Here is a 70507-nt window from a genome sequence, read left to right as displayed (position 1 = left end):
TTATTAAAAATACGTAGAAAGGGGTGCCTGGGTGGCTCAGTCATTAAGCATCTGCCTTCGGCTCAGGTCATGATCCCAGGGTCCTGGGATCGAGCCCCGCATCGGGCTCCCTGCTCAGCGGGGAGCCTGCTTCTCCCTCTCCGACTCCCCCTGCTTGTGTTCCCTCTCTCGCTGTGTCTCTCTCTCTGTCAAATAAATAAATAAAATCTTTAAAAAACAAAAACAAAATACGAAGAAAAATATTTCATGATTTAGAGAAATGTTCACAACCAATTGTTAAGACATAATTTAACCAAGTGCCATTTTGTGAAGAAGAAACTGTATGTGTAGAAACCTTTCAAAGGCATAAACACCAAAGTGTTAACAGCAGTTAAATTAGTGAATGGTAGAATTATGGTTGACTTCTGCTTTTTCTTCTTTTTACTATTCTATTGCGTCAAGCTTCTTGCATTGAGTGCATTCTGTATTAATTTTGCAATTTGAAAATGTTAATAAAGTAACCTAACTATCCCTAATACATATTCGTTTATGCACTGCACAGATTTGTATTGAGCCCCTACCTTGTGCCAGTAGGTAGGTAGTGTTCTGGTGATAAGGAACAAGCAGACAATGACACAACTAAGCTGTTCACTTATTGGGCCAAGTGTCAGGAGGGGCTGAACGGGGCCAGCAGGCTTCCACTCTGACCGTGGAATGACAGAAAGGACAGGGAGGTTTTGAGGATGCTGTGGCGGCAGGAAGGACGTTCTGCTTGAAGCCGGAGGCAAAGTCAACAACTGAGCGCGGGCAGGGGTGGGAGGGTTGAGGGAGTGTGAAGCCTGAAGGACAGCCCAACTCCCAAAAAGCACAGCAGACCTTCCAGGCAATGATGAGGCCCTCGTGGAAGTCTGTGATGTGCCCAATCAGCCCAGCTATCGGATTTTCTCTGGCAAAGTTCGACTGTTTGGGAAAGGTCGGGATTCTCCAAAGAGATATAAGAGAGAAAGAGCGAAGCCAAAAATGGTGGGATTAAAGCCCAAAAATGGGGAGGATGAAAAATTGTGGCTGTTGAGGGTCCAGCTGAGGGTCAGTGGATAGAGCTGGAGGCCCAGAGGATGGGCGCGGTGGTCAGAGAGAGTGAGGCCTGAGACCGGGTCTCTGGTGGAGACAAGGGTCACGCTTATGCCCCAGGGCTGCCTGGGAAGGATGAGTGTGCTGGAGGTGAGGCAGTCAAGGAACCGAGACTTGGACCATGGGCAACCCCATGGAAAGTCCCAAGAGGCTGAGGACAGAGCCAGCATCCCAAGGAATGATAGGGTGTGACCAGGATCAGAGGTCAACAGGCACCAGCAGGAGGAGGGGGAGAGAGAGTGGGTGCCCAGAGCGTGAGCGTCAAAACGAGCTGGGGTTTCAGAAGGAGAGAAGAGGGTGGTTGGAAGCTGCCATGTGAGCAAAAATGGGGCCCACCCGCCCACTGGTCCTGAGATGGAAGTGGAGGAGAGAAACACTCCCTTGGCTGTGAGGGCTTGGGGAAAGCAGCGTCCTCGGGGACCACGGGACATTCGCTCAAGAGGCTGAGGCTCCAGACACGTTTGTAATGGCAGATCTGGAGTTGCAGAGACCAAGGAAGGCGGGAGGCTGTGTCAGATCAGGGATGTCCAGAAGGGGTAAGAGTCCGGAGGACAATGGATAGTTCTAGAAAGCTGGACTCCTTTCGGGGTGAAGAAAGAGAAGGATGTGAGTTAACCTCTGTTAGTGTCCCCAAATCCAGTCTAAGTTCGAGGTCCAGAGCGGGGAAGGGGCTCATGAGGGCTGGCTATCCGTAGGGGTGGGAAGCCTGAGTCACCATGGTTGGCTCTTCCGGGGCTCAGCCTCCAAGCACCAATGAGGGAAGCCACAAGTCCTCAGGGTCACATAAAGCAACAAAGAACTTGCGTCCTACAGCCAACTTAAGGAGATTCACTCCAGGCCATGCAACCCAGGGCTCATGCCACCCACTAGGGGCTCTGGGCGCCCCACCTCCCAGGAGGAGCGGACAGGGCAGAGAGGGCCTCCTCTCTCTCCGGGAGGCACTGCTGCTCCCCACCCCCCGACACACACAACCCAGCAGGCTGTCCTGACTCACTGGCCCTGGATGATCCCTCCTTCCCAAGCATTCTTCTGTGTTTTAATACAAGGCTGGACTTGTTAAAAGAGTAAATTTAGCTTTTACAGGAGAAGCAGCCGGGCTTGGTCAGGGAGGCGGGATCAGGGGTCCCCAGGCTGCCCCCAGCCCTTCAGGAGGAGCCTGGGACGATGTCTCCTCTCCCCCTCCTCCCCTGCCACCACCTTCCCTTGCCACTGCCCATTACCCCGATGAGGGGAGGCAGGAGAGGGGAGGGGGAGGGCGTTCCCACAGGTGGAGGCCAACCCACTGCGCCTCTCTGGACCTCATCTCTAAAACGGGACTGAGCTGTCTCCAGCGCGACTGGAGAGAAAGCCACAGGGCCAAGCCCCTGTCGTCCCCACTCTGTGAGTCAGGGTCCTCGGATTCCGAGGCAGGATTATGCCTGAAAGGAAATGGGGGAGATGATGGGAAAGTGTGGGGGAGCCCTTAGACCAGGGTGCAAATCAGACTCTAAGTGAGAGACGGGAAGAAAACGGGGGGCTGAGAGAGTCCCAGACAGCTGTGGACTCTAAGGAAGGCTCAGCCAGGCCGTCGGCAGTCCTAGAGCCAAAGTCAGACGCTGACAGTTGCATGTCTCCCAGCAACGGCCCTGCCTCGGTGTCCCCGCCAAGGCCGGGAGCAGCCTGGGGGCCTCACAGCCATGATTCCAGTAGGCAGCCCCTAGGGTCCTGGGTCAGTTCTGCTCCCGCAGTTGGAAGACTAGAGTAGGAGGCCCAAATCCAGCCCTGGCCTCCTGCTTCCTCCTGTGGGGCCAAAGTCGCGTGGGTCAGCCTCCCTGTGCCTGTTTCCTTGGCAATCAAACACCCACCCCGGGGGGAAGTACTGAGGAGTTCATTACGACTAACAAAGCAACTAGCCAGGCCCAGTGTATCGGCACTGGGTACCCCTCTACCCCCTGAGGCTGACACAGAGGTTCTCAACTAAGGAAAGAAACAGTGCCCCAGGGGGTACCCCTGCCGTCAGGGAACCAACAGACCTCTCTCTCTCTCTCTCTCTCTCTCGTTTTCTCCCATTTCTTCTCCTCCTTCCTTTCTACCCCTCCTCGTCATTTCCTCTCAGAGCATCCCTGAGACTGGTGGCCACCTCCTCTGGGAAGCCTTCCTGGCTTTCAGCCACACAGCCCTCTTCCTCCTCTTTGGAATCTCATTGTCTTTTAGAGTCCCACCGGCCAGGAAGACACTTAAAGGATTTAAACATCTTATCCCTGCTTGGCATGGAGCTCCCAAGAGGCCTGTCTTGCCTCCTGCCTCCCCCAGCATGGGCTGAGCACACAGAAGTCCCTGGGTTGACGGACAACTCTCCAGAATGCCAAGCCAGCCCTTGGCACAGCCTGCTATCATGGGGGCAGGGAGAGACTATTTACGTGTCCTGATTCTATTAATTAAGCTTATCGCCTGTCTGCTCTGCCTCCTGAGCCTGCCTAAGTGTTCCAGTCTGCTCTTTGTACGCACGTTACCGCAGGGCAGGTGAGCAGGACTGGACGGCTATCGGAGGCCCGGGCACTTCACCAGGCAGGGGGCATCAGCCTCGAGGACTCAACCTGCCCCACCCCAAGAGCACAGAGTCTGGGGGAGATGGGACCCACCTCTCTAAAAAGGTTGCCCCTGCCTGAATGGGAGGGAGGACCTGGGACCAGAGGAGCTGAGAACGCCCACCCCTGCCTTCCCAATCCTGTGGGAATAAGACGAGGGTCCATGCACAGAGCTCCTGGAGCAGGAGAGACCAGGGGAGCCCTCCCCCTGTGACGACAAGGAGCAGCAGGTCTGGGCCCTACGACACTCCTGAGAGCAAGACAGGGACAAGACAATTGTCCTCATAGTACTGAGGGGGAAACTGAGCCCACAGGTGTGAAGTGTTTTGCCCAAAGTTGCAACCGTTACAAAGAGATCGCCGCCAAAAACTGTGACTCGCAGTGTCTGCCCACCCCCACCCCCTCCCCACCTACCCCCGCCTGCTGAGAGATGATGCCCTTCACACAGGGGCAACCGCCCCATCCCTGCGACCTGGTGTGTGTGACTTGTCTCGTGGCCTGCTTCCGCACCTGCCAAGAGCCAGAGGTGCTTCCCCACCACCGCCGAGCGGCCCGGCGGGGGCCTCGCTCTGTGCTAAGCCCCGGGCTACAGGGTGGGAAGGGTAGCTGACATTCTGGCAACTCCAAGGCTAGGAACCCAGCTGAGCACCCAGAACTGGCTTCGGGGATGTGGATGTGGCCCAGGATTTGCCACGTTCTGAGGAGAATTGGGCTCACGCACCAACCCTTGGCCCGCCATTCGTTCAAGGAGGGCCTCAGCACCACTCCCAAGGACGCCGGGAATCCCTGCTCAGGTGGGCCTCCTAACCCGTGAGGCTAAGCCAACTATGGACTGGGAGATCTCTTCCTCCAAGGCCTCTGCGGGCAGCCACAGACTTCTCTATGAAAACAGAAGTCTGTTTCTGAGGGTGCCTGCCCCTGGAGCAAAGCTGAGTCTCTGCTCTGCCTCTCCCTGGCTGTGTGACCTTGGGTGGGTCATTTCCCTCTCTGGGCACAGAGTCCTGTCTCGAAGGTCCCCGCCTCTGCAAACGAGGGTAGGGGGCTTTGGTTTGGGAGGCCTGCTGGAGGCTGGGGGGAGTTTCTTTCTCCTGTAAAAAAAAAAAAAGGCAGGTGTGAGCCTCCTCCATTCCCGGCCCCCATGGAAGCCCAAAGGTCCTGTGCACCAGAGGCCCAGCAGCTCTGCAGGACGGATGGGGAAGGGGGATGGAAGGAAAGCCAGGGCCACACCAGCCTAGGCCTGCACTGGCCTGAGAAAGGCCTGGCTCCCCCTGGTTCCCCCTGCACAGGCCTGCGCTCCCCAGGGAGGGCCAGCCATCTGACCCCCTGGCTCCCTTCGGCTGGCTCAGACGTCAGATGCCTCCTTGCTCCTCCAGTGAGTCGGTTCCCAGGCCAGCCCGGGGAGAACCGAGCACCCCTGCTCACGCTGTCTACCCAGCAGGGGTGGTAGACCCCCACCCATCTGCCCTTCCCCCACCCCCACCCCCACCCGGCACAGCACCCTCCCTCTTACCCAACGAATGTCTGGGCTTGCGACGCCCTCGGGCCTTAGCCTGTGTCTTGCTCCCAGACCACCAGGGCCATGCCCACCCCCCCCCCCCCCGGGGGGATTTGAGCCTCAAACAGCCACAGTGGTTGCACTCTGGGACCCTCCTTGGCTCTCCGCCTTGTAAAAAATGCCCAAAGAGTACTGTTTGCTGCAAAATATCTCCCTAGCCTGGCAGGCTCCTTCTGCCCTGCTCACAGCCACTCCTGAAGCATCAACGTAGGATCAGGTAAACCAAACCAAGGCCTGTCAGCGCAGCCCCTCCCTCCTTCGTGCCCCTCTTCCCTGAACACTGCTTACCCTTGCACGATTCCAAGCACCCTTAGCTGCCTGGCCTCCCCTCTGCACCCCGCTATCAGCTCCTGCTCCCACACAGCCTGCCTCGGGCCCTGCCTTATCTCAGTTTCCCCCATGTCTGCCCAGTCACTGGGGAATTTGTGCCTGTTGAACAAACGAATAAGTGAACAAGTGAACGGGCACATTTCTATCGAAACCATTGTGGCAAGCTGCCTAGGCCCTGATAGAAAGGGGCTGCACTGAGCCTTAAGTCAAAGTAATGACTTTGGGAACTGGGTGGGCCAGGCCGGGCAGGTGATCGAGATGTTTGTGAGGCATGAAGTGAGGAACAGTGGCCTTCTGGGGAAGGAGGAGTCACAGTGTGGAGGTCCTCGGTTTCCAGACTGAAATCCACCTTGCGGTGGACATCTGACTCCTGCCACAGAAGTTCTGCGTCTGCATAGAATGTGGTTTATGGAGCAATCCCGGGAGTACACCTATCCTCACTGGGAACATAGGATCCATCCCATCCTAGGGGCATTTCATTTTATCCCATCAGAACCTGTGAGGCAGGCCTTACCATCCCCATCTGGCAGATGAAGAAACTGAGGCTCAGAAAATTTACTCTACCCGAGAGCATTTAGTTAGAATGTGGCTGAGGCAGAATTGGAATCCAGCTCCCATCTTATGCCAAAGCCCTTCTTTCCTCTATACTTCTCTGCCCTTTGCCTCAAATATAGCCCTCCTACCCACTGTTCCTTCTGTGACCCTGGAGGGCAGCAAGGGGCAGATGTAGATGGCCACAGGGTCTGTGGTCAACCTCCAGAAGGATCTCCAACGGCCAAGTCCTCTGACCAGCCCATCAGAGTTATCCCTACCATGACGGCCACAGGGCCTGGGATCCTCTCTGTCTGATGCACAGAAGCTCTCTGGGTGGAAGTTAGGAACTTTGGATTCTCATCTCAGCACGGCTGCTAGCAAGCTCTGTGACCTTCCATTTCTGCTGTCTCTTGAAATCATACCCACGAGTTTGAGGAGAGGTCACACACACACACACACACACACACACACACACACACAAAGGCCTTGCCCTCTGGGCCAGGAGTCATTTCTTTGTTGACTCCATCGGAGTCATTTCTTTAGTTGCTCAGAGCAGGGCCTGCTATGTGCCAAAGAAGTGGTCTTTGGCACAAAAGGACCCCGCCCAGACCCAGAAGCGCCTGCAAGTAGAGTGCCTCCAGGGAGGGCCAAGACCTGAGCCCGTAGGTCACCAAGATTTTGGAAAGTTCCTGTCTCTCAGGCCAGTCCTGAACAGCCAATCCTGAACTTTTGACCTTCACCTCATTCCTTTATTCATTGACAATCTTCTGAGCAGCTACCATACTCAAGGCCGCAGACAGCCAGGCGGAGGGTCGCAAGCCAGGGCACTCACCCCCAGGCCCGCCGGAGGGGGTGTGAGCTGCATCGGACTGGGGCAGGGGTCTGGCCGTCAGAGCATTTGGCTTTAAACCCCACCTCTGCAGGACCCGGGCAGACCACCTAACTCCACTGAGCTGCACTCGCCTCATCTATGAAGCTGATAATATTTACTTCGTTTTGAATTTATATAGTTTCAAAAAATTAAATGAGATAATGAACGCAGAGTATTTCCACCAGATTTGGTGTGTAGTAAGTGGTCAATAAAAGTTAGCCATTAGTAGGTGAACACAGCGTAGGAGCGGGACTTTGCCCAGCCACACCTCAAGGCCCATCAGGGGCAGGAACAGGGCTGGAAGGACGGGTGCTGGGTCTGCGCAGCGTGCTGAGGACTGACCCACCATGCCGAGGAAGGCAGAGCCCCGGGGATCTGGCCTGTCAGCCTGAGCGCTCGGAGGCACATTCTGACCTTTGAATCCCCCCCCTGGAGCCATGGACTGGGGCCCTGCAGCTCCTGGGGTCCCCTGCAGGCCGCGCTCATCTCAGGAGCGCACTGGGACCACACCTCCCCTCACCAGACGCATGAGCAAGAGGCACAGACACACACAGACACACACACACACACACACACACACACACACACACACACAAGGTGCCGGGCACCCTGGGGGGATGCGGGCCCTGAGTCTGGCAGGTGTGTGCGTGGCCCCATCGGCAGGATGGGGAAAATGCCAGCATGATCGTGGTGGAGGGTAAGAACCCATTTCCAGACGGCGCTGCCAGGCCTCACCATGTTCCAGCTTGTTGACACAGTGATGGCATAATTATAGTTTCAATCACAGATTAATAATAAGTCATTTTTGCAAACAAGGAGGCAGGTCTGCACTGGAAAGGGCCCCAAAGGGCCTGTCGCCTCTGCTATCTGAAGATACTGGCCGCTGCTGGATGTTTTTTTGCCTAGTTGAGACTTTTCTAAGGTCGATCATAACAACAACAACCACCCAGGTAATAATATCCCTGCCTGCCCCATGGGCCTCCAGATGGAAGGAGATGATGGAATTTGCTTTGAAGAAGGCCTATAAGAGATGCACGTGTCGATCAAGATCTGGGGGTGAATGCCTACAGGTGCTGGTTTGTGTGCATGGGATGTGGCTGTGTATGAATGTGTGTGTGTATCTGAGAGTGTGTGGGTTCCCATGAGACACTAGCAGTGCCCAGGGGGAGTCCCACCCCAGAGAGGCCAAGGCCCCTCTCCGCTCCCTCCTCCACCCCCAGGGGGCTGTGCTGGAAGATCGGGAGGTACCGAGGACGCTCTGGACCCCCAAGGCACCCCTGAAGAGAGCTCTGGGGTCCGGCAGGGGTCCTGGCAGGGTGCAGGCCGGCCTGGCACCCCCTGAGGCTCCCAGCTAAGGCTGAGAACCTGCCCGGATGGCTCTGCTCAGAGTGGGGTTGGCGAGAAGCTAATAATAACAACAGTGACAATAGGAACCACTTACATGTGTTCTGAGCTTTCTGCTTTTCCATTCTCTATTATCTCCGTGATCTCATTTGATCACACAACCACCCTGAAGGGAAAGAGCGCAAACTTCGCAACTCCCACTGGCCCTGGTGGAAACAGGGGTTCCAGGAGGCAGGGGGCGTGCTCAAGGTGACCCCGCTGCTGGGCTCCGAGCCCCGGATGTTCCCACAGACTGGAATCCTGGCCCTCTGCCGGGGCTGCATATGGGCCTCCGTCGGACCATCCACCCTCTCCGGCACAGGCGGCCCCGGCACAGGCGGCCCCGGGACAGGCGGCTCCGGGACAGGCGGCCCCGGGCCACGGAGCAGGCAGCACTCAGAAGCCCAGTTCCCGTTTCCCAAATTCTCTCTGACACCATGGGGATGACTGAGTGAATCTGGAGACTGAGGTCCCGAGAGCTGGACAGACTTGGCCGACCACTTGGTGCCGGGCTCGACACCCCTGTTCCATGGCACACCCGTGCTTGTGTGGCTGAACCTGGCCCCGCAGACGGGAGTGACTTGGTGAGCTCACTCCCCGAGGCCCAGCCTGGCCTAGGTGGTTTGAACAACCCTGTGAGTGAGGCCCTGCTCAGGCACTGTCCTCCTGGTGCCCTAGGCAAGAGCACAGAGCCCCAGCAGAGGCGAGTGGCCGAGATGGAGAGGAAGAAGAGGTGCCCACACAGGCATGGCTTCCTGCTGACTTGCCCTGCTCCAGGCCCATGGGGTCCCCAGCTCTTCCTTAGGGCTCCCAATTACCGTGCGGGCCTGAAGCCTGACCTTCTGCTGTTTGCTCCACTAGCAAAGGGGCCACTGTGCTGTTCCTCTTGCTCAGCTGTCTGACCACCACGCAGTTCAAAGCAATCGGAGGCAAGTTCAATTACGCCCAAGTGGAGGGAGGGCTGCGGAAGGTGGGTGGATTGTCCCATTTCTCAGCTGGAGAGACTGAGGGGGAGCATCACACAGAGGCAAGGGATGAGTCAGACCAGGGCACTGCCTGGGCAGCCCCACGGAGCCTCATGGGCAGGACGGGGAGCCCACGCACAGGTCCTGCCTGAAGGGCTCACCCCGGAGCCCCTGACTGGGCAGGCCTGTGGAGCTCAGACGGAACCAAGCCCCTTGGCTTCCGGCGGCCCACCTGGGGCTTTCCAGACCTCTGCTCAAAACTCTTAGAGACTGGAGAATAGTGAGCTACCGGGTCTAACCTGGTACTCGAAGCCCCTGGCAACAGACCCCCAACCCACCGCTCGAACTCTCCAACGCATCCAGGAAATTACCTTCTCAGAGCCTTTGCCTGATCAATCCCCTCCCCCCATCCCTGCTCAGTGCCATTCCTCCCCCTCCTCTCTATCGGAAGCTCAGTCAAACCATTGCACACACTCCTGCCTCCTGTCGGCACCCAGCACCACGTCCGGTGCGCTCCGCGAGCGAACCCCGGACTACCAGATGTGCGGCGGGTGGCTCTGCCCTCGGAGCCCCTGGAGAGTGAAGCATATGAGCTATTCTCTAAGTAAAGTTCAGGCCCCGGAAGCCAGGCAGGGCTGAGTATCCCCCTCCCTGTGTCACCAGGGGTCCCAGCACCCCCGCGTATCCTCATGGGGCGGGGGGCTCCAGATCCACACTTTGGTTAACAGACCCAATAATGGAAGAGTTATGAAATCTTTTTAAAAATGGTTTCTGCTCTTCTTCATCCCAGAGCCTACTCCCAGTCACTAAGAATATTAGACACGTTCCTCTGTTTTGACTTCGATTTTTTGCTTTTTTATATTTTTGCCTCTGTTGCTTGCTTGTAGTGATAACAACAGGAAAAAATTCTTGAGTGCTGCTTCGGGGCTGGGCACTGTTCTAAGTGCATCGACTATATTAACACTTCTAAGTCCTTTGAAATCCTCTAAGCCAGTACTTCTCAGTCGGGGTCCATTTTGTCATCAGGGGACATTTGGCGATATCTGGAGACATTTTTGGTTGTCACGACTTGGGGCAGGGCGATCCGTGAGTGGAGGCCAGGATGCTGCTAAACATTCTACGGTGTACAGAACAGCCCCCCACAACGAAGAATATCCAGGCCCAAATGCCAACAGTGTCAAGCCTGAGAAACCCTGCTCTAAGACCTAGCATCTAAGAGAAGGCCTATGATCCTCACCCCATTTTACCACTGAGTAAGCTGAAACCCGGAGAAGTTAAGTAACTTTCTGAAGGTCACAAAGCTGGTCAGCAGGTGGCTTTGACCCAAGCAGTCTGAGGCCACAATCCACACATTTGGCCTCACCTTGTGGCATCTCACTTCATCCCTATGGCCAGGATCCCCTTCCTTGTGGGCAGCTCTGTCTGCCTACCCACAACACTGAAGCCATCTCCCAGTCAGAGGGTCCCAAAGTACTCAGCCATATTCCACTAGCCCCGAGAACCTGGGACATCTTGCTCCAAGCCCCACCAGCCCTGCAGCCCACACTGACCCCTTTTCTCTGAATGGGGTCACAACCCCATGCATGACATTTGGTCATCTCACGTGCAGGGCCTTCTAATGAAAAGCAGATAGGAGATATCTTCAGCCCCACCCCACTAGGCCGAGGGCCATTTACCCACAGTTGGGCCTCAATCAGCCTTCTGTGGTTTGGCCTATGACAGGAGGGAGTGGGTACGAAGGCTCTGGTGTAGACGAAGATGGGAATGCCTGGTGGACAGAGGCTAAAGGCCATCAGTTTGCCTCCAGGTGCGATGGGGCCTGAACTGGAGATGAAGCAGCTTGAAATAAGGAAACTGTTGGGGCCTTCCAGACTGCAGGCAGGAGGAAGAGGTCCTGTACAGAGAGAGAGAGATGCCGGACCAGCTCTGGCTGTCTCAGGATGCAGGCCCCTGCTGGGCCAGGCCTCCAGCCACTCTCCCACCTGGGAGGCAGTGGGCTAAGGGGAGGGGCCCAGCCTGAAACTAGATGCAGAAAAAGCCAGCTGGTGCCGTGAGACATCTCCCCACTGTTGGCCTGTTGCTTCTGGAGGGAGGCAGCAGGGAAGGAGGCGCCTTTCCTTCTCTCCATCCGCTCTGATGGACAGGGTCTGGCACAATCCAAGGGTCCCTGACAGATCCTGCTAGATAGATATGGTGGAGGAAGGAGGAAAATATGGCAGCAGGAGACATCAGCCAAAAACAAGAAGACACTCCAAGGGGATGTGAAATTGAAGAGAAGCCACAAGACAAAAGATGAAAACCCACGGAGGAGGAAGCCCAGCTCAGGGGTAAGAATAAGGCTGCTTCCTGCAGGAACCCCTTACAGGTAGCACAGGCCTCCCCTGGGTTCCTCAGCTTGGCCCCCTCCCCCTGGACTCCCAAGGATGCCCATTTCTCAGAAGGCACTCCCTCCGCTTCCCTGGAGTCTGGCTCCAGCCTCGCAGCCACCCAAAGTAGGCGTGGCGGCCTCCCTTGTAAATGCTCCGTCCTCCCACGGCTTCAGGATACATCACCAACTCACAAGTCTTCTCTTCTTGTATTAAGGAGCTCCCTCCTGCCTCTGCAGGAGGTCTTCATATGACCTGCTTTAGGGAGAGGCAGGAAAAGGAGTAACACAAAGTACATTATTATGCTTTCATATATTATCCCATTCATCCTCATAACATGCCTCCTGCTCTGTCCCCAGCACTTCGCGCGGTGCTGAACACAATAAGCATTTGTTTGCAAATCCCTGGGCAATCCAAAAATGAAATTAAGAAAACAATTCTATTTCCTTTTTTTTTTAAGTTTTCTATTTATTTAAGTAATCTCTACACCCAACGTGGAGCTCGAACTCATGACCCTGCAATCAAGAGTTGCACGCTCTTCCGACTGAGTCAGCCAGGTGCCCTAAACAATTCTATTTCCAATAGCATCAAAAAGAATGATATACTTAGCAATCAATTTAACAAAAGAAGTGCAACATTTATACTCCAAAAGCTACAAAACTTTGAAAGAAATTTTAAAAGATGTAGAGAACTGGAAGAATATCCCAAGTTTACGGGCCGGGAGACTTAACAATGTTAGGATGCAAATCGTCACCAAATGGATCTACAGATTCAGTGCAATCCCTATCAGAATCCCAGCCGAGCTCTTACAGAGATTGACAAGCTAATTCTCAAATTCGGATGGAATTGCAAGGAACCCAGAATAGCCAAAACGATCCTGAAAAAGAAGAACAAAGTAGGAGGACTCATACTTCCTGACTTCAAAACTTACCTCAAAACAAAAGTAAGCAAGACTGTGTAGTCCTGGCACAAGCCTAGACACATAAATCAATGGGACAGAATTGGGAGTCCAGACATAAACTCATCCATCTATAGTCAACCAACTGTTGACAAGGGTGCCAAGACCATCCAGTGGGGAAAGAAGAACAGTTTTTTCACAAATGGTGCCAAGACAACTGGACATCCACACGCAAAAGAATGAAGTTCGACCATTACCTCACACCATATATAAAAATTAACTCAAAGTGGAAGGCCTAAATGGAAAAGTTAAAGTTATAAAAATCTTAGAAGGAACATAAGGGTAAACCTTCATGACCTTGAATTTGGCAAAGGATTATTAGATATGCCACCAAAAGTTCCATACACTGGACTTCATAGATACATTGGACTTCAGCAGAATTTAAAACTTTTGTTCTTCAAAAGACACCATCAAGAAAGTTAAAGAACAACCCCCAGAATCAGAGAAGATATTTGCAAATCATGTATCTAATAAAGGAATTGCATCCAGGACATACAGAGAACTCTTACAACTCAATAATAAAAGGACAAGGCGCCTGGGGGGCTCAGTTGGTTAAATATCTGCCTACAGTTCAGGTCATAGTCTCCTTGTCCTGGGATTGAGTCCCGCATCAGGCTCCCTGTTCAATGGGGAGCCTGTTTCCCCCTTTGCCCCTCCTCCTGCTAACGCTCTCTCTCGCTCGCTCAAATAAATAAATAAAAATCTTTTTAAAAAATGAATAAAAACAGGCCAAGGAGATGAATAGGTATTTTTCCAAGGAAAATGTACAAATGGCCAAAAGTACATGAAATGACACTTGACATCATTAGTCATCAGAGAAATGCAAATCAAAACCACAATGAGATACCACTTCATACCTTCTTGGACGTCTATATTCAAAAAGTCACATAATGATGAGAATGTGGAGAAATCAGAACCCTCATCCGTTGTTGGTGGGAATGTAAAATGGTGCAACCACTTTGGAAAATAATCTGGCAGCTCCTCAAAATACTAAACATAGAGCTACCAGATGACCCTGCAATTCCACTCCTAGGCAAATACCCAAGAGAAATGACAACATATCGTCATACAGAAACTCATACACAGATGTTTACAGCAGCATTATTCACAATGGGCAGAAGATGGAAACAACCAAAATGCCCCTCAACTGATGAACAAATAAACAAAATGTGGTATATCCATACAATGAAATACTTTTCAGCCAAAATTACCATACCTTCATATAAACTACAGACTTCGGTTGATAATGATGTGTCAATATTGGTTTATTGATTACAACAATCTGGTGCCACACTGTGCCACACAGGTATGGGGTGGGTGGGACGGTAGGGGCAGTCTGCGGGTGGTGGGATAGGGTAGGTGACAACTCTGGACTTTCCCTTCAATTTTGCTGTAAAATTAAAATTGCTCCTAAAAATATATTAATTTTTTTAAAAAGTAAAAAAAAAAAAAAGTAAGTGTTGGCACATGCTACCACATGGATGAACCTTGAAAACATTATGTTAAGTGAAAGAAGCCAGTCACAGAAGGCCACATATTATATGATTCCATTTATATGAAATATCCCAAACTGGGAAATCTATAGAGACAGAAAGATCAGTGGTTGCCTAGGGCTGGTGGTGGGAAAGGGGTTGGGGAAAGTAAGTGGGTGACAGCTAGAGAGTACAGGATTTCTTTGTAGGGCAACTGAAAGGTTCTAAAATTGATGGTGCTGGGGGATGCACATATGTGAATATGCTAAAAACCATTTAATTATACACTTTAAATGGGTGAATTCTATGGTATATGAACGATATCACCATAAAGCTGTTAAGAAAACAACATTATTGGGGCACTTTGGTGGCTCAAGTTGGTTAAGTGTCCGACTCTTGGTTTCAGTTCAGGTCATGAACTCGGGGTCATCGGATCGAGGCCTGCAGTGGGCTCTGTGATCAGCTGGGAGTCAGCTTGGAGATTCTCTCCCTCTGCCCCTCCCCTCACTGTCTCTCAAATAAATAAATAAATAAATAAATAAATAAATAAAATCTTTTTTTAAAAAGTAGCTTTAAAAAAAAAAAAGAGTTCGTGAAAATATCTAGTACAGATCCTGGCTCATAGTGGGTACTCAATAGATATTTGTAGTTTTCGAATGAATGAATGGGTGGATGGATGGGTGGATGATTATCTGGAAGGGTGGAGAGGTGGGTTCTGGACAAAGGCTGACTGCGCCTGTCCAGGCCTCATCCTCCTCGTCTAGTTGCCTTTCCTCTCCTCCCCCCCCCCTTCCCCAATCCCAGTCTCCAGGCCCATCACATCCTGAGACCCACCCCCACAGCACAGACCCTCCTCTCTTCCTCCATGAAGGCTATTCAAACTTTCCCCATCCTTCAAGGCCCTCTCAGGCCCCACTTCCTGCAAAGTCGACCTAGCCTGTGTGGTCTGTCCCTTCGCTGCACTCCTCCTAATGTGCGGTATTTGATGGACATCCCACATCGTCAGTTAATTCCTATAGATCCTGTCCTGAGATTCAGATCCGGAGCTTGGGCAGGGCACGGGCCTTGGCTCCCTCCTCCTCCGCTATCCCAGGGGCTGGCCAGTGGCAGGCACTGGGTGAAGATATTGCATTGGCCCCATGGGCAGAAGTCATGATTTCTCCCTTGGTGGAAACAGGGAGAACCCAGGCACTGGTAGGAGGAAGGCCCTCCACAGTACCAGCTACACCGGGACTGCTAGGGCCCAACCCCGGGGGGAGGCTGGGCCAAAACCTGACCCCTCAGCCAGGCTGGGGCTGTGCTGGCAGGGGGAACGCAGGCATGCTGGCCACAGCAGGGGCCAGGCGTGGGCGCCTCCCTCCCCTCCCAAGCTGGGGCCGACCAGCCCCAGGCAGGCTGGAGGCCTGTTTGCCTTGGCCATGGGCCAGGGCCGCCCCGCCAGTGAGTAATGCGTGAGGACCGTCTGGCTCCAGTTCAAGGGAAACGGGCTGGAGACGGGGCCTCCTCAGCCTGCACTGGGCTAGGTTCTGGGGGCGGCTTCCCAGAAAGTGCCTGCTGTGGCTGCCTCAGGGCCGTGCCCCCTTCGCCCTCTCCCCTTCACCTTCTCTTCCTCTGCAGAGATCAAGGAGAGATCGATCTTCAGTTCCCAGGAAAAGATCCTCAGTCATGGCCCAGTTCAGGGGTTAGGTAGGGGGAAGAAGGGGAGGGGAGGCCCCAGAGGCTCTGGATGCTCAAATTGGAAGAGTCCTCCCGTTTATCTGCTCACACCCCAGGGTTCCAAGTGAGGACACCGAGGCCCAGAGAAAAAGAGTGACTTGCCCAAGCCACACAGTGAGTTAACTGCAGCAAGATAAGAACCCAGGCCACCTAAGCATGGGGGTGGGGGCTGGTGGTGAGGGGGGCGGCCCCCTTCTGCTCCAAAGGATGGCCTTCGTTTTAACACTGCATGGCTCTCATGATGGACGGACACTGCCTAGACATTTCTGTTTCAAGACTGGGTCCTCCTAAGAGCACCCCCAAGGGCTTTTTTTTTTTTAAGATTTTATTTATTTATTCATCAGAAAGGGGGGGAGAGAGAGAGAGAGAGAGAGAGAGAACGCACAAGCAGGGCGAGTGGCAGGCAGAGGGAGAAGCAGGCTCCCAACTGAGCAGAGAGCCCGATGCGGAAATCGATCCCAGGACCACAGGGACCTGAGCCGAAGGCAGCAGCTTAACCGACTGAGCCACCCAGGCGTCCCTCCCAAGGGTTTTTGTAACTTTACAACTCTGCCCCTGCTGAGTGGCTTCTGCCTGCTTAGGAACCAAGTGACCATCAGGTGGGAAGGATACCATGACCATCCCCACCACTGGCAGGGGCAGAGACTCCCAACCCTCCTGTCCCAAGGGGATGCCTGCAGCCAGCCACGCGCTATACCTCTCCCAGCTTCTATCCACGGTCAGTCTTCATAGCTGCAAACTGCAGAAGATTAACCTGGCTGAGTTAAACACAAAAGAAAAGTCATGACAGGATCCTGGGTAGGTCACAGAATCCACAGCAGGCCGGAGAACTTCTCCATAGCAGGGGTGGCTGCCAAAACCACACCATAAAGCTGGCCTCTTGAGAACCCACTGGCCCCGCCACGGAGCACCAGATGACTCTTCTCTCCCCACTGACATCAGCACTGGACACCAAACACTGGACCGCGCTGTTGGCCCTGCAGACACTGCTGTTCCCCAGAAACAGCATGTGGCCACTTCCCACCCCTTGAATGACTCTGCTGCATCCCTGCATCTCTGTTCCCAGATCCTGACACCAAGACCGGAGCGGGGGCATCTGATTGGCCCAGTCCAGCTCACGTGCCAATACTTGGCCGCTAGGGAAGCCGGGAAAACAGGTGTCTTGCTCTTCAGGCTCCCGCAAGCCGGGTAGAGAGCGCAGGTGACAGCCAGCCGATCAACAGTAACGGACACCCTCTTGACTGCGTGCCCCCACCTCCAAGCCCTCGTCTGTGCGTTCCCTGCCCACCCTATCAGGAGGGAACAGACGCACAGAAGGCTGTTGCGGAAGGGCTCCGGGGTTCGGCGCGCAATTGTATTATGTAAGCGAAATTCTTAGCATAGGGCACGGCACACCGGTGTTGAACAAAGTCAGGTTCTTCTCCATGAAGAGTGTGTGCGGATGGGTGAGCAGAGGGAAGGAGGCCTGTGGCCCGGCTAGTCGGCGACAGGATCTGGCCTGGGTTTATGTGACTCCTCTTCCTGCTTTCCCACAGCAGACAAGGACGGAGGTTATAAGAAAGTCACGTATAAAGTGGGGCAGAACGTGTTTTACGTGGGCCGGAGAGACTGGAGGGCTTCTTGGAGGACTAGATATTTGGCTGAACTTTGAGGGAAGAAATGAATGTCATCAGATGGGGCGGGGCGGGGCGGGGTGGGGTGGGGTGTGCATGTCAGGCCGAGGGGCCTATGCAAAGGTGTGGAGGTGTGGGAGTGCATAGCTTTTACAAACAAAACAACTCGGGGTGCCCTGGTGGCTCAGTCGGTTATGCATCTGCCTTCCACTCAGGTCAGGATCCCCGGGTCCTGGGATCAAGCCCCTCATCGGGCTCCCTGCTCAGAGGGGAACCTGCTTCTCCTTCTCCCTCTGATAATCTTAAAAAAAAAAAAAAAAGGAAAGAAAGAAAGAAACTTCTAGTCCAGGGTGGGAGAAAAGCACAGGGGGGGGGGGGGGGGGGCTGGGGAGCAGAGGGGGAAAGGAGGAAGGTGATTCAGCTTTCCGGCAGATGGACCCGAGGTGCTGGATTCTGTATTCAAGGCCCCTTTATATGACAGGCACCAAAAATCACTGAGAAAGCAACAGGAGAGGGCATTTCTCTGCAGAGGGCTCTCCATGTGGTTCTGGCGTGAATGGTAAGCTGTGTGGGGCAGGGGGTGACTCCCAGCGGGGAAGCTCTGGTCACAACAGATGGCCCCCCGACCAAGCTTCTGACTGGGGACAGTCTAGTTACCAACAGGGCTTTAGCTCTGCTGAGTCGACTCTGCAAGTCCAGGGCCAGAATGGAATTGTTAGGGACAACGGAGCAGAGGCGCCGATGGGTCCTTCCCCTCCCTTCCACCACGCAGTCCTCAGTTAGGTTAAGGAGGGAGCGGGGAGGAAGGAGGGGAGAGAGGGAGGGTGGAAAACACGGTACAAACAGTATTTAAAGATGACTGGCACCACAATGAGACACTGAACCAGCATAGGTGAAGTCATGAGCCCTAGGGAACAAGAGACCCCAGACCACAGAACAGAAGGGTAGAGGCTTCAGGAGAGAACGCTGTCTGATAGTTTTGACCTGGAGCAAAACTGTATGGAGAAGGGCCTGAAGAGTGTGAAAAGCAATGGCAAAAAGTACAACTCTAAGAACCTGAAAAGAACCTGGCAAGTTTTAACTCCAGGAATATCAAGGAGTTGTGTAAGAGAATACATACAGGGGCGCCTGGGTGGCTCAGTCAGTTAAGCTGTCTGTCTTTAGCTCAGGTCAGGATCCCAGGGTCCTGGGATCAAGTCCCACGTCGGGCTCCCTGCTCAGCAGGGAGTCTGCTTCTCCCTTTCCCTCTGCCTGACATTCCCCCTGCTTGTGTTCTCTCTCTGTCAAATAAATAAACAAAATCTTTTTTTAAAAAAGAAAAGAAAAGAAATGCAATCAGAGTATACTGCAAGGCTCAACACTGAAGAGTACTGGCAGAGTCCGACATAAGTACTGAGTGTTGATGAGAAGAGACATAGTGTGAAGATTCAAGAGAGCTAACCCCCAGCTAGAGAGTGACTAGCAACTTAATAGACAATATCTAAAATTGGTGCATCACGAAATACTAGAACAAGAATATTATTTTGAAATATGGTGATATAGGGGCACCTGGCTGGCTCAGTTGGAGGAGCGTGGGACTCTTGATCTCGGGGTCGTGGGTTCGAGCCCCATGTTGGATGCAGAGATTACTAGAAAAATAATAAACTTTAAAAATTTTTATTAAAAAAAAGAAACATTGTGATATAATCACAGTTGTAATGTAAATTACCTCTGAAAGTGGCCCTGAAGACACCAAAAAGGGCTTTCACGTTTTTCTTAACATACCTCTGCACCTGTGGATATTTGCTGACGAACAAATCTTTTTACAACATTTTAAACCAATAAGAAATTTTAAAATACTAATAAAAGAAAGAAGAAACACGGTGATAAATACCAAAAGAAACAGTTGGAAGAGTTGAAAGGGTTTTCTGATAAATTTAAGGGAGGAAAGAAAGGACAGTGAAATGCTGTTTTGCACTGTAAGGCTTTCAATAGACTTTGACTTTTTAAATTTTGTGCCTGAATTACTTTGAAAAAAATTAATTGAAAATGACCATAAAGAGTAAGAAACCAAGAGGAAAAAATAGGCAAAAGATATAAATAAGAAATTCATACCAAAAAATGCAAATGTCCCTCAAATACATGAAAATAATTCCCCCCTTGCCCCTTCAGTGATGAGAGAAGATGTCAGAAGTGGCCGACCGTTCCTGGACCTGGAACGTGTCCTCAGGATATCCCAGAAGGACTGGGGGTGCGGCTTACAAAACCATATGATAATGTGATTTTATAACAACAAATTTTCTTTGAGCATCTCCTACATGGTGGGCCCATTAGAATGTACTTTTTAGAAATCAAAAAGGGGGCACCTGGGTGGCTCAGTCATTAAGCATCTGCCTTCAGCTCGGGTCATGATCCCAGGGTCCTGGGATCGAGCCCCGCATCGGGCTCCCTGCTCTGCGGGAAGCCTGCTTCTCCCTCTCCCACTCCCTCTGCTTGTGTTCCCGCTCTCACTTTGTGTGTCTCTCTCTCTCTGTCAAATAAATAAATAAAATCTTAAAAAAAAAAATCGAAAAGGGATGTGCTCAGATGTTAGCAGGTGCTCTATGACCGTGGGGCCAGAAGTAATTTTTTTAAATTATTTTTCCTTCTTATTTAGTCTCTGATTTTTAAATAGTGAACATAGGTTGCTAAAGAGATCAAAATGGATAGCAAAACAAACGGAACTTTATCTATACTTTGAACCTATTCTGAGCACCCCCAAAATAAGACCTAAAACAATGAATAGTGGTTTGGAGAAGCAGCCAGTCGTGAACCTGCTCAGACACTCTGGGCATTGTGTGACACACCAATTGTCCAACAGGGTCTAGCAGTACTTGGTAGGTCCTCAAATGAACAAACTGAACAATCAAAATCAAGCAGGGGCTGGTGGGATACTGAACGTATGTGAGCCTCCGGTACGCACACGGGATACTAAAAACTACCCACAGAGGTATTAAAAGGGTTAAAATGAGTGCCGCGTATAAAGCCCTGAGCCCTGTGCCTGGCACTTTGTAAGTGAATGTTAGCTGCTATTAGTATTAATAATAGTAGAGGCCGTAGATATTGTCGCCATAATAATACCCGGGATCCCAGAAATTCCACCACCCGTGCAGCTGTCCACCCACGAGGCTCTTTGTCAGTCCCCTCACAGTGGTGACAACAGCAAAAGGGGTTTCCTTTTCATCTGCTGGCTGCTCTCTTCCTCCTCTGCCTCATCTTCCCCCTCCCCAGCGGCCCGCTGGCCGCCCGAGTAAGGCTAGCAGGCCTGAGTCCTCACCTGACACTGGCCACCAGGTCCCAGGGATGCCACCACCCAGAAGGTCTGACTCTCTGGCGCGGCAGAGAGCCTGCACATGTGCTTACTGGGTCCTGAGAGAGAGACGGAGAAAGGGACACACCCAGGGGACAGCAAGACTGACTCAGAAGGGACTGCGTGCCATGGATTCCCTCCTTAAAAAATAGACTCTAACAGCAGGACACGTGTACAGAAAGGTACAAATCCTAGGTGTACAGCTCAGGGAATTGCACAAACCAGACATATCACGTAAACAGCCCCTAGATTGAGCAGAACCTCATCAGCCCCCAGAAGTTCCTCTCCTGCTCCCTTCCTGATGTCCAACACCGGAGATTCATTTTGCCTGAAACTCACCGTGATACACATGAACTTCACACGCAGCGTGTGGCTCCTGTCGGGCATCTTTGGCTCCGTATTCTATCTGTGAGAGTCACTCTGCTCCTGTGTCTGGTTGTGGTCCTTCGTTCCCACTGCTGCATGATGTCCACTGTATACATTAGCTGCGTTTTTAAAAAATCCATTCTACCTTTGATGGACGCTGTCTCCAGTATGGGGCTATTTGAATAGCACTGGCATGCATATTCTTGGACACACCTTTTGGTGCATACATGTATGCATTTCTGATGCCGGTATGGTTATCTTTAGCTTTAGTGGATACTGCCAGTTCTCAAAAATTACCAAACCATTTCATACCCACACCGTCTTCAGAAGAAGGTTCCAGTTGTCCCCGACCTTCAGTCCCATTCAGTATCAAGTGGTATATCTTTTAAACGAATACCAGCATCTTTTAAACTCAGCTCCAATACTAGACATGAAAATGAATGGTCCTCAGAAAGGTCTGGGATGTATTATTAAGTGACATAAGCAGGTTGCAAGCCAGTATGTACACCGTGGCTTCGTTTAAGAGAACTGTATATGTTCATGTAGAAGAATTGTATATGCATGTAGAAGCAGAGGCCAAATTTAGAAAGGGGATGTATTAAAGCCTCCATGGCCTCTGGGAGTGGCTCTGGAAGGCATAATTTTAAATGATGACATTGAAGATGGTTTTTACCTTTGATTTGGGGGTTTTGGTATAAAATTTGAAAACAGAAGTCTGTAAAAATAAAAGAAAACTACCCATCTCCCATGCCGCATTACCAGCACACACCGTTCCACTACCTAAGGCTGGCAGCCTGACCCTGTCTTTCTTGTTATTCCCAGCATCCTCTCCTGCTCTGGAATTACCCTGGGCAGGGCCTCTGGGACAAGTCTCCCGGGCACTGTAATTTCCCTGGCTGCAGTGTGTCATTAAAAGATCTGGTGCTGATGACACGGAGCCCAGATGCAGCAAAGAGTCCAGGCCCTGATGGGACAGGACCACCTGGCCAGGGAGCAAGCCTCCTGGCAAAGATACTCCTGGAGTCTCAACCTGCCTTGGTGGGATGTGGGCCTCCTTAAGAAAAAAAACCGTGAAAACTGCACTTTCCAAGTGGCAGCCTCCCAAGGGTGGCGGGGGGCTCAGGGCTCAAATCAAGGGGTGTAGAAGGAGGCAGCCCTGACTTCTGCTCTGCCACTCGCTGACTGTGAGGCCCTCCCCAGGTCTCCATCTCCTCACCCGTAAAATGGGATAATGACAGCCCTTGGAGACACCACCAAGTGCCTGGCAGAGAGAGCCTGGCACAAACGTAGCCTTCAGTAAATGCAGGTCACCGTGACTGCTAGGAGGGTGGTGGTGCTGTTGTCACGGTCACTCCAAGAGGCAGAGTTTTGCATTCACCTTTTGGGGGAGAAAGACAGGAATGCACTCTTTTCTTTTCACAAATATAAAGCAAACAGACTCGCTCTGTTCTTGGGGAAAACTGAATTCACCTGAAACTCGAATGCATCTATTTTAGCTGAAAGGTAAGTAGTGGTTCAACACGGATTCATCCAAGGTCATCCAAGGAATATTGGTCGAGTGCTAGGCCCTGTTCTAGATACTGGGGACATGGCAGCGACCAGAGCGAAGCCCCTGCCGTCTCAGAGCTTTGTCTCTTCTGGGAGAGTCAGCCACTAGCCAAACCTACAAACAGATATATCATTAAGTGTTAAACGTGTATGGTTAATACAAGACATATGATGTCAAATAGTGCTGTGAAGACAAATAAGGCAGGATAAGAGTGATAAACTGGGAATGCTGCCTGATGATTCCAATCAGTGTGTTCACTTGAGCCGGGCCTCTGCTCCGGAACTTTCTCTCTCCTTGGCTGAGTGAGGAAGCCCAGGAGGGCACTGGCCTTGGCGGAGCCTAAGCTGGCCCTGGGCTGGGCTCGAAGGGTATAGGTAGCTTGCTCCTGAGGAGATGGGTGGTTTGAGGAGGAGAGGGGCTGCGAGTACTTGTGGGAAGTGAGGAGCAGGCCAGGGGGAGACTGTGCCCTCAGAGGGCACCCCAGCAATCCGTCAAGGGGCACCCGTGGAGGTGACACTGCGGCTCGTGTCCATTAGAGTGGGTATTCGCTGTGCCCCTACGAGCCCAGAGCAGGCTTTGTACTCTGAAACCTTCGAGTAAGGATGAGTGCTGGTGCCCCACCTGCAGGAGCCCCAGCCACGCTGCAGATACAAGACCAATCTTCCTAAGAAGCAGACAGCAGCGCGGATTAGGTGGGACACCCGAGTGTGTGCAACCGGTCACAGGTGCATCTGGACAGGCAACCTGCCCGATCTCACCAGGTAACACGTAAAAGGTTCGCCTTCACACAAGGTCTGCTGTGGGCCCTGTGGCTTCCGGGGGCGGGGATCCAGGGATCCGGGCTCTTTCCACTGCCTGGCCTCTGCAGGCCCAGACGCACCTTCCAGGTCCCTGGGCCAGAGGGACTGGCTGACCAGTCCTGCGATGCTTCAGCCCAGAAGGGGCCTCGGCGCACTGGCCAGAGCCAGTCACATGGCCCCCAAACTACAGGGGCGGCTGGGAAGGCAGGGAGCAAAGGGTTACTCCCCGAGTGGCTCTCCATTCCTGCCAGGATACGGCAGGCTGAGTGGCGGGAGAGGTCACAAAGTGGCACCCTCAGACAGAGCAGATGAGTGTCGTGCTTTGGGAAGAAGAGCCCCAGGATAGACTCAAGGAGAGCTGCCCGGCATGGCTCTGCCATCCCCTGGCTGTGTGACCCTGGTAAGCCACTGACATCCTTGGTCCTCAGTTTCTTCTTCTAACATGGGAATAATCAGAGCCTCCCTGCAGCACCATGAGCAGAACGTGTGCGAAGGGGCTCTCGGCATTGCTGTGAACTAAGGTGATATCATTATCTCCGAATTAGCCATATTTTCTTTCAGGTTCAATGCAGCCGTAAGAGATATGTTCTCTTTCCACCTCCAGGGCCTGTGTCCTGTCCAAGGCCCAGACTCCGTCCCACACTCTTCCACCACACTGGGCCTGGGACCACACTGAAAGCAACACCAGGAGCAAAGCGTCTTGTTTCTTTTCAACAACTCATGTCGAGTTTGCACTCTACGACGTAATATGCATGGGCTTGTCTCGGACAAACACAGTTATGGTCTTTCTTCCGTGAAGATCCTACTAAAATGGCAGCACCAGGAAGGTGCCCCAGGTCTAGGTATCAGCTTAGCCTGGCCCAGGGCACACAGGTCTGTGGGAGAAGCTCAGGGCTGGGGTCTGAGATCCTGCAGCTCTTAGATCCTGGGAAAGGCTCATCACGTAGGCTCTCTAGAGAGAGGCTCCCAGCTCTCCTAGTCTCTGTGGCTCCAGTGGGCACCAAACAGCGAGTCCAACGTGGCCTGCCCCCAGCCCTCACCCAGCCTTCAGCCCCATCCCCCCAGCCAGTAAATCATCCCTGAATTAATCAAAGTGCTTGCACTGGTCCGAACTCACCAGGGGCCTCCTCCAGCGGCCACTTTGTGTTCAGTAGATTAATTGCAGATGGGGGAGGGGAGGGACTCCATTTTTAGAAAATCATTACTTTCAGAAAGAGGGGTCTCTCTGGTTGGGGAAAACTGCTGAGCTGGCAGCTCCAGGCTGCTATCAAAGCACCAGGAAACCCGGGACTCTGCTGGCTGCTTGTGGCTCAGTAGGCACTGCTTGGGGGCTCCCCCGCCCCCCAAGGCCAGGGCACCCCAGCCCCCCCCCCCGACTACAGCCAGTGTGTACCTCCTGCTCTGGCCTGGGCTCAGCAGTTTGCTGGCATTCAGAGCAGGAAGGGGTCACCCCGACATTCATCCCCCCCCACCGCCGGCAGCTGATTGGCTTCATCATATGGCCAGCTTGCACTGCACCACGTAGAGGTCACTGTCAGCCCCTGCCTGCACCTTCCGGGCGAAAAGAAGGCTGGGGACCCCTAATCGCAGCTGCCTTGACTTGAGCATCTAGCAGATTAAACGATATGAAATTGCCCTCTTTGTAGGTCACAATGGTCCGATATTAGCCGTCCCACGTGGTTCAGCCTAATTACCATATGGCCACGGATCTTCAGATGTATCTTCTCACTAATCCCCCCTCTTGGCCCCACGAGGCAGGTAAAATGTCCACTTTGTTTCAGAAATTGAGGTTCAGAGAGGTTAAGTGACTTGCCCGAGGAAGTACCCAGACCCTGGTCTGTCCGCCGGCGACACATCCTATTTCAAGGCAGACCCCGGCCCACCTGTGCCCACGCTCACTCCTTCATGGGCCCTGCTTCTAGCTGTTGCCCTGCCAACAAGCTCCCCGACAGAAAGCTCCTCAGCAGGCTGAGTGTGGGGCCTGACCGACCCACCGGGGAGGCTGTGAGTGCAGGACTCGAGCGCCGGACTCGAGCGCCCTACCAGCCTTCCTTGGCTGCTGGAGGCCTGGCTCCCCCGCTCCCCCAAACCGCCCTCGCTCCCCTGCCCCGGGCCTGCCTGCGTTGCTGCCATGCAGGGCCGCAGGGGGCACACACCGGCAAGGCCTTGGTGCACAAACATCGCTTCTACTGTTTGGCAATCAGATCAGCTCGGTCCTTCCAAACCAGAACTTGTTTTAGAAAAAAACGTGCCCAACACAGTCACCCCATGCCCCAGGCCTGCCCCGAGAGATTAGGTAGCAGAGAGACCGTAAAGTCTGACACTGCCACTTACCGGCTGGGGGACTTGCATGACTCTTTGAACCTCAGTTTCTTCATCCGTAAAATGGCATCTCTTTTTAGGGCAGTTGTAAGGATTAGATGGGATCATTCCAATGTGCTTGGCCTTGGGATGCTTGGAACACTGCCTAGCACATAGTCAGGACACAATCAATGCTGATTGGCATTCTTAACTATTCCCAGCCCAAGCTAAGTTTCCCCCTGCCTCCCCCTGCCTCATTCATGGGGCAAGCCCTGTCTAGCATTGTGCCGGGAATTGTTAGGAGAGCAGGTCCTAAGTGGGGTCCCAACTGAGGTTTCAGAGTGCCAAGAGCTCATGGGCTCAGTAGGGGAGAGAAAATCCTACACCGGCAACGGCTCTTTAGGGCAGACATTTTTAAAAGGGGGAAGGCTTCCTGGAGGAGGTGTGGCCTGAGTTACATCCTGAAGGAGCCCGAGGAGACAGCCAATGAAGAGGCTGGAAAGCACTTGCTTGGAAGCACAGGAGCAAGGTGTATTTGAGTCTCCTGGGGCCAAGGGTCTGGGGTGAGGAGGTTAAAAGGTGAGGTCTGCAGGGGTGGGTGCAAAAGGCCAGCCACGGGGACTGGAGGAAGGCAGGCCACGGAGACACCACAAGGCCCTGAACTGAGTCATACGAGTGGAGTCCGAGAAGTGAACATGGGTGAGAGGGACTTGCATTTTCTAATTACAGATCGAATAAGGCAGGGAGGATGGGATTTGGTTATTTCACCATGGCAGCCAGGGAGATGAGAGAACCCAGGTTTCTGGGTGCGGCTGAGGTAGCCACAGGCGAGGGGAGGTAAGGCTGCCAGAGTGATGGGGCTGCCCAGGGAGAGGGCAGAACCCTGTAAGACACCCCAAAATGTGAGGGGTGAGCTGAGAGACAAAGGAGAAGAACCAGGCAGCCGGAAAGCTTTCTTCCAATGGGGGCACGTTTACTGCCCGCCACTAATCCACCAATCCCCAGCTGTTCTGGAAGCCCGGCCTCCTCTGCGAGGTCCAGGGTACTGGCCGCACTCCCCTGTGGGTGGGTGTGTTGTCCTCCAGCGTCCCCCGAGGACAGGTGCCCCCCACAGCAGTCCTGGCACGTGGGTGGTATTCACGGGGAGGACTGCAGGGGATGACCACAGTGGCCAGGAGAGGAGTGTCGGCTACCAGCAAACCCCCGGCTTCCCCTAAACATTCCTCTCTCCCTGCCCACCCACAGCCAGCCATGCCACCGGGAGCCACTCGCCCCCAACCCCAATTCCAGCCTCCCGAGGCTGCAAGTCAAGTCCGGACAACACAGGGGGACCGCTTTCTGCCTCCTGAATCAGAGGCCCTCCCTGCTGTTCGGGCGGGTGGCATCATGGTGGCCCACCTTCTCCTGAGCTTGAGTTTTGGAGCTGTCACCACACAGGATTCCATCAAATAAACATCTCCACAGGGACCAAGGACGAAGATCACCCAACCCCGGAGTCAGATCCTGAGCTCTGGAAGTGCCGCCTCCCTAAGTGACCTTGGGAACGTCTTTTAACTTCTTGCACATTTTTGCAGAGGGGTCCTAGTGAGGATTAAGTAATTCCCTTAAATGCTTACCTTAGCATCGTGCCTGGCACCTGGTTACACATCCAGTAAGTGGCAATTATTATTATTATTAAAGTGCTTCCTGCAGGCCGATGCAAGTCAAAGCAAACGAAAATGGCTTTGCGGGCTCCCTAACACCTCCCATCCCCACCCCTCCTCCACCACTACCACCCTGGAGTTAATTAAAACCCTCCTTGGGTGTTTTCCAGACAATGGAATTTTACACTTATTCTGGGTTGCAGAATAGAATGGAGGCGGGTTTCACTTCAACTGATAAAAAGCAAAAGGTGCTTGGGGAGGTAGTGAGCTCCCCATTACCTCAAGTGAACAAGCTGGCCCAGACCATTTGGCACTCATGCTCAAGCATAAATGAACATGCATTAATATTTCTCACTACACAACTGTAATTCTCTTAAATGAGCTGGCGATGCCAGTAGGCCGTAGGGCTGTGTCATCATTTGGCAAAATAGAGTATTGATAATCCTACTCTGGCCCTCCAAAAAGGTTTTTTTAAAATTGTATCATGTATCAGTTTGTGATATCCAAAATGTTTTGGGTTTTTTTTTCTAATATTTTATTTATTTGACAGAGACAGCAAAGAGAGGGAACACAAGCAGGGGGAGTGGGAGAGGGAGAAGCAGGCTTCCCGCTGAGCAGGGAGCCCAATGCGGGGCTCGATCCCAGGACCCCGGGATCATGACCTGAGCCAAAGGCAGACGCTTAACTACTGAGCCACCCAGGCGCCCCTGGATTTTTTAAGATTTTATTTGAGAGACCCGATAGAGTATGAGCAGGGGGAGGGGCAGAGGAAGAAGCAGACTTGTGCTGAGTGGGGAGCCCAATGCGGGACTCGATCCCAGGACCCTGAGATCATGACCTGAGCCGAAGGCAGATGCTTAACCAACTGAGCCACCCAGGCGCCCCTGTGATATCCCAAAACCATAACCCCCAATTCAAAGAGACCCCCCCTCCCTGGATCTTAGGTTCAAAACAAGACACCTGCACAACCTTGTTTGGTGTCCAGTTTGGACCCATCGCTTGTACCAGAGTCCTTGAATCCTAAACCTGGCTTAGATCCAACGGCAGAAGTCCCAGGGGCAGGACCAAGTGATTCAGCAGCAAGTGCCACCGGGAACGGTTGCAGGACCAATAGGGGAGAGATCGCAGAATAGGACCTGTACTGGGTTGCCGGCAGTCAACTCCACCTCCTGGAGTGCCTGGTACAGCTCGGCAGGGACCTACAAGTGGCGTGATCCCTCTGCCCACCGTCAACACCCAACTCCCATCAACCTTCCCTCCAGGTCTTCAGCCCCCAAGGTAGCGGTCTTGAAACGAGGTGTGTGACGGTGACCTTCCTCCGGGAAAGGTGCAGTGGGGCTCAGGATGTGGGTGTCAAGTAAGGAGTAACAAGCGGAAACTGGAGGGACCCAGGTTCCTGGGACCATACCTCCCCAACCCATCCTCCTTCCCAATCAGCTGAGATGAAACGCTCCCCCCTACTCCCCTCCCACCACAAGAAAAAAGGAGCTGGAGGACATGGAATCAAGTATACATTTTAAAAATTGTTTAATGGAACATAAACTCCTTTAGAAAAACATTCAGCCAGGTGATAACACCCATAGAAAAAAACACCAATCTTGTGTTTATCTTTTTTAATTTGGCATTTGTTATTTGCATTTATATTAAAGCAAAGTGCATCTTTTCTTTATTTTTCTTGTTTATACACATTGCACAATACATAAATAATGATGCTTATAAAACGTCTTTATATTTACAAGTAATAATATATTTATATATAACATAAAATACATTTTTTCTTTAATAAATCTCAGGGTTTTTTTTTTTTTCAGGAGTCCTTTCTCTCTCAAAGCACTACAATGCTAAATTTCCAATGAGAATGCTTCTCTTGTTCATTTAAACCTTTGTAGTTAGAAAAATAGCTTATGTTAAAGTCTAAACATGCTCATTGAGCTAAGAGCAGTGTCAACGTATCATACGAGTGTATGAGTTGTAGAAGAAATGAAAGAGTTAGGTGTCAGCCCAGGGCGGTACCTTGGGTTATGATGGACCGAATCCTTCTTGGTGGGAAGGGGGGCTGCCGAGAAGTCTCCCTCCCAGGACTGCTCCCCTCGCTGGTCTAACAGCAGAGCTCAACACATAGACGGCAGAGGGGAGCAAAGTGCTGAGCTGGTTTTCTGAGTCCGGGGAAGGGGTGGGGTCGGGGGAGGGGAGGGGAACCTGATGTGACCAGGGCAGGGGAGAGGCTGAGGGGCTTGGGAGGGGCCCTGGGTGGGCAATACTGCCCCCAGGGAGGCCGGGCAGCCCTCGGGAAGCCCATCTCGGAGATATCCAGGAGCAGATGGCCAAAAAAGAAAGACACAAGGACAGCAGGGTGGCTGGACGGGGAGGAAGACAAGCATGGAACAGCTGGTTCTGGTTCAGCCTCTTTGCAGCACTGCTTCTAAGAAGCCTGCAGACAGGCCCCTGTCCTAGAAGGGGAGGGGAGAAACGGGGTGGGAGGAGCGGGGACTGAGCCTGGCTTCTGGCAGCTGTTGGAACCGCAGCTACCAGCTTGCCAGCTTGCCCCAGGTACTGCCTCTGCCCCGCTGAGCACGTCCAAAGGGCAGGAGAGACGGAGCCTGGAGCACAGACCTCCCCGCAGACGCCCCGGTAAGAAACACACGCGCATGCGCAGACGCATGTGCACTCGCACGCACCCACACACCCGCCCTGACAAGGGAATCGAGGACCCCCAAGTGAGGGCCTGCCCCCCATCCTTGTGTGTTTGGTGGTACGGATTCTTGCTTCCCCTTTTCCTACTGGGGTGTTCTACCAGCCATACCCCACCACTCCCCCCAAACCCCCCCCTACTATTCTTTTCATAAGCTATTTCTCAAAGAACAAAACAGAACATAAACAAGAACAAGAAGGGGGGGGAGAACTACACACGATGACCAAGGAGTCTGCGTGAAAAGCAAGCACTCGGGAGGGAAGTATTAGCAGCAAAGTAGTTTGGACTGGGCCGGCTCGGCTCCCGCCCCATCCTCTCCCCGTTGGGGCTACCGGCTGTTGAAGATGACCTCCAGCCAGCACGGGCAGCTGCTGATGAACTGGCGGGTGTAGCACTGGCCCCAGCCCTTCACGAAGCTGATCTGCACGGTGAAGCCAGTCCACGGTTGCTGCATGAACTCGTGGTCGTTGGGCCGCCGCAGGCTGTATGCTTTCTCGTAGTCAAAAGCCTTGATGGAGAAACCGGGGAACACTTTGTGTACCAACAGCGTCCTGGAGTCCGGGTTGTCCAGTGTGGCTGACTTGATGAAGATGGGGTAACTGCTGCGGTTGTATACCCACACGCCGTCCACCTCCCGCGTGAGCTGGATGCCGCAGCCGATTTTGCTCCGCACCTTCTGCACCAGCTGACTCTTGTTGTCCGAATTGAGCTGTCCGAGGCAAAAGCCATTCCCCTGAGGTAGATCATAGAAGATATCCAGGGAGGGCTCCTGGACACAGTAGAGCCTCCCCACTCTCGTCTTCTCCTCCCAGTATGCCACCACGCACCAGTGTGACCGATCCCCAGGCTCTAGAAGAAGTTGGGAATCTACAAAACAAGATGGCAGACACAGTTGGTGGTGATGGGGGTTGGCGTCTTCCTCTTCCTCCACCAGTCAAGGCACACCTATACACACGTAGCCCAAGACCACCTCAGCTCTCATTAGAGAGAGGAGGTGATGGTGGTGCTGGATAAGCGGTTGGGATCGGCAGTCCTAGTGCGGGAGCCCAGTGATGGAAGAACCCGCCTTTAAACACGGGGCTCATGGGGTGCCTCCTCCCTCCACTCCCCCCAACTGGTCAGGGACCCAGGACACCAGCATGTTTGCCTGTGGGGCCAAAGTAAGCCCCATCCCTGCAGAGCTCAGAAGCCAGGGAACCCTTAGTAACTTCACTGGTCCTGGTTTTGGGAACAAAAGGGCCTTCCAGATGGCCTAGAGTTACAGGCCTTTAAATTCAATGGAACCTGAAAAGCTTGCTGCTCTAAGAGTCCCTGGTCCTCCTCAGGAAGAAAACCAGGACCCAGAAAGCCTGTTGCTCAGGCCCCACAGATGACACAGCCAGACCCAGAACCCAGGTCTCCGGACTCCAGGGTCCCCTACTAGGCAGTGTCTGTGTCTGTCACCGACCTCTCAGATCAGCGCCTCTCGGATCAGTGCCTGCCTCGGTTATAAAGGAGTGCTATCGGATCAAAATCAAAGTGCAGGTGGGTTTGGGGCCAAAACATCTACCTTCCTAATAGAACAAACTCAGCTCTCAGTGTGTCTGTCAGCAGCAGCTCTGTACACAAAGGGTGAATTCAGTCAAAATGCCAAATGACAGCACGCAGATTGGTGTTAACCCAGACTACCTTGACGAAGCTTCCTCCAGCCCAGACAGAAGATTATGTGTCTGCAATGGGTTGACCTTCCCTGAAGTGCCCTTCTCTTCCTGTTGTACCCCCTCTCTCCCCCCTCCCTCCCCAGAAACATGTAGACACTTTGCCTTGCCCCCTCCAGGTCCCCCCCACCCCCACCCCCAGCTTCCCTAGACTTGGTTCTTCCCACAGGCAGCCAGGAGCCTGGGGTGATTCTGGTAAGGTGACTTTCCTAAACAGGCGCTCAGAGCTCTTTAAAGGGGGGGGTTGGGGGGATCATATGGAGGGAAAGGGAGCCCCAGCGGCTGGCATTCCAACTCCTCCTTAAGCTGGAGCCAGCAAGGCAGGCCCGAGACTGGGAGCCATAAATCTCCCCGGCCGGGCCGGGCCAGGCTGCAGGAACCAGGAACGCTGTGGTTTGTGGTGGCAGGGCGGAGACCGGAAGTCTTGTATTTGTTAACAAAAATGGGGAAAGGCAGGCAGCAGAGGCCTCCTGCCTTCCCCTGCAGCCCTCGCTTCTCACTCACTGGGGGTTCAGGGCCTGAAGGTGGGGGTTGGCTGTGAGATGGGTTTTTTGTTTGTTTGTCTGGCCTTTTTGGTTTGGGAACAACTGAGGGTCGATGCTGATACAGCTTGGCAGCGGGGGGCGGAGGAGGGCTCAGGGACCCATGTCCTGCTGCTCCAGCAGGCTGGGTAAACCCAGGGCAGCTTTGTACACAACTGCTTCCAACCTTTACAGGCATGTCAGGACCTGGGAACCAGTCAGCTTCATTAACTTTTTTTTTTTTTTAAGCAGCAGTTGTCTTGCACGGAGGTGTTCTGTGAGTAAGTCTGTACAAATGTGCACTGTGACCCACAGAGGCAGCCACACACTCGCCCACCCTGAGTGGCCGCTGTCTCCTACAGACACCCCCCCACACACACACACAAACTGGCCTTCTCAAACGCCTACCCAGACCGCTACACGAAAGGGGGAAGCTGAGGGCTCCCTGCTCTCAATCACCCCCCGAAAATCAACCCCAGAAAACTGGCCTGTCACCCCCAAACCATGGTCCTATAAAGCACAAGTGTGAGAGAGGCTGCGTGTCCCTGGGCGTGAGCACACGTGAGTGTGTTATGCGAGCATGTGTGTTTGCGTGCGTACTCTCTGGAACATATGGAAAAACGAGAGGGACGAGGGCTCCAAGCAGAGGTGACTCATCAGGCATTAACTTGTTTCTGCAGAGTATCCATCAACTGCTAATAAACTCGTGAGTGCTGGCAATCTTTGAACTTTCTTGTCGAGGGAGTTTGGCTCTAAAGGCTACACCAAAGACCCATAATATCCGTGTAAATAAGAATACTCTGGCGTGCAAGTTTGCTGGGAAGGAGGAAGCCCTCTTCTGGAAGGCACGACCGCCTTGCTGTTTTGGGGAGCAGCGTGTTTTGAAATGTAAGAAGCTGTCGTTTATTATCCCCACTCGGGACAACAAACCTGGTCTGGAAAGAAGACTGGGGGAGTTGCTGGGAGGAAGGTTCAGGAGACCCTCCGTGGGGCCTCACGATACTTTGTTTCATGGAGCTCGGCCCCCCTGAAACCTGGCACCGGCTAGCTGGGAAGAGGAGGATGGGGAGGAGGGGCAGGGTGGGGGCCCGGGATCAAGTTGCCCGAACCAGGCCCACCAGAAAGGGGTGGGCGCCCCGTCTGCCCAGCAGCCTCTGGGGGCAGGGGAAGCCGGGCGGGGACTGGGGCCTGAGGTCGGCTGGACTGGCCGGGAGCCCTGGGGCGGGGGAGTTCTGGCGGATTTCTCTTTCATCTGTGTAGCCCGCCAGTCCACCCAGCAATTTGCTGCCAGACATCCCTGGAAAAAGCCTTTTTCTGTGGAGGTTAATGGCCCTGCCCAGATCACCAGCGGCATATGGGTGTCCCTGTGCGTGAGCAAGACCCCTGGAAGTCCACTAGGTGCCCTAAGCCGCCACAGCAGGACCCTCGCCGGCTCCTCCCCAGTCCTGCCCCACGGTCACCCCCAGCCTCCCTGCACCCGGATACCCCCTCTCCTCACTGCTCCCTGCTCCTCGGGCCAGCTCTGCGCACAGGAACATGCTTCCAGCAGAACCATCCCACCAGCGAAGGCCTCTTTACCGCATTACCATTTCTGGGGGCCCGGGACAACATCCCACGTTGCCAACTCAGAGCTTTGCCCCAAATTCCCCACCATTTGGGCTATTTCTGGGAAACACTCAGCATCATCTTTCTTCAGAGAAGCACAGTTCCCTGAACTGGGCCACAGCCCACAAGCGTCTCCCCGCAAAGGTCTGTGCGAACGTTTAGCTCCTAGAGGGGCTTCCCTGGCCTCAGGGGGAGGAGCAGGGAGGCTCTCACACAGAAAAGGCTCCCTCATTCCCAGGGCTAAGGAAGAGCCCCAGAAGCCTGACTGGCTTCCATGAGGAGAAGCCAAAGGCAAGACTCGCAGGCCCTTGTTAACTCCCCTCAGCTTTACAACCTTTTCCGGTATTTTCAGCAACTTCTCTCCCTCCTCTGAAAACTATACAGGGGCTTGTTTTAAAACCGTATTTGTGCATTTTAAAGCATCCAAAAGAAAAGCTGTGTTGTAAAAAGCCAACTAATCAGATGCCTGCTCACAATTTTTTCTTTTTATTACAGTTTAGGGAATTTTTGGAGCAACCCCAGAAAAATGCTGAATCCGCCTAAAATTCCTTTAAGGTTGTTTTCCCCCTCCCCTTCTTCATTTCCCTTAAAGCATAAAAATCTACCCTTTAAAAGGAAGGGGGGTGGCTGTTGAGAAGGGAAAGGATTTTACTTGTGTTTGCACTTGCATTAGGGAAGACCACTTAAGAAGGAGCTCCCTGCCTCTTACAAAGAGTTATTTAATTACCCTGGTCATGAATGAACAGACCTGACCCTTCTAGAAGAGTGGAGGCTCATGAATGACTCTCACGCCCGGGGTTCTCAATGGCAGCGGGTGACCAGACCCCAGGATTTTCCATTTTTATTTGAAGGTGTGGGGACATGAAGAGACAATGGTACCATTTCTGGTCTCTCGCTTACGAAGTCGACCACGAGGGCCAAAGAGGCAGGACCATTCCAAAAAACACCCAGTGGGGCTCTGAGAACAGGGCACGCACAGGAGTGCTGCTGGGGAAAGGGGTCCCCGAGATTCTGGCCTTTCAGGACAGGAACACAGCGGGGAACCAGGCCAGTATAGACAGCCACAGTGATGGGGCCCACTGCGCTACACGTGCCCAACTGCGGGGCACAGGGGGGCGGGAGGAAAAGGCGGGCAAGGAGGGGTCTCACCCACCCTCATCTCTGCGAGGCACTTGGATTATAAAGGGAGATGTCTCGGGGCGCCTGGGTGGCTCACTCGGTGAAGCGTCTGCCTTCGGCTCAGGTCATGATCCTGGGGTCCTGGGATCGAGTCCTGCATCGGGCTCAGCGGGGAGTCTGCTTCTCCCTCCCCCTCCCCCTGCTCATGTGCACGCGTGTGTGCGCGCGCTCTCTCTCTCTCTCTCTCTCTCTCTCTCTCTCTCTCAGATAAATAAAATCTTAAAAAAATAAAAATGAAGATGTGTCCGCTGAAAATCCCACAGTGGGACAAGGCCTGCACGCCCCCTCCCCGGCAGCCCAGCAGAGGGAGACTGGGCAGAAACGGCTGCCTTCACACAGCTGGGTGAGGGCAAGCAAAGGACACACAGGGAGACGCAGAAGTTAAACCCGGCAACCCTGGAGCTGGAACGCAAACACGGCCACGCCTTGCCCGCCGTAGGTCCAGGGTCCTCCCTCCTCGGTACTCAGGCGCCACCAAGGGTTGCCTCATCCTGTCCCCCCCCCCCGCCTCAGACATCTCAAAGGTTAACAGCACCCAGTCAGCCCTGTTCCCCACCCTGGTCGGAGAGCAACCAGCGCACTTTGGGGACAAGGACCGAGGTAACAGGGGACCCAAGTGCTGATCCGTCCCATCTCCTCTCAACCCAAACACTCGCCATGAACCAGGAACCCTGCCGGGTCTCTTGTCCAAGACGCAAATGAACTCAAAGGAGACACGTAAACACTTGCTGAGGTGTTTGGGCTCAATTCGGGTTCTGGAGCAAGTTCTCATCTGCCTTGTTTACGACCTCATCCAGAACACCAAAGATTCCGCCAGGGCTCCCTCGGATTCCTATGGACAACCCTGGGGGTTTGGAACAAGTTACCCATAGGGGATGAAACAAACCTGAAACACTTCCGGTTAGCCCTGAAAACGCTGAGACTCAACCCATCACCACTACCCCAAGCTCCTCCACTAAAGAGGATCAGGAAACGGGACTCTAGCTGGCAGAACACAGGGCTGAGAAAGCTGGGCTGTTTTCAGAGCTCTGCAACGAGATCTCTCCATTGAGGTGGCTGGACTGGGGGCGAGGGGTTGGCAGGGGGTACCAAAGGGTCTGCCTCAGAGGCCGGGGTACTCACACCCTGGTCCCTGTGGCCCAACCAGCTGGGCTCCCCAAAACCCGCCCCCCCCAGGGAACTCGGGGGTTGTGCAACAGCCCCCACCCCCAGCTGTGGCGTCAGACACCCCGTTCAGACCGACCTCCCATGGTACCTTGGCAGTGACTTAAGCTCTTCCCTAAAACGGAGCTCCCAGGGCCAGCCTCATTGGGCTGCTATGACAATCTGATACAAAGTGGCCAGGAGCCAGGACCTGGCTTGTGCCTACACATGCTGGTCTCACCTCTCAGACATCTTGTCTTGGGTTCTCCAACTGCTTAGAAAACGCTACCCACCCCCTCTCCCCCCAGGGAAGAGAACAGTCTGGGCCATGCCCGCACCTAATAAGCATTTACTATGTACAGGCCCAGGTGGAAGGGGATCGTGACAACCCTGTGAGGTTGCATCCTATTACCGTCTTTATGTTGAAGAAAGAGGCACAGATCACTTGCCAAACAGAGCTGGAACTCAAGGCCGTAATATTGGCCGGCGTGAGCCGCAGTGGGCAGCCACCTCCGACCTCTGAGGCTCCTGGCCCTTTCCAAATACTAGAGGAAAAAAATTAAGTGTCCTTCGGAACACGCTCTGGAAATCTGACTCCTTCTTTAGGGCTGAGCGTGGGGTCCAGCTCCCCTGCACCAAGCGGGGAATGAACCAGTTTTCTTTGCCAGCAAAGCCGCTCTATGATCTTGGCCAAGTGGCGGCCTGCCCTCCCAGAGGCTCAGTCCGACCCATCCCTCACTAATATGTAGGAGGCTAGGGCACAAGGGGCCCCCTTCGGGCTCTCCAGTCTCTGGCTCCACTCTGTGATTCACAGAAGGGCCCGATCAGTATTAACGCTGGTTCCATTATTTTTACTACCTTCCAGAGAATAAGAAAATCACTTTGGGGAGCCTGGCACATTTTTGCATTTAATTTGCAACAATTAAGACAAAACAAAATCAAAAGGCAAAGGAGATTTGAGTCAAATTTTGCTGTGTCCATCTGTAAACCGGTTTTCTTTTTAAACGTGGGAGTTCTGAACTGCGCTCTTGCTGCCTCCTCATTCCTCGCCCTCAGGAAAAGGTGGATCCCCAGGGCAGGGTCTGCCATATCACCACGACGCTTCCAACGTCCAGCCAGGCCTGGTACCCCCAAGTTTCTCGCCCATCACCACCCTCCTCCTGCGAGCTCTCTCGAGCTCACCGATTTGGCAGATCCTGCTGGTCTGGGAGACTGATTCGTGACTGTGCCTTACAAATTATGATGAGTAATCGGTTACTAAAGCTAAAATGGACTCCCCCCCCCGTTCCTGCTCCCCAAACGGGCCCCACCCCTGTCTCCCAAGGCCCCTCAAATGTCCAAGGCAACAGCCCCCAGCCCGGGGGACCCTTCTAAGAGCAGTATTTGGCCAGCAGAGAATATAATTGAGGGCAGTGCCGGGCAGGGGAGGGAAGCCACACAAATCAAGAGCTCCCGTCTGTCTCGCCAGCCGGGCTGACACGGCTTCCTGTGCCCCAGCCCTCAGCCATGCAAATTATAGCGTGTACCCGGCTGCCTGCCTTCTGAGGAGGCCAGCTCTGCCGGGCTCTGAGAGGACTCAGAGAGGAAGGGTGGGGACTCCCAGCCCGGCCAACTCCATTCATAATATTTACAGTAAATGGGCCTCTCTGGCTGGTGTTAGTGTGCGCCCAGTCTCATCATTTCAAGTTTGAAGCTCGACTCTTCCCCTCCAACGTGCACCATAACGTTCCCAACGTTACCCCCCCCCCCAAATAACTCAGCAGCTCTCTTCAGAAAGGGCGTTCACATACCTGCACAGAGACAGCCCCCCACACCTGCATGGCATGTATCTGCGCACCTGCCTGCCCACTGGGTAGGACCCTGGTCACTCCCAGGAAGACACAACAAGAGGTGGGACCATCACCCAACAGGAAGATGTCCCAAGTCAAATCTCCAGGCTTACCCACCCCCGCCACCTCCCTCCTGGAGAGAGACCAGAGACACCTCCCCGCAACTTCCACATGTGGATTCCCAAGTGGGAATGCATACATGAGTCCAACCGAAGAATCGTCTCTTAAACCACCAAAAGGTCCCTCATTTTCTTCTCCGTGTTGACCCCTTCTGAGTATGTGGGCTACATGTTCAAACTCAGTAAGAATCTTAATAAAAATGGAGGCATACGTCAATTGTTTTACAGGACACAAGCCCCAGAGGTACAGAGCAGTTCTCGCCCGGTTCTGCAGGTCTGGGGGCTCTGCAGTGAGCTGCTTTTGCTGGGGGGCCTCCTTTTAATAGAGCCTCGTGCACACTGACCTCCAGTGCCCCGAAAGGCGGTCCAGTATTACAGGACCCAGACATGGGCCGTGCCCTGCCCCCTCCCATCCCCCCCCCCCCACCAGCTCCAGCTTTTCTAGAGTGTAGGAAACCCGTCGAAGACGTGGAAAAACCCAGGGAGAAACAAAAGTCCTTTTCATCCCTCCCGCCCCCCAGCTTCCCTTGTTCCATAACAATTATGAAAACTGTTGGATGGGATGGCATTTTGAACATTTACTGCATTCCGGCCAGTAAATTCCAAGGCAGGATCTGATGGAAAAGCCTCCCTCTCTGGCCAGCTCCTGGCTCCCCGCCCCCCTGCTCGCTCCCAGAGCCGTCATTCCTCCTCTTTCTTTACAACCCAACACCAGGGCCTGGCCAGGCCAGGCCCGCACTGTACTCACAGGGAAAAACAACAGTACGACAGACTGGAGACAGTGTGCAGACTGGAAAAGTTAATCATTACTTCTGTCTACCTCTGTAATCTAATCTCTCTGGCTTTGACACACTCACTGTTCAGCCACCCCAGCCCTTTCACCCCCAAAGCACCCAGGGCCTCCCAGGCCCGGGGGCCCACCCCGTGAAAGAGGAATGAAGCCCCCCCCCACCCACCGCTGCCGGACTGCCATTGGACGGCCCCTGGAGCCCACCATAAATCACCAGCTGCTTGGTGCTGTGTGCCCCCACATTTTAGAGGGCTACAGGCCTCACATAAATTGGGGTTCCAATCTGGCTTATAGTAGGGAAGGCCAGGCCACCCCCCATCAGACTCAGCAGCCCCACACCCCGAGCCAGGGCTCCGCCTCAAACCCACCCAGTTGCACCCAGGAGCATGATGGCCAGTCTGACTCCCCCGCCCCACACCATGGGCTCGGGGACACACATGGCAAGATGGCGCTGCCCTAGGACGCTGGGGCAAAAACTAAACCTAGGGTTACCACATGACCCAGAAATGTATCCAGAAGAGTCTTGAGACTATCTGCAAGCATGTTCACATTTTTCACAACAGCCACAAAGTAGAAGCAACCCAAGTGTGTCCACTGAAGAAGGAATGAATAAAGATGTAGAGACACACTAAAAAGGAAGGACATTCTGGCGCGGGCTACGAACCCTGAGGACACTCTGTGGACTGAAGTCAGCCAGCCACAGGTCACATCCGGGATGACTGCATTCCTATGTGGTACCTAACGTAGTCAAATGCAGAGACAGGAGAATGGTGGCTGCCCAGGGTGGGGGGCTGGCTGGGGGGTTAGGGTTTCGGGGGGATAAGAGTGTCAGTTCAGGAAAGAGAAGAGGTCCTAGAGAAGGGCGGTGGGGGTGGCTGCCCGGCGAGCTGACGGACTCATGCCACTGAGCTGTGCACTTCAAAACAGGCATGATGGGAAACGTGGGGTATATTTTGCCCAAAAAGAAGTTGGAAGGGAAAGGAAAGGGAGAAAGGAAAGAGAAAAAGGACCTGAAAATAGAAGAGAAGGCCCCGCCTCTCCTAATGCTTTCCGATGCTCCCCATTAACCTGGAGGCCTTAAGTACAGGGGATTCACCGGTGGGCTTCCGCCCATCACAAGCATAAAGGCTCCCTGGAAATGTATGCAAATTTTGGTATGCATAATGCATTTTATGCATTTATGCATTCCTCAACTTTCATTCTTGGGAGAGTTTGCAAGCCACGAAATGCAAAGAACTATAATCTTTTTATTCGAGAATGCAAGCGGCCATTAACTACCCACCACCTCAGCAACAGGGGGTCTCATTCCCACCCACCCTCAAATCCAAGAACCAAAGACCACGCGGATCACAGGATGCCTTGCAAGATTCTGCAAGAGGACTTGGGAGAGACCAGGTCCAACAGCTTATTTTGCAGATGAGGAAACTGAGGCCCAGGACAGGTGAGGCCCTGCGGACCAAAGGCCAAAAGCCCCACCTTCAGCCCCTAGGGACAGACACCTGGGGGGCGCTCTCCCTCCCACTGTCATTCTCCAGGCCCCCTCCCAGGACTTGGGAGACCAGGAGTTGGGGGTTGGGAAGACTCACTTCTGAATCTTTGCATGCCCCCCACCCCAGGCCTCTTCCCCCAGGAAACAGCCCCCAGCAGGGTCTTCATTGTGACCCCACAGAGCTGGAGATGGGGCCCATCTCTTTTTAAGAGCTGTACTGTGCACCCAGCTCACAGGAAGACCCAACTAGTTCTTTTCGCTCTGGGTTACTGATTAATGAGGAGAAGCCAGCAAGGCCTGGCTAAGAGGGTGCCCTGGGGCCGGCAAGGTCCCCGAGCACCTTTTCTAGACCCTTCCCGGCCTCCGCAGTTCACTTCGCCTACTGGGGAAAGAGACACTTCCAACTTCATTAGGGGCTTGGAAGAGTGGAAGCTGGGGGAAAGGGTGGCGGGGGCCGCTATGTGACCTCTGAGAGGCAAACACGGAAAGGTGCGTCCACAGAGAGCACCGTCCTAGCTTGGCGTCATATTGTTTCTGTTCCTGTTGAGCAGCCATCTCAAGTTCAAAGTAAAAAGGCGATTCTGAAATGAACAACCCCGAGAACCACTCACAGTCCCTGGCCAGTGAACTAAGCTGTCTGCTGACAGAAACTCCCAGCCTGACAAGATGAAACTGGAGTGGAGATCAGTTCTTCCCTTTTCTGCCCTGGCTCAAACCCCATGCCAAGGCAGCTCTCAGATTGTTCTGGCCGGTGGGGTTCCACAGCGGAGCGAGAAGATCAATGAAATGAGTGGCCTCCACGAACGGAGCCCTCCGTTGGGCGGGGTGAGCGTGGAAATGAACAGGCTTTGGTCACTGCCTATTAGATCACCTTGCACAAAACCACCGCGGTGGGCCGGGACCTCCCGCACGGCCCTGGCACCTCAGAAAAATGGGCTTGACCGGCAAATTTAAAATTAAAAAGCCAAGCTGCATCCCCAAATGGTCCTCGTGAGAATCAAGCCCACCAGAGTTCTAAAAGGAAAGTCAAGCTCTAGGGCTTTAAAGATTGCCCACCTGCCCTGTGGCTGTCAAAACATTCTAACAACTATCTTTCCAGACACCTGTGTCTGTGCTGAGCTCCCCTGCCCCCACCCAGGGCTGTGGTCCCACAACAGAGCCAGTGCATGGCTGGTCACCTTCCCGCCACACTGCGCACCCAGGTGCTACCAGGGTCTGGATTATAACTGTACCTCCTAATGTTACTGCTGTTCCTGAAACAATCAAGGGGAGGATGGAGGGGGTGGGGCTGGAACCAGTGGAGACAGACCTCTGTTTATCCGCAAGCTTTGTTTTATCTCAACTCTCAACAGACCACACAACCAAGGCAAAAGCCGGTGACAGAAAGGCTCTGCCTACCCTGCATGCTCAGACAATCACCCCAGGGGCCCATCCCTGCACTTCTGCCATGTCTTACAACACCTCACCCCATGGCCCGGCTCTGAGCCCCAGGGCCCTGGCTCCTCCTGTCCTGTAGCAACTGCCCGAGAAGCTGCCCTCCGTCTGTACTCCAGACAGAGCCAAATCCCGTTCAAGAGCCCTCTACCTCACTGACCCAAAAACATCTCTGGACAAACCACCACCTTTCTACCAGGGGCCCCAAAACTGCATCGTCCACACCTTGCAGAGCCGGGCACATAGTAGGTGCTCAATAAATCATCACTAAATGAATGAACCAGAGACCGGCGGGCTTCTCCCAAAGCAGTTGGCCCACCCAGCTTTACACCTGCCAGAGGGAGGTACAAGTGGGTACAAGTGAACCTAGCTGGGAGGGCAGCATGCCTTCCAGCCAGGGGTCAGCCAGAAAGGCCCAGGCCCCGTCCCAGCGCTCGGTGGGGGCGGGAAGAGAGAAGCCCCTGTCCTCACCTACTTTCCAGCCAGCTGCGGCAGATCCAGAGAGGTGTTTCCAAGCCAGGCGCCGGCCCGGCAACCTCTGTGGGCACACCACCTGCCCACAGCATTCTGCCTTGGCGTCCTGCTCTGTTTGGACAAGTTACGCTCACCGAGTGTTCAACAATGCTCTTACACACCCCAGGGCTCTTGTTGTGTTATGAAAACAAAACAATGTACGCTAAGGAAAAAAAGCTGGGGTGGGGGGCAGGAGTGAGTGGGGAGCAAGCAAGCCACATACAAATCTCTTTCTGGTCTCCAACCTAAAGGGGGCCCCTTATAGCACGGGTTGGGGCACGGGCCCGTGTCCTCAGAACAATGACATCATCAAAGGGGGCGGAGACTCGGAAACCCAGAGATGAGTAAATGGAAACCTGTGTTTTTACACCCAGGACAATATAACCACCTACTTCTCACACCGCATGGGCCTGTGGGTGCGTGGGCAAGCCCTCTTTCTGGGGGAAGCTTCTGGGTGACTGGGGGGCCCCATCACCCCCGTCTCCCAGGGCAGAGCACAGCTGTACCAGGGGAGCTCTGAAGCCCGTGTCCCCTCCACTCCTCACTAGTGCCCTAGAAACATAGTCTCAGAAGGTAAGGAATTCCTGGGGGTTGCGGGGGTGGACACGGGACCGGGCTCTGTGGCTGGAAAACTCAAGGCAGCCTCGACTCCCCACCTGCCCCAGGCCAGGCACCCACGTTAGGGGAAGGCAAGGCTGGGGTGGAAAGCTGCGGGCATGAGCAAATTCTTACCTACTACCCCCGACCAAAAAAGTAAGAGTTTTTTTTCTTTTGCAAGTTAAAACTGAGCTAATGACACTGGGTGGGGCTCAGTGTCGAGGACCTCGAGCAGCCAAACCAAAATCCACTTCCAGCCAAGAGCTGCTTGGCTTCACCATTTGGGGAAGGAAGCTGAAAAAGTCATGAAAGATTCTTTAGTGAACCAGGAAATTAGGCTGCAGTTAACATTTCAACTGAAGGTGACCCTTCTGGTCAAATATTTTTTTAAATAATAAAAATAACAAAGTTCTCAAACAGCCCCTTTCTTAAAGAAAATGGCCTGAAAGTTCTCGTGGGAGTGGAAGGGAAGGAGGGGGGAGAACACCCTAAGAAACAACAGCAACAAAAAAACCCAGGGCTGGCCACCTCGTTGCCACCACCTTTCGCGAACAACTTTTTTCTGGAGTTCTTATAAGAGGAATGATGCAATTTCCTGTCTTATCCCAATATTTCCTGTTCGCTTACAAGGTGAAAGTTATCATTCTGTTTTAAACAACTGTCCTCAACTCCACAGAAAGTTTCTTTTTTTCATCCAGTGCCCGACTCCCAGCACAAAATCTCCCCACCTTAGAATATAAATAGAATATTATCATGTTCTACACCTTTAAAGAACTGGCTTCATTAAAAAGGTTCTCATCTCTGTGTAGCAGACAGAATTCCCGATCGCATCTTCCCCATCCCAGCTTCCCCATCCCAGATCCCCAAGGACACCCCACGGGGAGACGTGGAAGGGGTCAGGGGAGCCCAGTGTGTTTGGGTAGAGCCGTCGCTGACAGAGTCAATGTTGCTTTCTTGGTGTGTTAGCCACTAAATTGAGAACTGTGCCTCAGCAGTTAATAATATCTTCCCGCTGAAAATAGCCCAGAGAGGAAGCCTCTCTGTGACAGTAGGCACCCGGCCAGACTCTGGGCTAGCCATTCAATCCCGAGCGAGGAAGATGGTAGGACCAGTGGTGACCTCCCAGTGGCCGCGATGTACAGTAACCTTTCACGAGGTTCCTGCAAAGGGAGGGCTCCCGGGCAAGTCACCCGCCTCCCTCTCTAGCCCTATAACCTCAAGCAGGGATGTCACACGGACTAGGGACCCTGGCATGAGAGCCAGGGGAGGGGTCTGGATCACCAAGAAGGGGCAGGGGGGCGGGGGGGGGGCCCAGGCTTTGGGGGACAGCCCTTGCATCATGCTTGGTTTCCAATCCCCAGGCTGGCCATGACCTGGGGGGAAAAAGTATCTGGGGCAGACAGAACAAGTGCACTCACTTCCCCTGCAGAAAGGTCAGGCTTGGAAAGAACCACAGAGAACTTTCCTGCCTCTCATTTCTGCAACCCACATGGAAAAGGGAAGGTAAAAAAAAAAAAAAAAAAATCAACACGGAGAAGCGCCTGCTTCTCCCCACTTCTTCAGGGAGTTAAGAGTCAGAGGAGACTGGCTCCCGGCCCATCAAAGGGAGCCCCCCAACCCAGGGGACCTCAGAGGTGCTTTGGGAACGAGTGTCTGTCTAACAGTAGCTCCCAGGCACCTAACACAAGTCTCTCCATTTTTATTCTCTGGAATCACTGTCCTTGATTATCCAAATATCTGCACACATTTAAAAGCTACCACAGGGAACTTATGTACCTTTTAAAAATTGTGGTAAAATACCCATAACATAAAATTTACCATTGGTGACACTGAGCGCATTCACAGAATTGTATAACCATCACCAGTTCCGTACGTGGTTCCAGAACACTGTTATCACCCCAAAAGGAAACTGTCTTGCCGGTCACTTTTACAGTGTCATTAACAACAGCAAAATTAACTGAGGGAAGGCGTAAAGTCAATCAAGCAAAAATCTCATTTGAGAAGAAGTTCATTCGGCAAGGTCCTCAAATTCTTCACTAGAGAGAATACACAGAATCACAGGACACCTGCCACAGAATCACAGGACACGTTCGCGGCCACCAAGAGAAGCCACCAGATGACAGGCCCCGCAGGAACACAGACCCCTCTGCCCCTCCTACCAGAGGTTCCTCAACTTGTCAGCACACTTGCGATCACCTGGGGACCTTCACAAAATACCGATGCTGGGCCCCCACCTGCACACTCTGATTCAGAAGATCCCAGGGTCTCTAACGTGCAGGCAAAGTCTGGGACCACCACCCTAGGCCTCGCCTCCCCCCACCTGCTTTGAAGTTGTCACCACGGGTTCCAAGCCCAGACTGAAGTGGACAGCATCAGCACGGCGGATCAGTGCACACTGGCCAAGAGCAGGATTTGGGGACAGTAACAGCAACAATAAAGATGCAAAAGAAGCCGAACTTGATGGCACTTCTTCCCTTTCCACTGTCCTACTGGCTCGGAGCTTGCCAGAGAGGCCCCACAGGTCTAAAGTCCATCCATCTACAGCCAGGCTCTGCTAAGGAAAGGTCCAAGGGGGGCAGTGAGATTTAATGTGCTAGACTGTAGCCAGAAGTGACCCTGGAAACGGGCCCTCACCTGGCCCCCACCCCCTTTGCTAGGAGGCCCTGTTCTGCCTCAGTGACAGGATGCAGGAGGCAGAAGCCCGTCTAGTCTGGCCAGGAGAGCAGCCCAGATTTGCTTCAGAGAGCTTTAAGGGCTGTCTCCCTGCACTTAACCCCTGCCTGACTACCTCATTCTTTCCAGACACAGGGGATTTCATGAGTGAGCCCTCCTCCAGGGCTGAGAGCATGGCCTCGAGCATTGCAGAAGCCTGAGCAGCCGTCCAGGACTGGTCTTCACGGGGGAGTGGGTGTGCACCAGGTGAGCTGGCCCAGGCCCCTAGTCATTACACTGGCATTTAGGGAGCTGTGGGCTGGGTCCCTAGAGATCCAGACTGTCTGCATCTGGGGGCTAAGGGAGTGGGTAGGTAAGGAGCTCACTCATGGTCACATGTGCTGGTGCATCTGACCCCCCCCCAGAGCCCGTGCTCTTGGCCGCTCGGATGACCTCAATTCTCTTCCTCCCCCTCCTCCACCACCACCACCACCACCACCACCACCACCACCACCACCACCCCCACCCCCACCACCACCACCCCTGGCATCAGAGACCTCAGTGAAACCACAAGCTGTTTGTTCCCAGGCAGAGGAAGGAGACATGAAAAACACAGCGACAGGCACCCAGGTCCAGTTATTCCCAGTGTGCCATCACCATTCCAAGCCAGACAGTAAGTAATTGCTCACATGGAGCTGATGAACTTTGCTTAAAAACAAGATAGAGCAATCTTTCCTAAGCTACTTGGTTTGAGCCTAAGCTGACCATGGACTGAGCCAGAGCACGTTTCTAGATTACAGAGGTAATTTTGAGGACTTCTTTCTCTGTAGCTATCATCGATGCCAGCAAGGACCAAAGAGAAGGAAGAGACAAGTCCCAGGAGTGCACGGTGACCTAAGGACACTGCCCATCACCCAGAAGTGGGAACCAGAAAGTATACATGGTTCTTAAGACCCTCCCTTGGGCTGGTGGAACGGTGTCTCTCCAACAAGCATGACTCTGCACAGCCAAGAGCTGGGGCTCCCCCAAGACACATCAGTACCTATGTCACGACTGCCCCCACTTCCTTCCTTGAATTCCATGCTGGCATCTCTCTTAAAGTTGAAATAAACTACAAACTGCTGGCCTCCAATCCCTGCCCCAATCCGGGGAGGGACGTACGGCCGGCTCCAGACATTAATATGTACAGGGAGGAGGACCCAGAACTTGCAGGCGGGAGAGACGGTGTTCCTCCAACACACCCAAACCAGGACAGCAGATGAACTAAATCAAAGCCCCACCAGGAACTCCAGATGGAGGCTTCAAAGATGGCAGCTTCTAGCACATGCTTTTGATTACCAGCGATAAGGTGAAAGCTCTGGGAGCGAAATGCTCCCGCTTCCACCACCCAGACGAACCTAGAAGCTTCCCCTCCACATCAGACCTCTCCAGGGTGGGTCTTCCCAGGCCAGGACACGCTCCAGGAGCAAGGGCCTACTCTGGAGTTGCATGCCTTTCAAAAGGCACTATACACACACAGCTGAACCTGGAGCTGCCAAATCAGAGTCCAGAACCCATCCACAAACACGCCCCCACCGCCGAAGCACATATCCTCATGGGAAAGCTGCCCTGCCGTCCAGCTACCCCAGGTGGGCATCAAGAAATCCAGGCCTATCCCACGGCCTGCCTGGGGGCCCCTGCCTGCTCATGCGTCTGGGCACGGGACCGTCTATCTGTACGTCTGCAGCGCACGCGCGCGCACGCACACAAAACCATGCCCACCAAGCAATCCATCTGTCTCAGAGAGCCGGCTGTCAGAAATGAAAGTACAATCTCCTGGAAGCAAGTCCCAGCCTTCTAAAAATGTGCCGGTTTTCCCAGACTGAGGAAACTTGCAGGGGTGGGGTATGTTTCCCTGCAAGTCCCGAAGGCCTGGGCCCATGGCCTCCCCAGCCAGACCCAAGCTGCAAGGCTGGATTCCAAATGCAGCCAGCGGGCCTGCTCAAGGCTCCCACCCACCCACTCCCCTTCCCTGCAGGAGAGGGAAGGGCCAGCCTCGGAGTCACCCCGGCAGTTCAGGAGGGGAATGCCTTGGAGCACACCCCCACCCCCACCTCCGAGGCACCACATTTTCACATTTGGCTGTTTTTTCTTTCCCTTCTTCCCTTGCCAAGAGAATCAAGCCCTGGCTCCCGCTCCCGACCTCCCTCCCACCCTAAACTGAGCCCCATTCATTAAGCCCGCTCTCAGCCAGGGCAGGACAGGAAGGAAAACAGCACACAGGGCCTGTGAAAGAGACACTGAGAGAGGTTATTCCAAGGGGGAGGAGGGGGCAGATCCTTGTGGGCGCTTTCACCGCTCCCCACCTTGATGCCCACTTGCCCCCCCTTCCTGAAGCAGGCTCCCACCCTCCAGCCTCTGCTAACCCTTTCCCCCCCTGGGCAGCCTCGTCCCACTCGGCCACAGGCCCTGCCCCATTCAGCCAGGCTGCCCCCACAGCCCGCACCAGCCTCATCCTCCAAGGCGGACACACCCAGGCCACGTCCCCTCCCCCCCATGGAAAGATCAACTTGGGGAGGAGGAGGTTTGGGCTCGCTCCATTTGCAAAACCCTCGTCCTGGACCAAGGCCATTAAATCTTTTCAGGGGGCACTCTTGCTCCAAAGGGTGTAGCCCCGGGCTTTCTCTGTGCCCATCACCTCCCCTCTCCTGACACCCCCAAACCACTGGGCACCAACCCAGAAATCAAGGTTCTTCAATTTCCCCCCACAGCACATTATTAATAAACTGCTCCAACTCTGAACAGAAAGAAGAAAGGGCTCAAACTTTGAAGCCTTGGGAATTAGTAAATTAAGAGCTAAAATTCAAAACAAATGCTCTTTCATGTGGAGGCCCCCTGGTCTTTTTCCTTTTGCAGTTTTGTTAAACCATTCGATCCCTTCACAGACAACCACTCCTCCCTAGCAGCTCCTTAGTAATCTAAATGGCTGCAATTACCTTAGGGGGTGGGGATGGGGGGGGAGCGGTTAATCACTGTTTTATACACACACACCCCCTCCCCTTTTCTTTCTAGGACTGGGGGAGCGTCGGGAAGGCAAAGTCAAGTGCCCACCCATCTCCAGTGGGGATGCCTGGGACGTGCTGCCGGTTGGCTCTCAGGCCGAGGGAGAGGGAGGAGATGCTCGGCCTGGTGTTGTCACTTCCCCCAGCAAAGGAGACAGACAAGATGTTATCAGTAAGACAACCCTTCCGAAAAGCCCCCCCCCCTTTCAAAAGCTACCACTTCCCTTGCTCATTTCATGTGGTTCGAAGGGGCTGGGGCTCCTCCCTACACATTCAGGGTTTAAAAAATAAACCCATCTAACAACATCCTGAGTGTGTCCTTTTGCCCAGACCCTCTCCCTCTACTTGGCCTTCTTTCTTTCAGGAACTTTCTCAGCCTTAGAGAGCAGAAAAGACGCAGTTCTCAAGTCCTCCCTGCTCCACCGCTGCGGTCCGGCCCCGTCCTCACACCCGAAGCCCCCGCCCCTCTCTGGGCCCCCTCTCCTTCCTGCTCACTCCTCATTAGGAGCCTTGTGTAAACAATACCCTCCCGTCGCAGACAACAGTGGGAGTATATATTGTACTGAAATAAAAACAAACAAGGGTCTTCCTAAAGGCCTCCTAGTCCTTGGCAAGCTCAGTTCCTGGAGGACAGCCTGGGAGGGGCTGACCGGGATGAGCTGAGCATGACCGTGGCTTGGAGGCATCAGAGGTCACCTCACAGAAGAGGGTACCTCGCAGTCCCCCCCTGGAGACAAATTTTACTGCTTCCAGCCGAGCTGCCATGATCCTATGCCAATGCCCCCAAGCAAGAAACAACAAATGCACGGAACTCTGTGGAATTTCTCCCCCACCCCCCCTCCCCCAGTCTACTTTGCCTCCTGCTTTAGCCAGCTCTCAGAAAATCTAGTGACGGCCATACTGGAGTGGGAAAACCAGGGGGAAACCGATGTCTTCTAAGAAAGAGGAAAATGCTTCCCACTTACATTGCTAATGAGTTTCTCCAAGTTTATGACTCTCTTCTCCTGCCCCTCAGGGACAGCGATGCTCGGGCTCCCCAATGCCCCTCCCTTAACCCCATAACCCTCCAGCACTGGCATTCCAGGCCCTCAAGCACGCCCATCGACCCTGAGGAAGAAAACCTTCCCTCCGGGGTAGCCCTACGAAGTGTCTAGGGTCTGCAGTGTCTCCATCCTGTGGCTCCCGTGCCCAGACAATGCACTAAGCTAGCCTGGGAAGGCAAAACTTGCGAAGCATCAAGGACGTCTATGCAGAACTCCCACCCTACACTTGGGATCTGCTTTCAAGTTCCCAAAAGGTGGATCCATCCCCTTCAAGGCACTCGATGCCCTAAGGACAAGGGCAAAACAGAGTTTAAACCCATCAACTAATGGACACCCAAGTCTGCAACTTCAAGCCCCTCAAGCCAGTAGCTACTTTCACAATAACCAGGAAACAGCACCCCACCAGTCCGCAGCTGGCCCCCACTTCCTCATCCACGGAGGAGGCCCAGCGTCCTGATGCGTAGGAGACCGCAGAATGACCAGCTCAGGGGCCCGAGTCGCCACGGATGCATCCAGTTTAAGCACATAAAAATGAGAATTAACCCCAGACCAGCTGGGGCGGCAGAAGGCCACCCCCATTCCTCCAGTGTCCAGTCATTTCAAGAGATCTTGAAACTGCCAGGAAAAGAGAAAATGTCTCACCTGAAAGCCCCCCAGGGGCCAGATAATTCGTTCCCCCTGTTTCAGCGGAGGAAGGCACAGCATCTGGACAGTCTGCTGTGGATTTGAAAAGAGAGAAATAAATAAATACACAAATAAATAAATAAAAACACCAAGATTAATTTTTATGCACATTCTAAACAGCATTAAAGAGAAACCACACATTCCAAACAGCTGACTCCCGCCGCGATGCTGATTATTAATGGTCTGCTCAGGCTTTGCTGCCCATCATAAGACAGACCACAGCACCTTGTCACCCGTCTGGGCTCTGGGCAGCCAATTAATCATTAGTCAAGTCAGGCTTGATCACAGACTGGCTGGAGTTTCTCTTTTATTGCAAATCCCCCATTGAGGAAACCAGGTAGTTCCCAAGGTCAAAGGACGCCTGGGTTCTGTTCTCAACCCCGTTGCTGCCTGCCTACCAACCATCCCAGAGAAGATCAAGGGTGAAGCCTCCTTGCTCAGATCCCGTGGCCTCTCTGCCACTCCCATAGACCAGTCTCTCTCTCATCCTGTGAAAGACAGACTTCCCAGTTCTTTAGAACTTTCTCAAGACTTCCCTTGGGCTGAATGAAGGGGCTTCTTTTTCCCTTTTTTTTTTTCTTTTAGATCTTATTTGAGAGAGAGGGAACAGGAGTGTGGGGAGGGGCAGATGGAGAAGCAGTCCTCCCCCCCACCACCCCCGCTGAGCAGGGAGCCCAACATGGGGTCCATCCCAGGACCCCGGCATCATGACCTGAGCCGAAGGCAGACGCTTAACCGACTGAGCCACCCAGGCGCCCCTGCTTTTTCCTTTTTAATTGACATACAAGAAGTATGGCAAAGCATACAAATCTCAAGAACAACCCAGTGAATCCTCCTCGTGTACACACCTGTGTAAAGCCACCACCAGATCAGGACAGAGAACATTCTCATGAAGGCTCCCAGCCGGAGGGGAAATGTTCTCCCTCCTTCCAGGCCTGGTCCAAACTCCTTATCTCTGGAAACCTTCCCGGGCAGCCCCAGACCTGCAAGGCTCCCTGCCCTCGGTTCCCATAAAATCTTTCTGGCACCCAGTACTTGGAGTTCCCTTCTGCTGTCTTTGCTGATCTTGTACCTTCAGATCCCGTCTGCCCTAGCTAGACTAGAAGCTTCTCTTCAACATCTCTGTCACCCCTCAGGTGCTCTGAATGGTGACCTAAATGTTAACAAGGACAATGACAACTCAGGCCGAGAAACAGACTCGACAACCTCCCTCCAAGCAACTAAACCAAAAAATAATGCCTCCGAACCACAACTAATTAGTCCCATGAAACAAAAACACACAAGACCCTTAAGCTCCGTCATGCACCATTGCCAATGCCAAACTTCCAGAGAGCCACAGGGAAAGGCCGGCTTGGGAAAGGGGCTTCCCAGCTCTGCCCCTAGCACACTAGGTTAGATGGTGCAATTCCAGCCCCCTCAAGCACCCCAGGACACCAGCAGGATGTCCCTGGGGTACTACCAGTTTCCCACTGGATCCACTTGGCCACACTGGCTGATAGGAACTCAAATGCAAGGGCAGCCCAGAGGCAAGTAGCCCATCAGCAGTCTCCATCCCGCCCCGCCAAAAAAGAGGTGGGGGGCTAAGCATGGCTTACACAGGACCCCAAAACTGCCTCTGGGTTTCTGCCACTGGTTCCTCCAGCTACTAATCCCAGGGACACCCCCCCCCCGCCCCCCGCCTTCCCCACATTCCCTGGCATTCTCTCTCAGGCTGGAAGAACAACTTTTCAAGAATTCTCACCAGGGGAGGGGGGAGCACAGGGGCGGGAGCGGTGGCTGGGGAGAGAGAAAAGACTGTGTGTAATCTCATTTTATCAGGGTAAAGTGTAATTCCTAACAGGAATATACAGTTTTACAGGATACACTTAATCAAATGCAAAACAATAGGGGGAGCAGGAAATGGAGCCGCTTGTTAACTGGTGTAAACCCTGCACTTTCTAAACTACTTTGATGGCCTTCACCATGTTCTAGAGATAGGTTTTACCTACCCACACAAGCGGAACACACCCCCACGTTAAACATGATGACTGATACACGGCCACGGCCCCCCGCCTTCCTCCAGCTTTGGCTGGCTGAATCCCAGGGGCCAAGTGTGTGTGTGTTTCAAAGGAAGGGCCCAGCATCTCGGGGCAGAGCTGGGACCACATTCAGGGTGTCAGCCCGGCTCAGATCAAAGGTAAGCCAGCTCCTCACTGGCAACCACAAGCGTTTTTATGAAATGGTGCTCTGCCCTTCTGCAGAGCCTTTGATCTCAGGAGGGATTTACAAACATTAATTAGGCCTCCCTACCACCCCTGTGAAGTAGCAAAATATACCTGTTCGACCCACACCCGGGTAAACTGAGGCGTCACTGACAGCCCAAGGGGCCACCCAGTGAGCTGGGCCATGCCCAAGAGTTCATGCTCATCTCGCCCATCCCACAGCTCTGCATCCCCAGGCATCCCCAGGCCGTAGTCAGGCCGAGACAGTCCCAGCATCCAGTCTGGCCTCGAGCTATACCACCAGGCTCATAAAGGTCAAAGAGGCCACACCTCCATCCCTCACGCACTAAAAAGCTCCAGGGAGATAGACCTCCAAAGTTAGTGTCTCAGCCTCCACCTTGTGTCACTGGCTCTCCAGAGCCCTGGCTGCACACACACAGAAGTTCTAGGCCATTCCTGGCTCTCATCCATCGTTAAACATTACCAAGCGCCCAGTTAAGTGCTGGGTTCTCTGGAAGGAAAACAGTCCTTCAAAGACACAAACCTGGGGACCAGCCAAGGAATGAGCTGTTCAGAGGGGGTACAAGGTGAGGGAGCTGGGGATCCCACTTCTCTTACCAAGAAAGAAATGGTTCCAGGAGAGCCCGGATGTTCTGTCAACTTAGTTCTGAGCTTCTTAAGTGGCACCAGGGCCAGAGGAACCCCATCCCCGCTCCCCCAACCACAGCCTTACCCTCAATGTCCCAGCTCTGGCCCCACCCGCAGCTCAGACGAACCCTGGGTACAGCACGATCCACCACATTGGAATCATTCACATTTTTAGGCAGGCACATCATGAGGCCCGTAGAATGAATGAATGAACCAATTAATGAGCAAATGAATCATCTCACTCTTTTAACTCTTTGATCATCTGGACTTAAGGAGGTTCAGAAAAGTTAAGAAGCGTGAGTTAAGAGGTAAAAACAGGGCCAGATCCCAGACTTCTCAACTATGCTTCGGAGGCTTGATCCAGCAAATGGGTACTGATCACCTGGGCCCCAGCCTACTCAAGGAGTGTTTCCAGCAACACCCCTCCCACCGCCAGCCATTCAAGCCGTCTACACCATCAGATACGGAGGACACAGGGAGCACAGCCCACAGAGCAGTCCCCTCAGCATCCATACACCGACTTCTACTTTGAAACAGCATGTTCTTATATCCCTTGTGGAAGGGGAGGGAGTCTTCTTGACTTCGAATAGCCGCCCCAAGTCCCAGCTGTCACCTTGCCCCTAGGTTCAGTTATGTCTAACTCTTTCCTGGAAGTTCCTGCTGGTTTGGGACCACCCAGCACCCAGGTCTACAAAGCTCAGGCCCTACCAGAGGCTACCGCGGGATGGCTTGAACCACAGCAAAATGAGAGCTCCCAGCTTTAAGCCCCGGAGTTCCTCCAAAGGCTGCAGAGGTACCAGGCCCCAGGTCCCTTCCCACCACCTCTTCCAGAGCTGGAGACTTCCCAGAAGGGATTCCCTGAGTTGTGCGACTGGTTAAGATTTTAACAGTTGTCCATTGTAAAACCTTGCGACTGGTTCTCATCTAGTTACCCAAGACCAAAAATCCACCCTAGGGCTCAGACGCTTAAGAACACAAGCAGCTGATCTCAATTCCCCAGCCCAGCACTCTCCTTCCATACGGAAGGTTAAGAGGAAAACCTGGGGCAGCATCCCACCTGTGTGTGTAAACCTCAAAGCCCCAGCCCCTCTCCCCTGTCCCCAGCCCCACCATTCCCAGACCTGGCCAGCCGCCAGGGTGTGAGGACAGTTCTTCCATGGGGGGACTTCGCCTGTTACCACCTCCTGTCCCTACACAACAGCGCCTTTTTACATTCCTTTTCTTTCTTTTGTTTTGTTTTAAACAAAACGTTTTGGGTGAGTAACCAGCTGTTTGAGTTTCCGATTGGCAGGTTAATCACTTCCTATTGGCTGATCTGGAAACCCCCCCCCCCCCGTGGAAATGGCACATTCCTGTCTTTGTGGCTTCTCTGTTTACACACATTTTGCTACCTAATGTCAACACTTGCTAATGAATAAATCTATCACTCCACTCACTGAAAATGAGGTCCTGGCCCAGCAAAAGGACTGCCTGCATCCCGTGAACGGATTTATCCTGGTGTCTCGGCAGGAGACCCAAGACAGCATGGCTCTCCCTTTCTTTGCTTTTAAGAGGTTTCTGGGAGCATTTATTGACCCCTCCAGCAATCTTGACTCCTGGGGCCAAGGTAGTTGACTGGTCTTTCTCTCGGTTAAGGAACCCCTCCAGATGGGAAGGATACAGAAGTTAAAACCAGAACAGGGCAGAGATGGCCCCTTGTAGGACGAACCTCATGAAAGAACCCCTGGGTCTCGGATGTCAAAGCCCAGTCAATCTACATTCTTTGAGAAAACAGAGCGTTGTGACTTCAGTTAACGTTTGTTACAAATACAGAGAGCCGGTTATCTCCTCATTAATGACCATTTATCTGGTGTTTTGTAAATCGAAAGCAAAATATCACATGCTTTGCAGGCACTTATTAGACAGGCACCAGGCAGACAGCAACGCCTCCCGACTTCAGGGAGCGGCGGAGTCCCGGGAGGGCTGGCTGCACAGCGCGGGCTTCGGTTACACCGTTCATTAAAGTATTTAATTTATGACAACGCCCCAGCAGAACTTTTAATTAGTGGGGGGAAAGGCCCAACAGCCAAAACTCATGAGGCGGAAGGACTTGTGGAATTCCAAGAGAGAAATGGGGCCCAACCCTTCACGTCTCCTGCGCCCAGAACCTTGGCAAAACAAAAATGTAACAAGGGTTTGCATTCTTCAGGTACCAGTAGGTGGGCCTGAAGGCCGGAAGTTACAATCAGTACTTTTCAGCTGGTGAATCCCCCTCCCGGCCCCCACTGTGGAAGAAGGGGCTCTAGAGCACCGGGGCCCATCTGGGTTGGCACTCCCAAGCCCCAGATTCGCTGCCCCGCTGCCCCCCAGCCCTGCGGGCTCCACAGGGTGAGCCCCTGCCCTGTCAGCCAGCAGCTGAAAGCAGAGGACCACAACAGGACTGGTACCAGCCTCAAATGGGCTTTTGCTCTGGCTCCACGCCACCCAGTGACAAAGCAACAGGCAGGCAGAGCTATGCTCAAAACTTGTGTAGTCCCTACCAAGAATTCTGAGAAAACCCAGGGCCGATGTGACTTGCAGGTGTCCTCTGCTTCCACTGCCTTGACTTCTTAAATTGTCTAACCTCTTACTTCCAACCAAAGCCTTCTCTGCACCTTTGAAACTGTCTTCCCTCTCATCGAATTATCCATTCTTCTCACTGACTCGCTGTCACAAAGTCTCTGCGTTTTCCCATCAACCTGTCCTATCTGGCGCCTGAGACACTCTGCGTGGATCAAATTCCACATGGTAAGGCTGAGCCAACTCTGGTGCGAGTGAAAATACATTAATAAAAAAAGAAAAGGAACAAAACGTAAAGATCATCTAGGAACACCTCTGCAAAAAAGAAAATCTAGAGAGAGCGAGCCACACACGCACGCACGCACGCACGCACACACCTCCCTCTCCAGCCACAACAAAAACAGAAAAATCCACCAAACTTCCAACAGAGGAAGCCCAGAAATCACCTCGGGGCAAGCCCAGCGCCTCCCCAAAGCCGCTGCCTCGACTTAAAAATCCGCGTTCTCGAGGCTCCGTTTCTAACTTAAGATAGGAAGGGTATTTTTAAAAATCATCCACTCACCAGTTGGTTTGAGAAAATCCATCGGGTATCTGGAGTAAGGAGGAGGGGGAGACTCTGGAATTAAAAAAGTAAGAGAAAATAAAGGCCGAGCCATGAGAAAGAGAGATAGAAACTTATGATAACAGAGGCATTCTTTTAGCCCAACTGTTTGTCTTAGCTGTGGGGGTTGGAGGCAGGGCCGCGAGGCGGTGATTGCCTTGATATTTAGCTGTCAGATAAACAAAAGAGGCCGCCTGGCGCCAGCCTCGCCGCTCCGCTCCTCCACGTCTGCAGCCGCCGCCGCCGCCGCCGCCGCCGCGCTCCGCCGGCCCCGCTGGAAAGCACCGGCTCGGCCCGGGCCGCGCACTTCCCAGTTCACGGGGCGGGGAGCGACAAAGCCCCCTCCCCGTCCCCCGACCCTTCAGAGCCCACTCCCGCCGCCCCCCCCCCCCCGGGGGGCGCATTCCCCCCCCGCGCCCCGCCCCCCCGCCGCCGCACACCCGCGCAGAAACTCGGGGATCCCCTTTTCCCAGCCCACCCGGGGGACGCGCCCCAAGTGCGCTGGTGAACTTGGGAGGATCTGCGGGAGCCCGAGGCACATCCCCCGCCGCGCACAGAGACTTGGAGAAACGGGAAGCGGGGGAGGAGGCTGAGACAGGATCGAGCGAGGGAGGCTGGGGTCTCAGAAGCGAAGCCCAGGCCCCGGTGCAGTAAGGGGCGACCAGGGAAGGCTCGGAGGAGCTGGGGACAGACCATCCTGGAGTCAAGTCTGTGCTTTACTGTACTGGAAGAAAGGAAGAAGTTGGGGACACCCGACTTCTGACCGCTGGCTCTTTTCCATCCTGGCTGGCGGACTTGAGAGGAGATACCCAGTTGGGCCTCCCATCCTACCCATCTCTGCCCCAAGACCCCAGGGCTGCGCGGCCAGGGAGTATCCCGACGTGACTCTCCTTATTTACTGAAGGCACAGACACTTCCAGCCTTTACGACTCGCTTCTCCCAACCTTCCTTGGCGGGCTTGGACCGAATCCAACTCGGCCACACACCTCAACGCTTTTCCGGGTGCACGGGAGGCGTGACCCCCACTTCTCTCCGCACCCCCTAGCTGCTGTGGAAATGAAGGCAACTCATTTTTAACTGCGTGTCTGTGGAGTGTGTGCCCGAGTAGTGCCCACAGCCCACCTAGAGGCATCAAACGAGAAAGACCTGGAAGGGAACCCCCAGGGAATGCCCTTGCAGTCTCCCTGTGTCCTTTCTCTACTTTTGTCCCCAAAGTCTCTTCCCAGGAGGGGATGTATACCCCTCCCCGAGGTGGCTGCGCGCGCGCGCGCGCGCACGCACACACACACACACACACACACACACGGCCCCGGGGGGGAAAGGGGGTTCTTCCACCACCAGAGCGTCAGGAGAAGGGAAAAGAACCGGGTGAGCGCGGAACAACTTCTTACCTAGTTCGCAGAGTCGGCTAAGGTGATGGGGGTTGCAGCACACCAGCTCGGGGTTGATCTTCCCGTAAGATTCACAGCAACACAGCCTCTTGACTTCCGAGGAATGCCTGAGATCCGGCCACCTGAACACTTTGCACAGCAGGAGGGGGAGCGAGTAGGACGAGGGCGGCTGCGCGGGCTGCGAGCCGGCGGGCGCCCCCAGGCCCAGCCTGCAGTCCAGGCGGCCGGGCAGCAGGAGGCACGCGGTGCGCGTACCGCCGCGGGACTCCACGGCCTGGAGCAGCAGCTCCAACTGCCGTTCCTTCAGTTTCTTGAGCACCGAGTGCGTGAGCGCCTTCAGATCCGCCTCGGGGCCCCCGGCCGCGCCGGCGCCCGTGGCTGGGGGGTGGGGATGGTGGTGACCTTTGGCACCTCGGACCGCCTTGCCCAGGCAGCAGCCAGCCCTGCCCGAGCCGCCGCCACCGGCCCCATGCGCCCGGCCGTCCGTCGCCCCTTCTCCCCGCACCTCGCCTCCTCCTCCGCCTCCCCCCGCGCCCTCCTCCTCGTCCTCGCCGCCGGGCGCACGGCTCCTCCAGAGACGCCGGACGAGCGCAGATCGTTTGGTCCTGAACATGCGGGGCGAGGAGGCGAGGAGAAAAGTCGTTTGCCGGCTAAGGAGCGAACATGACCTCCGCACACCATGAAGAAGTCGGGCGCCGAGTTGGGGCAGCAGGCGCAGGCGACAGCAGCAGCAGCAGGGGCCCGGGCAGGAGCGGCGGCGGCCCAAGGGGCGCTCCGTGGCATGCGCCAGTCTCCCGGAGGCCGGGGCGCGCGCGGGGGCCCGGGGGCGCCCGCCGGGGCTCGGGGGCCTGCGCTCTGGCTGCCCCACCCCGCGCGGCCCGCGCCGTGCGCGGCTCTCGGGCCCCGGCGCACCCCGGAGGAACGCGGCCGCCGCTTCCCTGCGGGCGGCTAAGCCTGCCCCGGTCGGCGCCTCCCAAAAAAGAGGCCCCCCCGCAGCGGCTCCCGAGTGTCGGGCTCGCCAGCCTCGGCTTCCTACATGGAAGATCCGCGGGGGCAAAAAACGAAAGGCGTTCGGCTGGGCTGCTGGAGGGAGGAAAAAGCCTCTTTCCCCCTTGCTAAGCAACTTAATTTGGGGGTGGGGAGAACAGGCAATTAAAAAAAAAAAAGCAGGCACGCGATTTATTTTTTTCCTCTATATCCTTAGTAACCGGATCTCCTCGAATTCCGTGCACACGAAGACTCGGGGGAGGGGGCCGAGTGGACTTCACCCCACATGAGATGTTAAGACAGCTCTCAAAAATCTAAGAACCAAATATGCAAAGCCCAAAATTAAAAACACCACCTCCTCGCACCCCCGGAGGTCTGGGGGTGTCCGGCTGGACCTGGGGTTTAAAAAAAGAAAATGTTTACAAAGTAGAACAAGACGTTCGAGGGGTGGAAGAAAACGTATCCACGAGTTACATCCCCCTTTTTTCCTTGCAGAGCCTCGCTGGTCTTCCTCTCCTTTTCTTCTGCCAAGGAAAAAAAAATCGTGTATTTTTTTAATCCACAGAAAGCTCTGGCTAGGCTGCTTCAATCCTCGGCATCTGGGTGTTTTAGGGGAGTCTGGTCTTTCCTCCTGCGCTCCCGGGGGCCCCGGTCCTCGGCGGGGACTTCCTCGGGGCTGGCGGGGGCGCAGGGGCAGAAGATGCTGCGGCGGCGGCTGCGCCCGGCGGGGCTGACAGCGCGGGGGAGGGCGGCGCGGCGGCGGCGGCGGCGGCGGCGGCGGGCCCCTGGCGGGTCGCGCGCTCTCGCCCTCCTGGGCGCAAGCTGCTCACTAATGCGGGGGCCACCGGCGCCCCCTCCCCTGGCCGCGGCTGGCCGCCGGGACTCCCCGCAGGAGCTGCTCGCCGCGACCCGGCTGCGGCGGCAAAGGAGGCCCGGGTGTCCTCACGCCGCCTCCTCCACCGAGACTCTCCTCGTCGCGCCCGGGAGCCTCCTTGTCCCCCGTCCGCCCTCTCCTGGCGCTCGGGTCCTTCTGCCGCCGCCGGGGGCTCGCCGCGCCGCACTCAGGGTCTCCCGGGCCGGACGCTCGGCAGCTCGGCGCCGGCGGGCTGGCTCTGTCTCCGGCAGCTCTCTCCCGCGCGGCGAGCGGACCGAGCACGGCGCCCGGCTGGCTCGGCTGGCGCGGCTCGGGGACTGTGTGCTCCGTGCGCCGAGCGAGTGAGCGAGTGTGCCCGCGGCTCGCCGCCTCCCTCAAGGCCTCCCGCCCCCGCCCCCTTCCCTCCCCCTTCCACCCCCTTCGCTCCCCCGCCCCCAGCCGCCGCCGCCGCCGCCTCCTCCCCGCCCCCCCCCCCCCCCCCCCCCGCCTCGGGCCCTCTGCTCTGCTGGTTCCACTGCGCAGTGGCGCGCCCGGCTCCGGCCTCGTCACGTGGCCGTCTAGACACCCTGTCGCTTTAAAAAAAAAAAAGGCGATTGTGTTTCGCAAACAACAGATCGGGTTTCTAAAAGCTATTTCTCCCCCCCCCCCCCCCGCCACCGCCACCCCCTCCCGGGTCTGCAGATGGGGGACCCCTGGGAAGGAGGTAGGCGGGTAAAGGTGGGGAGCTGAGCAGCTCCCAGAATCGACTAAGACCTGGCAGATCGGAGGAGAAATGGGAAGACCCAAAAGCGCCGAGCGGGCTTTGCCGGCGGGTTTTGGAGCGGAACGAACCGGTCGGTGGCCCGATTTAGACCCAGCCCCGGGAGCTTCGCAGTGGCTGTCCCGCGCGCGCTCGCCGTAGCGCTTCATTCATTCGTTTTGTTTTAGAGGCCCTGGCGGCGGATCCCCTGGCCGCGCGGGAGGAAAGGGGGAGGAGAGCGCTGTCTCCGTTTAAAAGACATTTACACCGGACTGGACCGAGGCCCTGGGAAGTGTGCGCTGGAGGGAACAGCCGGGCCGCCGAGGGCGGGGAGGCGGCGCGAATGTGACCTCAGCGGCGGCCGCGCGCTCCCTCCCGCCCTCTCCCGCTCCGGGCTCGGGTTTCTAGGACTGCCTGGAGAAGTGTGTCTTGTGCACAGCTCTGGAATGCATTTGGCCGGCTGACGAGCTGCGAGGGGCAGCATCCTGGCGGGAGAAGGGGCGGGGGCGGGGGGGGGGGGGGCGCTCGGGCCAGCCGCCGGCAGGTTTCCTCCGGAGCCCGGAAGACCTCCGGCACCCCGCCTCCCGGCGCGCGAAGGTTACCTTTCCGTGCAGACCTGCCTAGGGCATGCATATGCATGCACGGCCTGTTTCTGCGCCCTTCTCGGCCCCGTAGCCTTCAAGGTGCTTAGGGTCATAGAGTCTATCCGCTGACCCCGGGTTCGGGAGAAGGCTAGACCCAGCTGGCAGGTTATTCAAGGAAGTGGGTCAGGCCCTCGGTAGGGCACAGGACCAAAATGCGTTTATTTCGTGAAAGCTGATGGTCCTGAGAGACGAAACGATTTAAATATATACACATCACTATTGACGAGGCCACTCGTTGGCATGGTGATCCAACCTCACGAATTATTCAGTGAAATAAAAAAATTTTAAAGTCATTTACAGTTGTGATATCAGGACAATAATGAAACTCATGGAGATGAGATGAACGATGAATTTTTATAACAGGTGAAATGTACTATTTTCATTGTCCCAGCTAAGTTGTACGTTCTTGGAAAAGGGACGGTGAATCTTAGCTTTACAGCCCCCTCTCCTCCAGCAACTTCAGAGGCTATGACTTAACAGTACATGCTTAATAAACACTTAGGAATCAATGGAGGACTTCGCAAAGGGGCATTTGGATCACTGCCCCCAAATCTAACAAAAGCACCTTGGAGGTAAAAATGTGAGAGAAAATCAGCAACATTGATTACACGATCATCTCCAGGCGAGGGAGCCCTGAAGCTTATTGACAATAAGACATGGGGTGCCAAACAGGGCAGAAATGTGTGTAGGACAGGGCAGAAGCAGGCATTCTAAATATTGACTTTGTAAGGCCACATAGCTGCAATTGTATAAGGTCATAATTTTGTTGTAAATAAAAATGTTGCCTATTGAAAATGGCATTGAGACTGTGTGTGTGTTGAGAGGGGGGAGGCTTTGTAAAGACGCACCCTGCAAAGACAGCAGCCAAGAAAGCCCAGGAGGAAATGGTGGTCGAAGGGGAGCTTTGGCTCTGGGTGATCCCATCATCATAGATGGGAAAGACAAAAGAGACAGAAATAAGATTTCTGGGAAATGTATAATATACTCACCTTAGAAAGGCTTATTAAGAATCCCAGACTGGAAGTCAGAAAACCTGATTCCAGGCTGGGGCTCTGCCCTCACCGGTGAAATAACTTGCACCAGTGGGGATCCTCACTTGGCAGGGATTAAAAAGCTTTCTGGGCCAGTTTCCTGCCCTCTCAGGGTCCCATTCCCTCTCTCTGCTCTGGGCCTCGCTAGAAGATCTTTGCTTTTCAAGAGAGGCTAGGCGAGGCTGCAAAGTGACAAGAAGACATAAATAGAGAAATCAAATGTCATCATTCTAATTAAGCATCTTGGCTAAATGGAGAATGTGAAGACTCTTTTAGAAATCTGGCCAATGGTGCTAATACTCTGTGATGAGAGGCCCGAGCACACACACAGGGCAGGTAGGCTTAGTGGGTGTTTCAGGAGCCGAATCTGACGTCACGGCTTGTCTGAGTAGAACATGCATATACTTGCAGAGCTATGTTCCCATAGAGTGTAATTGTGGGTGTTTTCATTCAGGCGTCACCTCTATCTTACCCTCTGTACATGGCTTTCCTCCATTTTACTACCCTAGGTAGATGATGGGTGGGATGCTGGGCAAGTCGCTACAATGATTGGTGCTGCTTTATGGCTCCCTGGCATCCCCTGAATCAGTTAACATCCCGAGCTTTCCTGAGAGCCAGCCCCACCCCACTGCATTCTTGTTCCTTTCCTTTCCAAGAAAGAAGCCGGGGCCGTGGAGGAACTCCTGGCTGGCTGGTGTGCCTAGAAAGGGAGTTCCTTTCCTTTCCACGGGCACAAATGAGACTGACAAGCACCCCGTTTCAAACTATTCTGATCCTTTAAAAAAAAAAAAAAAGTTTAGGAGTTCACCAAACTATTGTGAATGAGTTTGATTCTAATCACTTGCTGGCAGGGAATATGGAATAAAATCTCTCATTTGCAGTTGTTTATTTCCTGTTGTGGCTTCTATTTTCATCTTTTAGTCACTTTGGTGATAGTAATCAAACCCTAATCATGGTGCAGCCACAAGTCACAGAGACCAAAATAACTTGCAGCAGAGTTCTGACAAACAAGGATGGAGTCAGCTAAAGACCCGGCTACTTAATCACTGGCCACTGGCCCCCGGAGGCCTGCGGGGGGCTGCCACTTGACTGAGCGCTGGCTAAGCATCTAGAGGCGGGAGGAAGCCGGAGGGAAGCGGCTCCAAGGCCCCTGGACTCTGAGCAGTCAGGGCCCCAGAGTGCATGAGGAAAAGCAGGTGGACCCTCCACAGCTGTCAGGGAGGGAAAGAGGGAGCGAGAGATCATCTGCAAACTCCACACCTACAAGCAACCCTCAGCTAAAGCCAAAAGACGGCTGCCTGAGGAAGCCAGGCTTCTTCCTTTCGGTCCTTTTCTCCTTTCCAGGCGTTCCGGGAAGAGAGGGGCAGAGAGGCCCCAAAGCACATGTGGGTGGGTGTGTACTGGTAGGGCTGAGGACAGCGGTGAGGCAGGGCCTCGCGGAAGCCAAAAGAAGAAACCATTGAAGAGGCCAAAAAAGTGTTGGAAAATATCGACATTTCTTGCACAACCGTCCCCTGCAAAATGTGTGAGTGAGCTCTAAACCATCCTGAGCTGGCAGCAGGACAGATGGAAGCAATGGTTCATGCACAGAAGACCGCATGAGTGAGGCCGATGCGACAATCAGCACTTCTTGGCTTATCTTAGAAGAACAAGAACGTAAGTGAATGAAAATGCATCTAATTCACAATCAAATAGAGATGCTATCCGCCCCGACTTCATCCAATATTCTTGTAGCACAGACACGCTGTCAGCTGATCCGTAACATTTGCCAGGATGAGAAGAACATTGTTATGGAGGAACGAGAGAAACATCCAGAAAAAGTAAAGATCGAGGACCACGGAGCCATCCAGATACACAGTCACATATAGATACGGTTTCCTCCAGGGAGGGGCACTGGTCGGCTGCCGAGTGGAGCCAGGTGGGAAACCACCGCATAGAACTTTGTGTACCTTTATGAGTTTTGCACCGTGTGAATGTGTTACTTATTCAAAAAATACAGATTTCACGACTTTTTTTCTTTTTCTTTTTTAGAAATCCCTGCCTGCTTTTCTCATTTCCTGAAATTTGCTGTTCTGATGTCCTTGTAGAAAGAGGACTAGTTGGCAAGGTCCCACGTGGAAGTGAGGCTGTAGACAGCTTCTCTCTCTGTGGGGCAGTTACTACAGGAAGGCCAATGACAACAGAGGCCAATGTGTCATCCCAGACGGCATGGGTGGAGGCTGCCTCGTCATGACCCTGGCAAGAGTCAGTGAGGAAACACGCCAGTCCTAATCAAAAGTCATTCTAGATATCAGTCAGGTGCAAGTCCTAACCCGGGACAGACGGCCTCATAAATACTGATGTTGCGACGACCAGAAGCACAGGAAGGAGCCTGCCCCATCTGAGAACATGAGAGCTTTGCTTTTTGGAACAAAAATGTGTTCACATGCCTCTCCATCCATTCAGCCAGCATTGATTCAAGACGTGGTGCCAGGCACCAGGGGAGACCGCTGAGGGATCTGAGGGTGGTACCAAAGAGCCTCTGCCCTCAAGAAGTGCATGATCTAGAAGGGGGCTAGAAATAGGGAAACAATCAACCCTCACCAAATGTGACCAAAGCTCCCCTCACGCGCACAGTAAGAATGCATGCACTTGCTCCGAGAATGGAAAACCAAGCCATTTATTGTCTGGGAGGGAGGGGTGTCGAAAGGTTTCTCAAAGAAAGAAATATTTTAGACTAGATGGGCTGAGCTGACTAACCAGGCAGAGATGCTCAAGGTATGAACGGCCACATTCAGAAGGAAAACACGAAAGAAAGAAACGAATTGTTGTTTTCTGTCAACTTTGAGCTAACTCCTCAAAACCCATACCATGCTTGTCACTGCAAGTGCACAACTTTGTCTAGGAATAGCCCTGAGCCTCAGGAAGTCTGTGATGGAGGTGAGGCCTCTGCCATGGGTGTTCTGGGGATCATCTCCCTCAGAATAAAGTTTTCTTCATAGAAAGGAATGGTAGGACCCACACTAGAATGTCTGCAGTTACAGAAAAGCTTCTCCTCAAATAACTGGAGAAATTTCCATGATCTCCCCTTCTCAGATCAACGCTTGAGCCTCACTCGTGTGAGGACTGGTTCGTGTCAGGAAACGATACCAGTTTCAACACAAGAGGAAGGGAACTTTGCAGCGAAGCAGGGCTTTGACAGCTCAGTGATGGGAGTTCTTAAGATAATGCTCTCAAGTGCTAGCAACAACAAATTACTATTCCCCACTGCAGTATAGACAGACATAACAATTTGGATGAATCGCACAGGCACTAAAAAAATATGATTTTATTTATTTATTTATTTATTAAAGATTTTATTTATTTGACAGAGAGAGACACAGCGAGAGAGGGAACACAAGCAGGGGGAGTGGGAGTGGGAGGGGGAGAAGCAGGCCTCCCGCTGAGCAGGGAGCCTGATGCGGGGCTTGATCCCAGGACCCTGGGACCATGACCTGAGCCGAAGGCAGACGCCTAACGACTGAGCCACCCAGGCGCCCCCCAAAAATATGATTTTTAAAGACAGCAAAGCTTGGGGCACCTGGGTGGTTCAGTCGTTAGGCATCTGCCTTCGGCTCAGGTCATGACCCCAGGGTCCTGGGGTGAGTCCCAGGTAGGGCTCCCTGCTCAGCGGGAAGCCTGCTTCTCCCCCTCCTTCTGCCTCTGCCCCCCGCTCATGCTCGCTCGCCCTCTCTCTGTCTCCAATAAATAAATAAATTTTAAAAAATATTTAAAATGAATAAATAAAGATCACAAATCAGGGAAATAAATGTTGAGCATAACTTGCATGCACCCTGATGAGCCCTGGAGTTATTCCCCCTCTGTCCAGGCCTCAGGCGGGGGGTGGTTCTTCATTCGGCCGGTTCTTCATTCGGGCCTCCATTTTGACCTCAAACTTTCTGCCTGGGTTCTTCTTTCCAGAGCCTCTCTTCTCTCAGGCAGAAGACCCTGAGGGCAAAGCGTCCCCTGATGGGAACTAAAACTACCCCCTCAAGCTATAAAGGACTGCCCGGAGCCAGCAAGACCCCACCCAAGATTGACTCCAAGACCTTGAACGATTTGACCTTTACTGTCTACCTGCGGGTACCGGCCCACCTTCGCCCCACCGGGTCCTTGCATAAACCTGAAAGTATTTTTAGCACTTCGGAGACAGTCTTTGAGATATTCATCCTACCTCTTCCCAGGATTGACCTCACTGAAGTAAATTCTTATTTCACCACCCCACATTCCTCTGCCTTTGGATTTTTGACAGTTTTGATGTCGTCCAAGAACACTGTAGTGGCTGAACATGATCTGTGTGGGGATCCCCCCCAAGTCACGTGCTCTTGCACCCCCATGCCCTGGCTACAAAGCCACACTGGAAACAGATTTCCCCTCCCACCAAAAAAAACCCCCCCAAAACCAGATTCCCAGCTCCTGGTCGAATTGGATTACCAAATTAAACTTAGCTGTTTTCTGATCCCCTCCCCCCACCCCATTTTTATCTTTCCCATTCCAGAAGTCATTAGGAGATGAATTCGGTGCTCATTTCTGCCTTGTAAGTGCTGGGTAGGATCCAAGTAACGAGACATCTGGTAATGGTGAATCAGCCCCGGCCGCGTGCAGAAGGGGTGAATGATGTCTGTAGCAGAGCAGAAGAGTCATGGTGACCACACACGCTGGTCCTGGCACGTTCTGGGACCCACCAAAGAAGCCCGGCCCCATGAGTGATGGTGAAGGCATTTCTACTGGTGCGGACCTACCGGAGCGGAAGGGACCCTCAGCCTGGTTTTAGGATCAAATATACTTTTCTGCCACGACTAGCTTCAAGGCCCTAGGAAAGCCTGTTTCCGTAGTCTGTCTGCTTTCCTCATACAACAAACACTGAATTAACAACATCTTGAGTGTGCCAGACCTGGTGTGAGGCTCCCAGCACAAAGCCCTCACTCCGGGGGTTGCTGGGATGAGCGCGGTCGCCGCACCAGCACAAGCACTATGTAAATGAAGTCGTATACAGATGCTAATTATCATGATTATCATGGATTCTGAGGTCGGGGGGAGGGCTGGCCCCTAAGCTCGATTTGCCTAACCTTCCCGGTAGGAAATGAAGTTTTACCGGCGATCAGTGTCCTAGGGATAGGGTAATGAAGAAGGAAGCCATTTTTCTTGTGTCTGGGGCTTTTGTGGGTTTCCCTAGGACCAGTCAGGACAGTGTCAAAGAAGCAAGAACAGCATCAGAGTTTTAAAAACAACCAACCCAATAAGCCTGGGAAGTCGTTTTCCTAGAATGAGAGAGGGAGAACACAATAAAAAGCGTTTCTCGTTCTTTTCTAGCATGACTATGAGTCAGAAATATTTTCCTATGTCCTAGAAATAACTTTGTTGGGAATTATGAAGGGCATGGAGGAGGAAGTAAGAAGAGGGCCACCTTCTTTGGGGAAGGAGATGCCCAGCGGGCAGGGATGCCGCCCTGCGGAGTTCAACCTTGATCCCCCACCAAACCCCATGAACGTTTGTTGTGAAGGCTTTCCAGGTCGGGGAAACACGATGTGATTGAGCATTGCTTGTCTGGTCGTCGGTAAGAGCTGATCAGAAAGCTGCAGTAACGTGAGAGCTAGCAACGGTTTTCAGGGTTACCTGGCCCAGATTCCTCATGTAGTGTGTTTTTTTCAAATGCTTAATTATTCGTTATTTTTAGTTCTCTTTTTCTATTTTATTGATCTTTGAATAGGTAACATATGCATAGTGGGACACAATTCAGAGAGTCCGAAAGGGCACGAAGAGGAAGAGTAGGGTTTCCTTCTACCCAGGCCCCGGCCACACACACTCCCCTCACCCCTCACCCACCCACCCCACCCCCGGGAGGCAGCCCTCATTACAGCCAAAGATGCAGAAACTGAGTCAGATACCAAGGCTCACCTGTGCTTTGAACGGCAGCCCCACAGAGCCACTTGCCTGTGTGATATCTCCCCTTGGATGTCTCAAAGATGAGCTCAAGGTTCTGTCCCAAACAAGGGGTCTTCTTCCCAGAACCTGTTTCTCCTCCAGAACTTTGCCCTCAGAAAGCCTACCCACCTCAGTCCAGTGGTAGGAATCCGTCTTTCTCCCTCATTTCATATCCAAACCAGCCTTCAACACCTTGTCAATTTTACCTTCAAGATGTCCCTCAACCCCTCTGCTTTTCCCCAGGTCCTCCCACTGCAACCAGCACCAACACAGGCCACCAACATTCTCTGTTGAGTGGTGCACGCAGCGCTTTCTTCACTTCACTCTTCCCTCAGATCCACTGCTGAGGTGGGTCTCAGTGCTGGCCTGACCACACCACCACTCAACAGTCTTCCTACAACCCATGGAACAAAGACAAAATTCCCTTCTTTGGCCTATAAGCCTCGGGTGACGTGGTGCCCCTCCTTCCCCTCGCTGTCACCTCAGCGTCTTCCTTCTACCACAGGGCCTCTGCACATGCTGTCTCTCAGCCTGAAATGTTCCCCTGTCCTCTCCTAAGGCTCCTCTGGGCTCCCAGTCTTTGAGATCAGGTCACCCCACCCATCACCATGCCCCTTCAGAGCCCCAGGCATCTCCATTTGGTAGCACTCACAACACCTGAAATTCTAGATTTAATTCTAATTCCTTGGTTAATGCCTGTCCTCCAACCCCCAACTGTAAACTCCGTGAGGGCAAGGGCTATGCGTGACAGTACCTCAAGCACCATGAGAGCATAGAATGGAGACAATTATTTTTTTTTGTCTTTTTTTCTTTAAATTTTTATTGTTATGTTAATCATCATACATTACATCATTAGTTTTTGATGTAGTGTTCCATGATTCATTGTTTGTGCATAACACCCAGTGCTCCACGCAGAACGTGCCCTCTTTAATACCCATCACCAGGCTAACCCATCCCCCCACACCCCTGGAGACAATTATTGTACCAGAGGAAGCACAAAGCACCGCAGCATTGGAGCCAGAAGTGATGTGTTCCAGGACCAAGTCTGTCACTGTTGGCTGTGTCACCTACGACCTCGATTTCCCTATAGATGAAATGGGGATAATAATACCAACATGAAATGGTCTTGAGATTAAATGAGTTAATTTATGTCCAAGAACACTGTAGAGATGGAGCTACAGAATCACGATTAAAAAGGAACTCCAATCAGGCATTTCCGAGCCTAACATTGAATAGTGTCTGCCTCTACAGGCTGGTTGACCAGTAAGCACTCTGTTTGTGCAATCACTTCTGGATGCATTCGTATAGTAAATTTGTTACTATTTCATGGCTATATATACAAATACACAGCTCAGCTCTTTTTCTCCTTGAGCTAACAAGAGCATATTAAGTACAATCTCATGATGAAGATGGTGAAGAAACTGACACCAAAATAATCTGAATTGATCGTTTGTTTAAAATTGCACAAACACGTAAAACTTACTTAAAAAAAAAAAAAGGAAAAGAAAAAAAAGAAAAACTGCCAAAAGAGGCCTAGGAAAACAGATATAGGCTCACTTGTAAAAGCCCCAGAGTCCTAAACTGTTGACAAGGTTCTGGCCTTTCCAAAGGATCCCCATGTCCCTTGCATGTGCTGTTGCATCTAACAGATCCTGATGCAAAGAGAGGGTGGTCTCAGGCAGTGGGTGGGGTTAGAGATCCCCATCTCTTCTTCTAGCCCTCATCAGGCTGAAGGGGAAGGCCTCCTCCTGGCACATCAGTCTTCTGCTGGTTCTCAGTCAAGCCAGAGACACTCCACAGGCACCTACTCTATCTACGAGTACTAAATCCCCGCAGGATGCCAGAGGAGGGTGGACACACCCATTCCATTTCCCACCCACCTCCCTCTACCCTGCCACGAATCACACTCACCCTTCACCCCAGCCAGCTGTCCCCCGGTGTCTTCCACTGGCTTGAGAAATGCAGAAGTAGAAGAGCAGATTTCAAATCCCAGCCTGACTGGGAAAATTCAGGCCCCCGAAGATACTCAACACATGTGCGTTCTCTGCCTCCTCTCCAGCTAATGGATAGGGACCCCTGGGGGTATTTTCACCTTCCCAGAGAACACGCTCCATTGCTCCAGAATTCCACTGTCCCCTCTGCCTCCACACAGCCTTCCAGCCCAACACTCCATCTCTCATGGAATATTCTTGACACTTCAAAGGATCTGGCCAGCACATAAGCCAGTGTGGCTGCATTCTTTAATTAATATTTATTGAGTGTCCCTATTAGGTGCCTGGCAAGCACGGTATGTAGCTAAAATATCTATTTCCTTTCCTCTCCAAGAAAGTACATTCCTGGACAACTCAGGAACGCTGACAAGCCAAGTAAAGGGGCAGCACACGCTGACAACAGCAAATCTGAGCTGGGAGTCAGTGAGGAGACTGAAGCAGTACACAGGGGTCAGGAGATAGGA

At 53.6% G+C, this 70507-nt stretch overlaps 1 protein-coding gene across 2 annotated transcripts; it reads right to left on the bottom strand.

The window, feature by feature from the left end:
• Window positions 1-28937: 28937 nt before the first annotated feature.
• SMAD7 (SMAD family member 7) lies at window positions 28938-60058 on the bottom strand. 2 transcript variants are annotated; one of them, XM_025886630.2, is made up of 4 exons: window positions 57835-60058; window positions 56405-56458; window positions 50414-50485; window positions 28938-30986 (listed from the first exon to the last, which is right to left on the bottom strand). In XM_025886630.2, the coding sequence occupies exons 1-4, from the start codon at window positions 58445-58447 to the stop codon at window positions 30448-30450; spliced, it is 1278 nt and encodes a 425-aa protein (XP_025742415.1). In that variant the 5' UTR covers window positions 58448-60058; the 3' UTR covers window positions 28938-30447. The 2 variants fall into 2 exon arrangements, with proteins under 2 accessions (XP_025742415.1, XP_025742414.1); XM_025886629.2 differs by having other exon boundaries at window positions 50414-50488; window positions 57835-60057.
• Window positions 60059-70507: the final 10449 nt, after the last annotated feature.

The sequence above is a fragment of the Callorhinus ursinus genome, unplaced genomic scaffold (assembly GCF_003265705.2).
Source record: "Callorhinus ursinus isolate GAN/ISIS: 27379988/994484 unplaced genomic scaffold, GSC_fseal_2.0 scaffold11, whole genome shotgun sequence".
In the NCBI taxonomy this organism is placed as follows: Eukaryota; Metazoa; Chordata; class Mammalia; order Carnivora; family Otariidae; genus Callorhinus; species Callorhinus ursinus.
Note: the sequence above shows the minus strand (reverse complement) of the source record. Positions and strands in the feature narration are given on the sequence as shown.

Excerpts from the sequence above, each read along its gene's own strand:
- SMAD7 (XM_025886629.2), bottom strand. The coding sequence starts at position 58,447 with ATGTTCAGGACCAAACGATCTGCGCTCGTCCGGCGTCTCTGGAGGAGC. Across the intron at positions 56,459-57,834 it reads TAGCCGACTCTGCGAACTAG|AGTCTCCCCCTCCTCCTTAC; the intron begins GTAAGAAGTTGT and ends TTTTAATTCCAG. Across the intron at positions 50,489-56,404 it reads GGATTTTCTCAAACCAACTG|CAGACTGTCCAGATGCTGTG; the intron begins GTGAGTGGATGA and ends TCAAATCCACAG.